This window comes from Dromiciops gliroides, chromosome 5 (genome assembly GCF_019393635.1).
Source record: "Dromiciops gliroides isolate mDroGli1 chromosome 5, mDroGli1.pri, whole genome shotgun sequence".
NCBI lineage: Eukaryota > Metazoa > Chordata > Mammalia > Microbiotheria > Microbiotheriidae > Dromiciops > Dromiciops gliroides.
In genome coordinates, this window is record NC_057865.1 from 221,376,480 (window position 1) to 221,448,568 (window position 72,089).

The following is a 72,089-nucleotide window of genomic DNA, read 5'->3' on the forward strand; positions in this document are numbered from 1 at the left end:
TGCACTTTACTGAAGTTAATCGAAGACAAGGGAAATTCCATCTTCATCTCTAGCCCTAGAACTCCCAATCCTGGATTGGATGATTCAGAGTAACAGCCACCACCAGGTAGGGTTATTACTCTTGACTACAGAGGGGTGTGTGTGTGTGTGTGTGTGTGTGTGTGTGTGTGTGTGTGTATGACAGAGGGGGTGAGAATCTTACTTGTGAAATGTCAAAGCTACCTTGTTAGCTAGTCAGTTTTGTGCCACAGAAGGCATTCAAGCAGAGGCTAAATGACTAGTTTGGGAGGATGTTATTGAGGGAGTTTATATTTTGGGTATGGATTACACAAAATGACTTCTGAGGTACCTTCTAATTCTAGCACCCTATGATTACGTTGCTATTGTTCAGGCCCTTCCCCTAAGATTATGGGGAGTGCCATCCTCCATCCTTACTGCTCTATACTTTTCTTTTTTTTGTTTTGTCTTGTTTTGTTTTTGTTTTTGTTTTTTTTTTGTGGGGCAACGGGGGTTAAGTGACTTGTCCAGGGCCACACAGCTAGTAAGTGTCAAGTGTCTGAGGCTGGACTTGAACTCAGATCCTTCTGAATCCAGGGCTGATGCTTTATCCCCTGCACCACCCAGCTTTCCCCTGCTCTATACTTTTCTAACAATGTGGAAGCAGTAAGCCTCTACTTCCCCTGAGTCTAGGGGGAAAAGGGGTGGGAGACAAAAACTAGACAATGAGAGGAAGCTATGTAATTTTTGGATGGATGGTGATGCCAAGACCTAGAGGCATGGGGTTGACTGTGTTTGTCCCAGACAGTAAACAAATGGGCCATGGAACCTAAGATTCTGATTTACCCCTGCCTGGATGCTGAGAGACCCTGGCAAAGCAGGTGCCCAGTCTTTGTTACCTTTTACCCCCCTTTCCCTCTGCTAATTCCCATCCCAAGAATGTCATGGTGAAAATTGATTTCTCCTCCTCCTTTCTTGGAGGGGACAACCCCATAATTCTCTACCTTGCCTGCCCCTTTCCTCGATGCGAGTGTGTATTTTCCAACATTTATAAACGGTGGTTAGGCGGCCGTTCTCTCCAGATTATTTATTGTTGAGGAAATCTATAACTCTTTGGACTTCTCGTTTTGATGTAGAAGCTTTCATCCCCATTGCCTGGGGGGGAGAGAGTTTATAAGAGGTGCTCTTTGCCTCTCAGAAAAAGGTTTCCAGCCTTCCCTTTGGGGCCCTTTCTCTCCCTGGCCCTGATCATCTCTGATATCTCTGACAATGCTTCCTGAAGCATGTGGGGCTAGGGACTGAATTCATCAATCCGAGCTCTCCAGGAATGTGGTTGTCTAATTTGCACTGTACTTGCTTTCTTTCCCAAGGTCTCATCTTTGCTATTCTCAATTTTTCTTTTTCTTTTTTTTTCTGTCCCATGACATGGTTCTCACCCCCCACACTCTCATAAGCATTACATTCTCCTTGAGTATCCAAGATAATGGGGGTGAGCATGGGCAAAGATAATTCAGAACGGAGAACATAAATGTTACTTTTGATTGGTTTTGGAATACATTTTTCCCCACTACCTAGTTCTATTTTTCTTAAGCCGATAGCAAACTTAATCTCTTCCCCTGATTGTTAATAGCTTGATGTCCAAAAGTGTGATTTGGGGTTTAGGGAAAAATCCTCTTGGGGGACTGGGAAAAAGCCACTTTTACATAAAAAGGAAAGATACAAAGCTTGTTTGTTCTGGGATACTTAAAGAGAATTGTGCGGTTGAGCCCTTGGTCTTCCCTTGTCTAGCTTTTATCTTTCCAAATATAATGCTTAAAAAATCATAGCTTAGCTTAGTTTTCATTCAATTTCTGATGCTATCCTGCGCTATGCAGAAGGGATGAGGGTTAGACATGAAAAAGGAATATCTTATGGGATGTAAAAACAAAGGAGGTATTGCTGTTTTCATTTCAGAAAAACAAAAACTTAGGAGGCAGCTATCTGTTCGAGGGCTAGTCTACTCTACTGCATGGAGGCGGAGGAATGGACAGAGTGACCTTGTGAACCATGGAAGAGCGTGGGTGGGATTGGCTGGGAGAAGGAGACAGCCCTCAGTTGAGTGGGTGGATTGGATTTGACATGGGTTCTTCTTGGCTGGTTGGTATGGAACTTGTGTTGTGGAGTTTGGAATGAGCTCAGACACAGAGAGATGAGGGAAGGAGGGACCCGGGGGCATTGTGGAATCCATACAAGCCATTTTCATGTTTCCGGGCTCTCTCTGCCTTTCTTTAGCACCTCCCCAGAGCCAAGCACCTCCTCTGGGAGAAAATGTTTCTTAATTAAACTGAGATTCACAGACTAGGAGCCTCATTAGGAAATGTCCTCAGGAGATGCTCCTGAAATGGATGATGTGCTTATTCTTGCCTTCTCGCCACTGGCTGGCTGGCTCTTTCCCACTCTCCTTCCAAAGAATTTCCTACTTCTAGGAAAACTGAGATCAATCAGTCTATTCAACAGTCCATTCCTACTGTCCTGAGCAACCACACACGTACAGATCCCTGTCCTGGGCACTGGGGTAGGTTCTGCAGACGAAGGAGACACAGTCCCTGCCTTCAGGGGATTCCTAGTCCCATAGGGAAGTTAGGTGACACAGTGGATAGAGTGCCAGGCCTAGAGTTAGAAAGCCTAACCTTCCTGAGTTCAAATCCAGCCTCAGATACTTGACACTTACTAGCTGTGTGATCCTGCACAAGACACTTAACCCTATTTGCATCAGTTTCCTCATGTATAAAATGAGCTGGAGAAGAAAATGACAAACCGTGCCAAGAAAATGCCAAATGGGGTCATGAGGAGTCAGACATAACTGAAATGACCAATCAACAACTCTGATAGGGCATTCTCTACATACAAAGTTCTTAACCTGGGGACTTACTATTAACAAATATTTTGATAACCACAATTTTTTTTTTGGTGGGACAATGAGGGTTAAGTGACTTGCCCAGGGTCATACAGCTAGTAAGTGTTAAGTGTCTGAGACTGGATTTGAACTTAGGTCCTCTTGAATCCAGGGCCGGTGCTCTATCCACTGCGCCACCTAGCTGCCCCCACTACATTTCAATATAATTGGTTTTCTTTGTAATGTTATGTTATGTATTTCATTTTATGCATTTAAAGATATTATTTGGAAAAGGGGTGGTAGACCCCACCAGACTGCCAAAAAAGCGCCCCTGTTCTACATGGAAACTTTCCTTATCCCCATCAGCTGCCATGGTGCCCCCCACCCCCACCCCGCCAATGCGCTTTATCTTTTTTGTGTGAATGAGAGACAGCTTGGTGTAGTGGATAGAGAATCAACATTAGTGCCGAGAAGACCTTGGCCCAAGTCCTTCCTCTGACACACGCTGGCTGCGTGACCCTGGGCAACTCATAGCCTCAGTGCTCTGAGACTATAAAATTGCAGAGAAGCTACCACCCTGGATTGAGAGAGAGGGAGTTGACTCATCTGAGAATGCCTTCTGCCAGCGAAATCATAGATCCAGCCTCTTTCTGTCTCTGTCTCTCTGCCTCTCTATCTGTTTCCCTGTCTCTCTGCTTCTCTATCTGTTTCTCTCTCTTTCTGCCTCTCTATCTGTTTCTCTGTCTCTCTGTCTCTTTGTCTCTGTCTCTCTGCCTCTCTGTTTGCCTTTCTGTCTCTCTATGTCTCTTTGTTTTTGTCTCTCTGTGTCTGTTTCTGTCTTTCTGTCTGTCTCTTTGTCTCTCCACACACATACACGCAGAATCTCCCTTGATAGAATCAATCAACAAGGATTTGTGATGTTTACTATCCGTGATGGGAATGTAAGCCCCTTGAGGCAGGCACAGTTTCCCTCTCTGTTTTTGTACCTCTAGCTTATTATGTGCTTGGCTGATTGATTGTCGGAGGAGATGGGATGCAGCCGATCTGTTGAACAGAGATATTCTGAGGATATTGGGGCTGAAAGAGTGAAAAGATCTTGGAGGGCTAAGTAAGGGAAGGTTCCCTCTGGAGTGGGGAAAGGAAGGAGGGGAGGGACAGGGAAGAGTGAGTAGGACATTCTATATAAGGGCAGCGATGTATGGGATAGGCTACAGAAGGAAACAAGGAACAATTGTAGTGAAAAAGCAGTTGTGGAGGTCAGATTGGGACTGGCATAAGGGCTTTTATAGGGAGTCTGAGGAGTTTAGATGTTGATGTTGACCCTAAAGACTGTTGGAGACAAGTCAAGTCAACAAGCATTTATTAAGTGCTTACTACATTTATTAAGTGCAAGCTACAATGCACATAATTTTTTGAGTAGTGAAAGGACCTGATGAAAATTGTATCTGAGGAAGAAGGATTCACTTGCTGCCATAGAATAGATTGGGGTTTCTTTTTCCCCCCCAAAGTTCCCGATATAATCTGCATTGTGTGTTTACTTTTCCTCCCTGTCTTTAGCCTGGTTTGCATCTTAAAATAGGCCTTTCCCTTCCTTCTCTACTATTTGGCCTCTGTCACCAATATCCCTGACCTCTCTAAGACTTCTTGGTAGGTCTGACTGTGTCAGAGGCGGGTGGGTATGGAGATATCACCCTCTGTTTCAAAGTCGGGGGAAATTGAGATCTCGAAATGTTGAGGAATTTGAATGTGTGACCCACTTTGTTGACTCCATCCCTCTTTGTAGAAAAATAGGAAACTGGTCCAGGTTCTCCATGAAGAGGGTTTCCTGGGTAATTGATCAGTGGCACTACAGTGCCCAAGGTGCTTGGGGTCATTTGAATGTTCACAAGGCAAATTACGTCTTCGGGCATAGTGGTGGTGTAGACAAAAACCAGAGGATTGGGAAATCAGAAGATTGCACCTCGGGGCAGCTAGGTGGCGAAGTGGATAGAGCACCGGCCCTGGAGTCAAGAGTACCTGAGTTCAAATCTGGCCTCAGACCTTAACACTTACTAGCTGTGTGACCTTGGGCAAGTCACCTAACCCCAATTGCCTCGCTAAAAAAAAAAAAAGAAGAAGAAGAAAATTGCACCTCCAAGGGCAATTAGTCAATCAGAAAGCATTTATTAAGTGCCTCCTATATGCCAACCATCGGCTATACAAAGTTGAAGATAGAAACACCCCTCCTGGGTTGATGTGTCTGCCTCCAGACATTGTCTCAGGCACTAGGTTGGGCCAAGAACAGAAGCTATTGAGGTTCTTAAGCTTCAGTCATAGTGGGAGTTACCCCATCCCTGTTCACTGCAGGAGAAGAGTATGTTGAATGAAGATAGTTACAGTGTGGTCATCTAGGGGAGGGTGCCATGAACCCCATATTTTGAATACATTTTCTTTTTTGGTGCTGTCCTGTAAAAGCAGTCCTACTCCTTTTGCCTTGGACACTCAGTGCTGTGTAATGGACAAAGACTTGACCTCAAAAGCCAGTGAGAATGAGGTCCAACTACTACTTTTGACGTATTAGCTGTGACTCTAGTTAAGTCACGACATCTCTGTGTCCTCCAGGAAACTCTTTATTTAGATTTATCATGCCTGTTGGTATTTGTTAATAATGATAATAATAGGGGGCAGCTAGATGTCGCAGTGGATAAAGCACCAGCCCTGGATTCAGGAGGACCTGAGTTCAAATCTGATCTTAGACACTTGACACTACCTGTGTGACCCTGGGCAAGTCACTTAACTCTCATTGCCCCGCAAAAAAATGATAATAATAATAAAATGCACTTTAAGGTTTTAAAATCCCTACTACCATGATATAGATTATGGAGAATATGATCAGTGAGGTATAATGGACACAGAGCCAGTTTTAGAACCAGGAAGACCTGGGTTCAGGTATTATGTCAGTTACATATTGACCATGTGACCTTGGGCACAGTTAACCATTCCGTTCTTAGGTGCAGAGGAGGTGCCAACCTGCATTGGTAGGGGGAGTTTCCACATTCGGGGAGTTCTGTACCCCAATGAAACCACAGGTCCAGGCCCCATGGCCTCTGAGGAGCCAGCCTATTATGTATTTCCACTAATGCCCAGTTAAAAATTAATAATATGAGCTGGAGGTTAGGTTTTAGTAAGCATTTCCAGACATAGCGTTGAGACAATAGAGAACATGTTATAAAGAGAGGTTATAGAACCTACACTCTTGTAAAGACAAGTCAAGTAACCCCTGTCACTTGGGCTGGTTTAGACTAGAGGTTTGTAGAATGAGGCCCAGATCTGTAGGTAGATTTCAGGGAGTTGGTAAACTTGGGTGAGAAAAAAAAATTATATCTTTATTTCAAGGTAGTTGTTTTCTTTTAATAATCCCATGTATTTTATGTATTTTAAAATGCTTTGGTGAGGAGTCCATTGTACAAGAAAAAAAGTTAAAAAACCCTGTTCAAAAGTTTAAACTTGGGGGCAGCTAGGTGGCTCAGTGGATAAAGCACCGGCCCTGGATTCAGGAGTACCTGAGTTCAAATCCGGCCTCAGACATTTGACACTTACTAGCTGTGTGACCCTGGGCAAGTCACTTAACCCCCATTGCCCTGCAAAAAAAAAAAAAAGTTTAAACTTTAAGCCAGATGTTCTAAAATTGTGAGTGTGTGTATGCATGCACATGTGTATATGTGTGCACACACTCACTCTTCAGAAGTCTGGGGAAGTCTGTGGACTCTTCGCAACAAGGTCAGGATTTAAAAAAAATAAAATTCATCATTAAAGGGAATGCCACATATCAGTTAGAAGTTAGTGAAAATAGACATTTTTTCCCATCCAAGTTCAAGGAGCCCCTGAAATCTATTCACTCACCCCCAAGTTAAGAACTCCTGGTTTAGAGGCTCTTCTGGACAGAGACAGGAGCTTGATTGTGATGAGTAGGAAGAAGATTTGGGGATTTGCTAAATTGAGTCTCAAGGTAGTTTGGTTCCCTACAGCCTAGAGGGGATTATAGTTCCAAGCCAGCCTAAAAAATGCAGTCTGTTATGGACTATCTAGTGTGTGGTTTATCTGTGGTAGTTTTTATCCCTGTTGGCTTTGCCTTGCTTTTTTTTTTTTTTTTTTTTTGCCTTGCTTTTGCAGTTTACATATGGACCACCTACTTCTGACTTCTTCATGGAGTCCAATATAATTTTTTTTCCTCTCTCTCTCTTTTTTTTTTTTTTTGCATGGGACAGTGAGTGACTTGCCCAGGGTCACACAGCTAGTAAGTGTCAAGTGTCTGAGATCAGATTTGAACTCAGGTCCTCCTGAATCCAGGGCCGGTGCTTTATCTACTGCACTACCTAGCTGCCCCTGAGTCCAATATAATTTTGATATTTTTCTGAGTTAAATAGTTTTAGGAAAGTGATTGTTGCTGCTCAGTTGTGTCTGACTCTTGGAGACACCGTGGACCATATTGTCCACGGGGTTTTCTTGGCAAAGATACTGGAGTGGTTTGACATTTCCTTTTCCAGTGGATTAAGGCAGAGGTTAAGTGACTTGCCAAGGGTCACACAGCTAGTAAGTGTCTGAGGTTGGATTTGAACTCAGGTCTTCCTGACTCCAGTCCCAGTGCCAAATACACTGAGCCATCTAGCTACCTCTAAGGAAGATTGGTCTTCTGGAAAAGTATTGTATCCTGATGTCCCATGGAAAGGAATCTCTATTCTTTCAGTGTTTCCTCTTCATTTGTGCAGTGAATTAAGGATTGATGATGACCAGATGTGCTCCATGCCAAGGATAAACAGAGATTCAGACCGCACAAATGGCAAAGGATACCACTTCAATAGAAGGGTTTTTTTTGGGGGGGGGGCAGAGAGGTAACTTGGTGTCCCTAGGGTCTTTTACTCTGATTGGCAATGAAGACTTCATGTCTTTAATCTTATCTTTCCAACTCCCAGATCCTCTGCCAACACTTCTCCCACCCCAAAGCTTGAGGCAGAGACAAAAAGGTAAAGGTGTGGGACCAGTGGTGAAGATGGGACTTGACTCTTCGTTCCCCTTTCTTCATTCTGGAGGTAGACCACAGCATTTACCTTAGCTGCTGCTTATCCAAGCTCCCCCATTCCTCTCAAAAGCCCCGTTTGAGCAATGGGAGGGAATCTGGCGGGGGGGGGGGGGGGGGGGGGGAAGGGAGCAACACGCTGGGCTTGTTTGTTAAGAAAATGAATCTGGCTCATCCAGACAATGGTTTGCGTGAGTTAAAAATAACTCCTTGTGAAAAATTAATAGGGAGTTATAAGTGAGTGTTTTAATACATGCTTGCAGAGCGGGACAGATTCTCCAGGCGGCTGGTGGCTGACATCACAGATGGCAGAGGGTGTTTATAAAACACTATGGGCCAAACAGACTAGAGTAGGCTACAAATAGAAGGCTCCCCAAAGCCATGGGGAGACAGTAGAAGGAATCTCGTTTGGGAAAAGGAGATTGAGCCCCTGCCTGATGGCTTGTTTCCTCTCATAATGAGTGTTCATTTGATGTCTTGATTTCTATATCTTCCTTTTTTAAAATTTTTTAAGTGAGGCAATTGGGGTTAAGTGACTTGCCCAGGGTCACACAGCTAGTAAGTGTTAAGTGTCTGAGGCCAGATTTGAACTCAGGTCCTCCTGACTCCAGGGCCGGTGCTCTATCCACTGCGCCACCTAGCTGCCCCGATTTCTCTATCTTCCTAACTTTCCTGACTTTTTGATATACATTTTTCCCCCTCCACTGGTTGCTTGGTGTGAGGTTTGTTGAATGTTGAATAGCCCCAAGTTCCTGCTTCTTTCCCCCAGGAGATGCTTAATTTGTGCCCTCTTTCTTTCCCCAGGGTTTTTGGCCAATAGACCTTTCTCTAGTGCTCATGAAATTCCTGCCCCTCTCCTGACCAATCCCTCAACTAAAGACTTTCCCTTCACAGTGTCCATTCTGACGCCAAGCCCTTCTTTTGCTAGTATCCATAGCTCTTGCTACTATAGGCTCTCAGGTCTTACTTCAGCTAGGAAAGATGGTTGGGTCCCTCTTCTCCATCATCAAGCAACCCTTCCTTGTGCCATCAAAGAGAAGAGGAGCCCATTGCATGGTGGCATGTGATCTCAGGTGTCCGCCTCTTGAGACTGAGATTTTTGGGACAGGACCCAGGTCTGGGGGTGGGAGGGGCACCAACATTTGTGTTTTAAACCCAAATGATTTTTAAAAAATGGTTCTATAATTGCAACGAGGCCCTCTAGGCCGTGAATTAATGTGTCATAACTCACGCCCAAGCACTGCGCAAACACCCCGTGTGTGAATTATTGCACAATAAATTCATGCCCTGTTGTGTCTTACAGCTTAATTAGTACATGAAGCTACACGAGTTAGACGAACCCAAATGGGATTGTATCATGTGATGCGTAAAAAGGCAGGATGCCTAGAGGTATTCAGACCTTTTGGGGTGGGGGGGAATGGCAGGGAGGAGTTGGCTTTCCTATGACGTGGTCTGGCATCAACGCTTCTGTTCCTTGGTCTCTGGAGGGTGACTTTATGAGTTTTGCTTGGCATGGTATTTCTGGATTTGGTTTGATATCTGATTTTTGATCTCAAAGCACTTTCTTTTTTGGTTTGGTGTTTCTATTTAGGTGTATTCCATATTCATGGATGCTCAGGTCCCTCTTTCTCCTCAGTTTGCTTGCCCTAAAAAAGCTTTGGACTGGCCAGGTGAGAGGGCTGGATTTTAGGTCCAGTTCTATTGTGACCAGCAATTCTTTGAAACTTCATGAATTTCTGTTGCCTCAGTTCTAAAGTGTGGAATTAGAGTAGGTTATTTCTCAGATCTTAGAGAAATAACTAGGCAGCTAGGCGGATGGAGCACACTGGCCCTGAAGTTGGGAAGACCTGAGTTCAAATCTCACCTCAGACATTTATTAGCTGTGTGACCATGGGCCAGTCACTTAACCCCAACTGCCTGAAACATGTCCTGATGTATACATCTTGTCACTGGACCCAGATGGCTTTGGAGGAGAGAGTGAGGTTGGTGACTTTGCATAGTCCTCCCTCACTTAAATTCAATTCAGTGCAAGTCATGACATCACCCTGTTGTCATGGTTCTCTTTGAAAAGGAAGGACAGGGGCAGCTAGGTGGCGCAGTGGATAGAGCACCAGCCCTGGAATCAGGAGTACCTGAGTTCAAATCCGGCCTCAGACACTTAACACTTACTAGCTGTGTGACCTTGGGCAAGTCACTTAACCCCAATTGCCTCACTAAAAAAAAAAAAAAAAAGAAAAGGAAGGACAAACAACAACAAAGATTGTTAGGTCTGTTAGAATTCTTATAGGATTTCCTGTGATTCCTCTCTCACCCTGAATAAGACTTAGTGCCACTATGGGGGTAAACTCATGCCCAGTTTACATTTTGTCATCTCCTACCTCCAAGCTTTTGGCCATCTCCCAGTAGCAGATTCACTCTCCCTCCTCTCTGTCCAGACCTGTCCTACTCTACCTTTCTATTTCCTTCCTCTATGAACACTTTCCTGGAGGATTCCAGCCAGGCCTACTTGACTAAGTTCTTTTGTATCCTTTCAGCAGTGATGCTTAGAGTTCTGACCAGCTGTTGCCAACTTTGTAAACACTTTACAAATATTATCTCATTTGATCCTCTTGACAATCCTTCAAGGTAAATGCTGAAGTAGGTGTTATTATTAATTCCATTTTACAGATGAGAAAACTGAGGCAGAAGGAGGTTAATTGACTTGCCCAAGGTCACACAGCTAGTGAGCATGAGCTTGTCTGGTGATTGTTTCTATTTATACCATATATATGTATATAAGGCATAAATATAATAAATGTTTATATAAATATTAAATAAAATAAATGTATAGCCTAAATGTAATATATATGTTAATAGTGTTTATGTACTTACTGTCTTGCCTATTAGAATGTTAGCTCATTTTTGAGGGGGGCAGGGCAATGAGGGTTAAGTGACTTGCCTTGGGTCACACAGCTAGTAAGTGTCAAGTGTCTGAGGTTGGATTTGAACTCAGGTCCTCCTGACTCCAGGGCCCGGGCTCTATCCATTGCACCACCTAGCTGCCCCATTAGCTCATTCTGAATGATTGTTTCATCCTTTGTCTGTAGTTATTTGCATATTGTTTCCCCCTTTAGAGGCATCTCCTTGAGGTCAGGGATTGTTTTTGCTCTTTTTTTTGTATCCCCAGCACTTAGTAAAATACCTGGTACATAGTAGGTACTTATTAAATGCTTGTTGGCTGACTTAATTGACTGAGGATTCTGAGCTGGGGAGGTATAGGTTCAAAATGATGCTCTAGGAAGCTGATGTGTGAGGGACAGCTAGAGGAATAGTTGGGAAGGAGGGAGATGGGGCCATTCTGGAAAGCTCCAGAGGAGACTGCTACCGTACAATCGTCCATATAGGAGTTGATGGGGGTGTGGACTATGATGTATGTGTGCTGTGAGGATGCGCAGGTAGAGAGTGTATCTGAAGGGACTGGGATTGGGAATATGGTGGGAATGGCTTAGTCTGGGAGAATTGGAGCACTGGGGTTGGGGGTGGGTGGATGGGAGGACTATGGTTGGTATTTGGCTCACCTGTGTGCTTCCCACACCAGTAGCTATGCCAGGACATGGCACTGTGCCTTCTTTGGAAAAGGTGCCCACTGTGCCCATGATGGGGCTGCTCTGTGGGGCAGCTATATCACAGGTCAGAGCTTCCGACAAAACTCTCCCTTCCCTCCCCTTTCTCTTCCACAGCATATGGATGGGTTGAGAATAGAAAAGGTCATCCATCCCCGCCCCCCCTTTGCCTCAAGGCTATACCACCTTTAACTAAACGGATAACAACTGGACGGTGCTAATTAAGGAATCTGGAGACAGGAGAAATGAGGGAAGTCAGCAAAGGTTAGGGCATCTTTTTTATCATTTGGTGACTATAAAAAAAAACATTTATTTAATCTGTTAAAACAAAACACCACCTTAAAGGTTCTTCCCTGACATGGCTCCCTACACATGTGTTAAAATCATACAAGATTCCTTGAAAGGTCTAAGAACAGAGATAACCTCTTTCCATGACCCTTTGATTATGAATATCAAGGAAGGAATAAAACAAGGAGACATGTGCTTGGTAAATGTTTTAGTATATTTTCTTTATGTGGCTTTGCCATAGGGAATATTCCTCCTCTCTTCCAAGGTTTTCCCATGATCCCTAACAGAAAAAAAAAATCAAGAGTTACAGGGACCAAAGTGGGCGGGGACTAAAGTGCCATGGCTTGGAGAAAAGAAGCCCAACGGTCCCATTTAATCACTATCCGTATGTATCTGAAAGGTTTGTGCTCCTCACATTTTCTGAAGATGGAATACCAGGAGACAGGTGGACATTTTAGCAAAGGGAGGAAGAAAACAAGCATTTATTAAGCACCTACTATATGCCAGGCAGTGTGCTAAGCACTTTACAAATTTCTTTTCATTTAAATCCTCACAACCACTCTTAGAAGTAGGTGCTGTTATGATTCCTAGGGTACAGCTGAGGAAACTAAGGGAGGGGCAGCTAGGTGATGCAGTGGATAAAGCACTGGCCTTGGATTCAGGAGGATCTGAGTTCAAATCCAACCTCAGACACTTGACACTTACTAGCTGTGTGACCCAGGGCAAGTCACTTAACCCTCATTGCCCCACCAAAAAAAAAAAATAAATAAAAAGAAAGAAAAGAAAAGAGAAAAAAGAAACTGAGGGAGATGGAGATTTGACCAAAGGAACTGAAGTTGGGCATAAAGAAGAATTTTTAAATGTTCAGGTGACTGATTGAGGGAGTCAAAAGACTGGGGAATCCCTTTTTGCAATATTCTCGTTGGGATGAGATTTTACTGAGGGAATGGGAATTGATGTGATACCAACACTAACCACCTTTCACCAGGACTATTGTATTGGCCTCTTAATTAGTTTCCCATGTTTCCAATCTTCTCTCTTCCAATCCATCTTCCTTGCAGCTGCCAAAATAATCTTCCTAAAGTATGGTCTAACGGTGCCGCTCTCCTGCTCAAGATTTTGATGACTTCCTATTGCTTGAACCCTAACCTCTGCCATTTAAAGCCCTTCAGTCCGGCCCCAGTCTATCGTTCTGTTATGATTTCCTGTTATTCCCATTGATGTCCTCTTTGTGTCTATTTGCTCTTTCCTGAACTTGACATCCCATCACCGGCCGATCTGCCTTTGCACAGGCTCTCCTGAATACGCCCCCTTCCTTACCTCTTCTTAGAATCCTTGGCTTGCTTCAAAGCCCAGCATTGGCGCTGTCTTCTCTGGATGGCCTTCTCCCATCCCCTCAGCAATTTACCTTCTCCTCAGTTAACTCCTATGTAGTTACCTATTTACCTACAGCATCTTCCTTGAGGGTAAGGGTTCTTTTTCCATATTTGTTTTCACATCACTAACGTCTCTCTCACCAGTACCTTGAACTTGTAGGTGTTTAATTAATACATGTTGAATTGAACGATCTCCTTTTAATCTAAAGACTCACTGACCTGCTCTTTGAAGGAGACAGTGATTATCCAGGCCTGCTGAGCGATTGAAAGATTTGTCAGAAGCTAATAAACAAGTCTGGGTAGGGCAGAAGGTTGTATTTGGAGGTCTACACAGAGATTTTGTGTTATTTGTAGTGGTTGTTGTTGTTGAGCTGTTTCAGTCTTGTCCAACTCTTCCTGCCCCCATTTGGGGTTTTCTTGGCAAAGATACTGGAGTGGTTTTGCCATTTCCTTTTCCAGGACATTTTACAGGTGAGGAAACTGAGGCAAACAGTGTTAAATGATTTGCCCAGGGTCACACAGCTAGTGAGTGTCTGAAGCCAGTGACGAGTCTTCCTGATTCCAAACCCATTGCTCTATCTACTGTGCCACCTAGCTGCCCATTATCTGTATAGGTTTCAGTTTTTAGGCTCCACTCTCTTCTTGTGGTGTCTCATTTTTTATAAAATGTAGTATATGGTTGGAGTCCCCTCTAAATGACACTCTTTTTAAAAAATTTAATTAATTTATTTTTAACATTCTTTTAAAAATATTTTTGCATTCCAAATATTCTTCCTCCCTCCCCCACCTCCCCCACCCATCAAGAAAGCACGCAATATGATATCAATTATACATGTGAAGTCATGAAAAACATATTTCCATATTAGCCATGTTGCAAAAAAAAAAATCCCAAACCTGATAAAAAGCAAGAAACATAAAGAAAGTATAAACAGATTCTGGTTCCATCTGCACTCAGAGTTCATCAGATCTCACCCTGGAGGGAGAGAACATTTTTCATCATGGGTCTGTTGGAATCATTGTATTGATCAGAAGAGCTAACTCTTTCAGGGCTGATCGTTGTTATCATATTGCTTTTATTGTAGATCACACGCCCTCAAACACGACATGATCCATGTCATAGCTTTTTGTATCTCTGGTGCCTAGTACTGTGTGGCACATTTACTAGATGCACAAGAATAAGAGCTAGCATCCATAAGGCATTTTAGAATTTGGAAAAACAGTTAACAAATTTTATCTCTTTTTATCCTCAGCCACCCTGGGAAGTGTGTGGGGGGTGGGGAGGGGAAGGTCAGGGAATAAGTATTTATATAGGGCTTACTCTATGTGCCAGGCACTGTGCTAAGATCTTTACAAATATTCTCTTATTTGATCCTCACAACAAACCCTTCAAGGTAAGCACTGAAGAAGGAATTAGGTGCTGTTATTAATTCCATTTCACAGATGAGGAAATTGAGGCAGATTGACTTGTCATACAACTAGTGTCTTCCTGAGCACCAGCCCTGAAGTTGGGAGGATCTGAGTTCAAATCTCACCTCAGACACTTACTAGCTGCGTGACTCTGGGCAAGTCACTTAACCCCAATTGCCTCCAATCATCCTGCTCTCTCTTTCTCTTTCTGGAGGAGAAAGTGAAGCTGGTGACCTTGAACAGCCCTCCCTCACCTAAATCCAATTTGCTGCAAGTCATGGTCTTCTTCGAGAATGAAGCCAAAAAACCACCTAGCTGTAATAGATGTTCAAGGAGCATTATGATAATAATTGGACAGGTCTATAGAATAATCCAAAAATTATCTCTACTTTGTTTTTAGTACACAGAGAATCATCGAGAGAGGCACCCCCAATGTGCCTGACTCTACTATGGTTGGCTTAGGACTCTTCTGGGCCTCCTTAGAAGCAACTGAGGATAATTCACAAGGTAACAGAGTTGAGAGGTTGTATATATGTGTGCTTGGAAGTGTGCACTACTCACCAGTGGATTTGAGTGGAAATATGCAGTGGAGGGTGGGGAGTAATGGTGGGGAGTACGTGTGATAGTCTGGGCTGTATTCTGACTACTCCAGACCAGAATGAGTTGAACCTTCTCCAGGGAATTTCTCTCCCCGCCACCCCCCAGCCTTGGCTGATGTGTTATTTCCCTGCTACCTCTCAGGGGAACCCCAATGAGTTTTCTTTCTGAGAAGTTTATGGCTGAGAAGCTGAGCTGCTCGGGGGCCCCTGTAAATCTGCTGTAATCAGGGGAGGTTTGCAGGGAAACAGAAATAGCAGCCACAATGCACCCCTTAGTTTTCTGCCCTATACTTCCAGTCAACCATCTACACGATCCAGGATTCCTGCCCTACCTGCCCCAATCCAAGGGATCTGCAGTGGTTATATCACTCTTCCCTTTGTCTCCATGTGGGATCCTCCCCTATGTCAGGGAGAGAAGGAAAATCAGATGATTCTAATGAAGAAATCTAGGACTGGTGGGTAGGTGGTGAAAAGGGAGAGTACTTAACCAATGTTAAAGAGAAAATTTACACGGAAGGGATTGAAATTATCGGTAAATAGAAGAACTTTCTGATGGAGAAAACGGCCAAGGGCAATTGAATGTCCTAATCTTCTTTCCCTGGAACAGTTTTAAGATGAGCTTGGTCTGGGATGTCCCTGAAGGCAGGGGGCTGGATAAAATGACCTTGGCATTATTGGGATGTTCAGGGATGAATTAAGAAACAGGCTCAGCTTACAAACTCCCCTCCTCCATTTCCCATTGCCTGTAGTTGGGAGATTTTTTTTTTATGAGGGATTTTTATGACAAACTTTACTTTACATTTGACATTTAACAGCATCTCCCGTGCAGGGCAGGAGGAAATATAGATATTTATGGACACACGGTGGCAGGAGATTGAGGAAAACTGATTCTGGAGAGGAAAGGAGTTCCAGTGTCTGCTTGCCTGTAAGCAAATGATCTCACTTAATTTGGATAGCATGTGCATTTGTCTGACTTCTCCATGTAAGAAGACTTAAGGCAGTCGTTTGTTCATAGTGAACTCGGGGCTTGGGGTAGTGATCAGAGACGTACAGCCAGAAAACAGAGCAAGCAACCTGCCCTGGATCCACCCCCAGCATCCCTTGAAATGAAATCAGATAGAGAGGAGAAAGAGTGAATGAAGCCCAGGCTGGGGAATCAGGACTCTTGGGTCCTGCCTTCCATATTCAACATGTTCAGTTTTTCCTTCAACTCAGTTCTGAGGGATAGCTCAATCTTTTCCCCATCCAGTCTCTGCTGCAGCCTTTCAAACCATGGTCAGAAAGCAAGGAGATTCCTAAAGCCAGGGAGTCCTTTGTTCTTGTTAATTCCTCCATGTGAAATTCCCCTTTCCCCAACATTTCTGTCTACTGCACAGCTTCGATATACCTGTACTTCTAGACACTCTGATTTATCATCTGGAGAGTATCGTACTAGCAATGGATTATTGTAATGTACTTACCCAATAGACTCTTATTCATAATCAATCAATCCACAAGCACTTATTAAGTTCTTACTATGCGCCAGGCTGTTGTGCTAAGCATTGGGGATATGAAGAAGGGCAAAAACACTGCTCCTGCCATCAAGGAGCTCATAGTCTAGTGGGGGAGATGTTGTGCTACGGACCACGTACATGTAAGATATGTGCAATGTAAGTGGGAGGTGACTCCAGAAGGAAGCCACAGTGGGGGAAGGGGAGAAGGGGGAGGAAAGGCGTCTTGCAGAAGGTGGGATTTAAATGGAGTCTTGAAGTTAGGAGGTGGGGAAGAGAAGGGAGAACATTGTAGGAATGGGAGACAGCCAGTGAAAAGGTATGGAGTTAGGGGGCAGCTAGGTGGTGCAGCGGATAGAGCACTGGTCCTGGAGTCAGGAGTACCTGAGTTCAAATCTGGCCTCAGACACTTAACGCTTACTAGCTGTGTGACCCTGGGCAAGTCACTTAACCCCAATTGTCTTTTTTTTTTTTTTAAAGAAAAGGTATGGAGTTAGGAGATGGAGTAATCGTGATAATAAAATCATAAGAATAGTAATAAATCATAACATCATCATCACCATCAAATCATCATCTCCCTGCAAAGGGGTGTTTTGACATCCCTCTAGCTTTCCCACTGCTTTGGGGGAAGAAGGCTGTCCCAGGATGGACCCTCCCTCCCTCCCCCCACCTCCCTAGCTCAGGAGCCAGACAGCAAAACAGGTGGTGGGAACTTTGATGTTGGCTGGGACTTGGAGGAAGATCAAGGAGGAGGCTTCCTCAAAATCGCCACAGGGTATGAGAAGCTGGGGAAGCTCTGGAAAGAACTAATTACAGTGACAGAGCCCCTGAGCTTCTCTCCACACTTTTCTCCTGCCCCACCCCCACCCCTAGACACCGGGTCTCAGGGGGTCTCTGCCCGGACGTTGTTCTAGGTTTTGGGGAGGGAAGAGAGTTAGAATGCTATGAATGAACATAGGAAATGGTGTCTCGTGGTATTTCAGCACCTAATACATGGTTGTTGTTTGACTGGGACCCCCCAGAGAGGCAGGATGGCTAACACCTGGCTGGCTCCTCTCTCCCACTGTTCACCATCAGTGGCAGCTTCTCCCTAATGGCAAGTCGAGAAAAGGGGGTAAAATAGCCTTGGGGTTGGTGCTTATGAATTCTCTTTTTCCCTTCCCTGCCATGCTTCTCACTGAGATGTCGTTCTGTTCCGGCTCCCTTATATCCAAACCAGACGAATCATAGCATCTTTCACAGAGGCTTATGTTATTCAGTATCCTATCTGATTGTTGGAAAATCCTTCCTCAGATCTACTCCTAAATGATCTTGTTTCTTCCCCTACTCTCTGTGGGGTGGGCTTCCTTGTTCCTCAGACTATGGTTTATAGGCTGGGGTAGAGGAGCGAGGAGGGAGGTGCATGTAGCTTCATTTTGGCGGGGGGGCGGGGGGGGGAAGACAGTGACTAGTTGAGGGAGTATAATGTTTTCTTCTTCTTCTTCTTCTTCTTCTTCTTCTTCTTCTTCTTCTTCTTCTACTCCTCCTCCTCCTCCTCCTCCTCCTCCTCCTCCTCCTCCTCCTCCTTTTTTTCTGTGAGGCAATTGGAGTTAAGTGACTTGCCCAGAGTCAAGTGTCTGAGTCTGGATTTGAACTCAGGTCCTCCTGACTCCAGGGCCAGTGCTCTATCCACTGCACCACCTAGCTGCCCCGTGTTTTTTTTTTTTTTAAACCAAATTTAAATAGAATGAAGATTTGCTTGAATTGCAGTTGAAAGGATGGATGGATGGATGGATGGATATTCACTATCAGGAAAGATTCCAGATGGTTGAGGATAGAAAACCAAGGTAGAATGTGAAAGTGGGGGTTATCATTTGGTTTATAAGCTGTATGTATAACTAGGTTTATAGATCTCCCTATGTTATACATCCTGTGCATTAAAACAAAACAAAGCAGGGACTTTGAGAGAGCCTCTTGTCTATCCCCTGCACCCATCAGCCAGCCAATAAACATTTATGAATCGCTTACCGGGTTCTGGGCACTGTGCTAAGCACGGGGATATGAAGAAAAGCAAAAGACAGTCCCTGCCCGAATTCTAATGGCTGCGACAACATGCAAACAACAATGCACAGACACTATATAAATGGGGCATATTGGAAATACTCAATAGAAGAAAGGTGCTAGAATAAAGGGGGAACAGGAAACACATCCTGTAGAAAGACAGAATTCTGGTAGGGACTTGAAGGGGGAGGTCTCTTGACTTGAAGAAATTGGACATGAGGAAGAAGAGCCCTCCAGGCATGTGGGACATCCAGGAAAGTGCCTGGAGTCAAGACAAGGAGTGTCTTGTTCAAAGAACCACAAGGAGGTCAGTGTCACTGGATTGCAGAATATGTGGTTGTTTTTTTGTTTTGTTTTGTTTTGGCGGGGCAATGAGAGTTAAGTGACTTGCCCAGGGTCACACAGCTAGTAAGTGTCAAGTGTCTGAGGTTGGATTTGAACTCAGATCCTCCTGAATCCAGGGCTGGTGCTTTATCCACTGCACCACCTAGCTGCCCCTGATAGAGTTTTCCAGAGTGTGGTCTCCATTTCCACCAGGGATAGAGACAGCATTTGGGTTAGAATTAGGAGGACCCGGGTGGAGACTTTTTGATACGAGTTTCTACCCAGATGTAACCCCCATTCCTGCTGCTCTAGCCCTCATTCTGACATTTTAATTCTAGCCCTTACCCTTAAGTCCTATTTGGGCTAGAATTAAATTTGGGCTAAGGTTGGGGTGGAGACTTTCCATTTAGGAAAGATTCCCATCTAGCTGAAATGGGTGAGGCAGTGGAGTAGCTGAGCGAATACCTAAATGTGAAGAGCCTGAAATTATGGAAGAATGAAGGGAGGGAGGATGTTGGGGCTGAGTGGGGCTGGACACCATTTTCCTTCCAGCCCTTACCTGGAAGTGCTACTTGGAGTCTAACTTCCCAGTGATGAAAATGTCCCTGGCTTTCTTCAAGGGCAGGATGAGGCATGCAGCTCAGGGCAGGTTAAGACAGATACTGGCACCAGAGGAGACAGTAGAGAGTATGTGTTTGGGAAGGGGGGGGGAGGGGGTTGGGAGAGCTTGCAGACATTTCTCAAAGAGCTGAGTTCAAGAGGTGGTAGAGGTTGGGGAAGGTGTGGATGTTCAAAGTAGAGAGTGGGAATCCAGCTCTCTTTCTTGTACTGTAATCTAAGCTATGGCCTCTAGTGTCAGCTTTTTTCTGGTCTCACACTTTTGTTGCTTCTTCCATGGAATGGAAAAGTATTTAGTAAATGCTTCTACTATGCTATGTGAGAGGTGGCATTGCATAATGGATAGAGTAATGGCCTCATAACCAGAAAGACCTGGGTTCAAGTCCCATCTCTATACACACTTGGCTGTGTGACCTTGGACAAGCCATTTCACCTATTAGTGCTCCAAGAATATAGGTGGCAGAAGAGACAGTTGGCTTGGGTAAAGTGAGTTTCTTTTTCTTTCTTTCTTTCTTTCTGGTGAGGCAGTTGGGATTAAGTGACTTGCCCAGGGTCACACAGCTAGTAAGTGTCAAGTGTTTGAGGCCAGATTTGAACTCAGGTCCTCCTGACTCCAGGGCCGGTGCTCTATCTACTGTGCCACCTAGCTGCCCTGAGTTTCTTTTTCAAGGGAGTTCTCTGGATACCAATGAATCACAAGTCCCCATTCCTGTCCCCTGTGTGCCAAGCACTGTGCTTGTGGCAAGCAAATGGGGAAGACAAATTGAAAAATGGGATAGTCTGTGCTATCTCCTTAAAGGGCCTTTTCCTTTTCCTTATTTCCTCACTCCATCCCCAAAGCAAACTCTCCATGTCTCTTCTACTCTCCCACCTCAGATTTTCTCACTTCATTTTAGCCCTTTCCTCCACAGCAGAGTCTTGACTGATCCATCATAAGCAGAGATTATACCATGATTTCTCAGGGACCCAAGCAGCGTACAGGTCAAGAAGTGCTTCCTAAAAATCTAACTTAGTTCCCTTGCTGTACTAGGGTTGGGTTCCCCATCCCTTTACCCCCAATATCTTTTTCTTTTTTATCTGTTTTGCAGAATTGGAAAAAGAGGTAGGCATTCTTCCATCCTTCCTCCAGGACCCTAAGACCTGCCAGGTGGTGGTGGGGCAACTAGGTGGCGCAGTGGATAGACTCATCGGCCCTGGATTCAGGAGGACCTGAGTTCAAATCTGGCCTCAGATACTTGACACTTACTAGCTGTGTGACCCTGGGCAAGTCACTTAACCCCAATTACCTCACCAAAAAGAAAGAAAGAAAGATCTGCTGGGTCTTTTTGGACTTTCCTGATCTCAATCAGTCCTTTCCATCTCCACAACTATTGCCTTGATCCCTTCATGTTTCCTTCTTCCATCTTCATGGTGAAGTGGATAGAGTGAGTCAGGAAGACCTGAGTTCAGATCCAGCCTCAGGTATTTACTAGCTTTGTGACCCTGGGCAAGTCACTTCACTTTAGTCTGCCTCAGTTTCCTCATCTGCAAAATAAAGGATCCTAATTGCACCTTACTTTACAGACTTGTTGTAAGGATAAAATGAGACAATATTTGTGAAGTTCTTTGCAAAGATTAATGTGCTATGAAAGTGTTAGCTGTTATTATTATACTTCCCAGCGCTTTTGATTCCTACCTTGAGGAGACTGAGAAGACAAGACATAGGAACATTCAAGAGAGGAAGCAGGGTTTTGGCTGGCACAAGGAGAAATCTAGGTTATCCTTCAGCACTGATTTCCTGAAAGACACTGAAATGAGATGACTAAGGAGATTTCCTTGATGGGCCATCTTGAAGCAGGGCAGAACTTTCTCTTGTTGGAGGTTGGGGAGTGGTTGTTTGGCCTTGAAATAGAGAAGATGGGTGAAAGCAATATAGTGGGAGCAAAAGGCCTGGGCAGTGGGAAATTTGGGATATTATGGAAGTATTTCCCCAGTCTTCTTTCTTTTTATCAGTCACTTATTTTGGTTCTTGCTGAAGTGAATTGGCAAGAAGGTGCGGACTAGGGCATCCAACCCTGACTGGGGTTTCTGTACTTGGATTCCACTTTTGGCCAGTTGAGACAGGGGTTGGGATAGGGACTTTTCACCCTGGCCTTCACTTCTCCCGTGACAGACATAGCCTCAGCCCCCTAGCCCTATTCAGGTGAGACCTAGCCCCAGTTGGAGGGACTGCAAATGAGGACTTTTCTGGGTTTGGGACCTGGGGATGAAGATACCTGTCTTGGCTAGTCTGCATCGAAGATGAGATTCATTAAAGCAGCTTGGCCTGGAGTAATTCTTGGAGATCCAAGAGCCATTGTTATCTCACTGGTTTGGGCTCATGGCCCTCAGACAGTAGGATGACTTGAGATTAGGTAAAGGAAGGACCTTTTGATTTTTACCAGTGGGGCTTATTGGAGTTGGTGACTGAATCCATAAATTAAATGTTTTTTCCTGTTCAGGAAATGGTTTAGAGCAAAGGGTATACTGGCAAATGTTTAACAATAAGCCTTCCAGGAAAAAAAAAAAAAGTACGCACATACTTTTAAGTTCAATTTGCATTATTAACATTTTCTTTATCACTTTCTTACAGTCTAGAAATCAACAAAACAATAAATCAAGCCTTGATTAATAGTTTGATGATTTCTGAGGTATAAATGCTCTCATTGAAAATTTAATAATCAGCTTGGGGCCAGTACGAGCTGGCTCCTGCGCACATAACCCTGTTTGGAGTTACCATCGCCCAGAGCGAAGAATCAGGATGCAGCTCAGAATCATCCCTGCTGTAATAGCTACTACAATAGTGTAGCTGTGATGGCTTCGGCAGGAGCTGCTGTTTGAATACCAGCCTGTCTTCTCTCTTTTTCCCTCCTCAGCCTGTTGCTAGCTACTTTACTCTGTCACCCTGGAAGAATTAAAATTATAGCTGAAATTCATATAGTGCTTTACAAATATTTAATTTTATCATCACAACAATCCTAGGAGGTAGGTAGGTGCTTTTATTAGCCCCATTTTTTTTAAGATGAGGAAACTGAGGCTAAGGAGGTTAAATGACTTACTTAGGATCACACAGTTAATAAGTGATGAAGATTTGAACTCAGGTCTTTCTGACTCCAGGTCCAGTATGCTAAACACTGTGTTACCTAGCTGTCATTTTAATTTTGTCTGTCTGATATGGAAATCTGTTTTGCATGGCTACATATGGGATTGCTTGCCTTCTCCATGAAGGAAGTGGAGAGGGAGGACGGGGAAGAATTTGGAACTCAAAGTTTTACAAATGAATGTTAAAAATTGTTTTTACATGTAATTGGGGGAAAAGATAAAATACCAAACAATGTAAAAAAAATTGTCTGTGTCCAACAGAATTAACAAGGCAAATTTGTTGTGAAATGTAAAAATCCACTCTTGGTTCATTGCAGTAATGGGACAATGGCCTGGAGAATCCAAAATTGTAGTCAGGATGCAAGGAGGGCTCCCAGAACCTTGGGGGTCCTCCTAATGTCTTTGTGGAAGGACATGGAAAAGAGGCCCTCGGAACAGACAGGCGTGGATGAGCCCCAGTCTGCACCCTGTTGGGAGTGTCTGCAATGTGTTCATCCATCCATTGCGGGTCTTGGAGATAACAAAAACATAATTTCGTGGGATCATAGGCTGAGAGCTAGAAGGGACTTTAGAAAGGGTGTAGCCAGTCCTGTCATTTTTACACACAAAGAGACTGAGGCCCCAAGAGGTCAATGGTTTGCTCAAGGTCTCATGGGTAAAACAGAGGGTCAAACCTAGTTCCTTTCACTTCAGATGCAGACCACTTTATTTGAGGATAGTTGGGGTTGGGGGGCGGTTGTGGTGGGGTGTGTGTGGGGGAGGGGAGGTGTTCTGTCATGTACCCCAAATTCTGGGGAGTCTAATATTATAGATTGAATACTAAAACTGCTGTGAATGTATAACTTCTCCAGAGGAAATGGGCATCTTGTTTATTGTCCTCTTCTACCTCAGCCTCCATTTCCCCCTGCATCCCCTTCTGCTTTAGGGAGAGACGATACCTTTCAGACTAAGCAGAAATATCCTGCTTCTCTAAACCTGTTCTCTGTCTGGCTCAAACCAAAAAAAAAAAAAAAAAGACAGAGGGAAAGCCGTGAAGATTCGGTCAGATCTTCTGACCCAAGCATGAAAGGTTTGTGGACACTGAAATCACTGACCTTCCACCTGAGGACCTGAGGAGAGAGGACTGCAGTTGGTGAAGGTGACAGCATCAAGGTGCTTTATAGACCTGAGAGGACTTATTGAGGGGAGGATGGGGAAGAGGGATAGGATAGAATGAGGAGGCGGCTAGGGATGCTCCTTGGCACTGGCTCCTTGGCAACGGTTACCTAGCAACCCCCCCTCCACCTCCCTCCCTGGTCTCCTGCAAGGAGCTAGAGAGCTTGGAGTGAATGACAATTTGGAGAAACAGCCACAGCCAGAAGATCTAAGAGGCTCTAAAGAAGATGGATAAGAAAATCGATGCATAATAAAAACCACAGGCAAAGCCACCTTGACGGAGGGCGGGTAGCTTTCTTCTCCCACCCCTTTCAGTCTCTCTGAACTGAAGAACTCCATTCCCAGCCTAGCATTCCTTCCTATTCCCCATTTTACCCCTTGCAGATTCAGAGGGGGCATTTGCTGGGATTTGGGGAGGGGGGAGAGAGAGGAGGAGGATGGAGACCCTGGGGAATAAAGAAACAAGGGCAAAGCAATAGGGGTAAAATAGAGAAGCCTGGGGGAAGGGATACATTTCAGCTGGACCCTGTATGAGGGAATGGGATTAGACAGGGAGAAGAACTTGAGAACAATGGAGAATGGTAAGGTATTGGACCAGGTTTCAAATCCCTTTCTCAGGGGGATTTTAAATAAACAAGTAGAGGCAGTCTTTCGAAGATAATCGATTGAGATAAGGTATTGCTTGCACGGAGCAGGGTGCAGTGGATGATCTTTTTTGAAAATTTCATTTTTTATTTATAGAATAAAACAAGCATTTCCATAACATAGTATAATAAAAAAGATGATTGTACATGAAGCTGCAAATCTTACAACTTTCTATTCCTTTTAAATATATAATAAAATTATCACGAAATTTCTTTTTTCTTCTTTTTTATGATCTTTTGAGGTCCCCTTTATGACTTAATGATTAGTGCTCGCTTCTAACACTTTCTTATCCTGACAGTAAAGATGGTCTTGCTATGGTCTCATTCTATTCGCTTGTATTGGTGACAGCTTCCATGATAAAACCCCAGTGGATAGGGTCTATCCATTCCATAGGGCCAGATAATTGGGAACAATAAGGTTCCCTTGAACTGATGTTTTATCTTCTAGCGGGAGGGGTGCAGGTAACTGACCTACTACCCACACTAATTCAGACAGACAGACAGACAGACACTTCTTGGGGAGTAACGAGGACAGGTTATGGATCATAGGCTAATAGATCCCGAACTGGTAAGGACCTCAGAAGCCGTCTAGTCCAGGGGATCAGATGTCTGTGATGCAAACTTGTGGAAACACAATCCCCCCTTCCCATCCAGCCCAGCCAGGTCGGACGTGCCAGGGACCCCTTTGACAGTCTAGTAAAACCCATGGACACCTTCTCAAAATAATATTTTTAAATCCATCAAATAAAACCCATAGATTACAAAGAAAATCAATTGTATTGAAACACAGTTCTCAAAATAAGTTATTTTTTAAAAAACCCACCACTGAGTTCACAGACTCCATGTTAAGAACCCCAGATCTAGTTCAACCCCTTCCTTTTGTAGATGAGGAAACTGAGGCTCAAAGAAATGAAATGATTCGCTCGAGGTCACACAGGGAACAAGTATCAAAGGTAGGATTTGAACCCAAGTCCTCCCACTCCAGAGCTGGATTGAAACGTTCTCAGTCATGTGCTTTCATCTATCTGTACTTTTACTCCTTTGTCCATGTTGAAACATCTGCTTTAGATCGCAGTCACTGTTCTCTGAAGCTGGGGGTCTTTCTCGGTTTTTTGTGCCATGGACAGTCTGGCGAAACTGACGGACTCCTCGGAATCACATTTCTAAATGCATAGATTAAAATGCACAAGGTTACAAAGGAAACTAATTTGATTGAAATACAATCATCAAAATATTTATTCATTTAAAAATGAATCCATGGACCTCCTACAGATCACCCTGGGGTGGGGGAGGGAGGGCTGGTGGACCCCAAGTTAAGACCCCCTGTTCTACAGACTTGCAATTTGCCTCATTTTCTAGGGAAAGTTAATTAGCAAGGCCTTAGCCATTCTGAGCTTGTCTCCCTATTGCTTCTTGTAATTAAATCTAAATTCTAGCTTCAAGGTCTTTGACCTATCACTGCCATATCCTTTCCAATCCTTTGGTTTAATCTCGTGACTGGTTTCTTCCCCACACCTTAAGCTTTGCCCTTTTTCATTTCAGAGCATGCAAAGAAAGGAAGAGGAGAAGCTTTTTGTCTAATAGGGAACAAAGGAGCAACAAGTTGGAAGGGCGAGGGGGAAAACTGTATGGTGTCCCTGGGGGATGAGGCTGCTGCTGTGGAATCAGGGATGATTTCTGGGAGAAGGAGAAGACTCGGGAAGAATGGGGCAGGCAGCTGGAAGGGGAGGGCTTCTCAGGCAGGGGGAGAAATAGCTTATGTGAGAGCTCAGGAGGTAGGGGATGGTGAGGTCTGGGCTGATTCGTTTAACCCGAGAGCTGGTGTTGGGAATTTACTTCAGCATGAAGATAGGTCTGAAAGGAAGGAGGGTTCATAATGATATAAATAGCTTATGTTTATCCTGTGCCTTATCATTTACCAAGCACTTACCTTATCTCATCCAATCCACCCCGTGAGGGAAGAATTCCTATTCTACAGATAAAGAAATGAAAGGCCGAGGGAGGTCGCACCACTAGTAAAAAATTGTCAAAGTCTTGACAAACCTCTGCATCATTGGCGTGGTGAGGGGAGGTATTTAGACCTGGTGTTTTGGTTTTGCTTCTGTTATGCCAGAGAAACCTTGACCCATCCACCGAGGAATTTGGATGTGATTGACAGTTGGGAGTTACTGCAGCTTTCTAAGCTAGGAAAAGAAGGTCAGGGTCCTTAGTGGTTCAGGAAGCTGTTTAGTGTTGCTGTGTCGAGGATAATTGGGAGTGGGAGGCCTCGAGAAGGCTGATGCTATAGTCTTGATCTAGCCTAGGGAAGGATTAGATTCGGGGCAAGAGCTGGTTGCTCAATGTCCTGGCTGGGCTGGAGGGGGAGGGGGTGAGGATACAGGGAGCACATTGTTCCCCCACGCTTGCATCACAGACGTCTTCTCCTGAACAAAACATTCTGTTTCCAACTACAGCTGACTCATTCCTCCTATTCGTCCGCTTTCTCTCTTCCTAGGGGAGGTATCGAGGCCCCTGAAGAGAGCTGGTGGGGATGGGAGCCAAGGCATGACAGGGGGGCCAGGAGGCCTAGGTCTGTCTCCTCTGGGGGCTTTCCCCCCACCCCTACCCACTCCGTCTTGAGGAAGGGAGGCTGGAAAGTCCTTCGATCGGTCACCCTCATCTCTGGGCTAGATGGCCCCGTAGCTCAGTGGTCTGCAAAGGAGAGGGCTGGGTAAGATGATTAGTGGGATAGCAAGAAGAAACGGTGGGCTCTTCGGCCTCCCTGCTGCTTGGACAGCTGGTTTCTGGCAGAGTTGCTCTAGTTGGATGGCTGCTGGGGCAGGGGGTAGGGTTCTGGTTTCTCTGTCTCTGTCTGTCTCTCCTTCCATCTTCCTCAAAGGGTTGAAACAGATGCAGAGTGGGTAAAGGGCATGGGGCAGCTGGGATTGCAGCAGCCCAATCAGCCCCAGCCCCAGCGGGGTGCAGTGGTGCCTGTAATCGTGACAGAGGGGAAGGTGGTAGCAGCAGCCCAGCAGGGGCCTAGGAGGCAGTGATGTACACTGGACCCGTCCCAGAGCTTTTTGGCTCAGCTGGCTGGTAGAAGGTAATGAACCAATCATTCAGCCAGCACTTAGTAATTGCCTTCTGTGTGTCAGGCACTGGGGTTATAAAGACAAAAGCAAAACAGGCCTTGTCCTCTCCTAGCTTCTATTTTATGGAGGAGACGTTGCTCATCCTTCGTTCTCTCTCTTTTTTTTTCTTGGGAGGGGCAATGAAAGTTAAGTGACGTGCCCAAGGTCACACAGCTAGTAAGCGTCAAGTGTCTGAGGACAGATTTGAATTCAGGTCCTCCTGAATCCAGGGCTGGTGCTTTATCCACTTCGCCACCTAGCTGCCCCCTCATCCTTTGTTATCAAAGAGGACCACAGTGATATCATGAATGCAGTGAATTGGATTTAAGTGAGGCAGGACCGTGCAAGGTCACCAGCCTCACTCCAGAGCTATCTGGGTCCAGTGGCAAGACATATATAGGGACAATTGGCAGTGACCCCAATGCAATGGAAGATAGGGTATCCCATCATCTTTGTGTAGTTTTAAGTTTAACAAATGAAGCTTAAATAAAAAGCTTACTAATAAAATGATAAGCTTAATAGGCTTAAACCTCACTAAGACCTCAGGACTCCCCGTCTAAATATATACAAAACAGACAGACAATACTTTCTCAGTGCTTTCTGGCACTGACTGTCAGGGAGATCAGGAAAGGCTTGATGTAGATGGTGACGCTCAAGTCTCTGAAGAAGACTAGGGATTCTCCCAGGGGAAGAAGTATAGTATATTTTAGGTCTAAGGGGACAGTCAGGGCAAAGGCTTGGAGATGGGATATGTATAGGCAGAGTGCCAAGAATGTCATTTTGACTGGGTTATAGTGTGCATGAAGGGAAGTAATGTGTGTAATTAATCTGGAAAAGTAAATGACAAAAGGAGGGCAATGATGCAGAAACCTATGAAGAAGAGAACAATAAATGGAGAAATTATTTCAAAAGGAAGATTGTCTTTAATTGGCTAATAATCATAGCTAACGTTTATGGAGCGCTTCCTATCTGCCAAGAACTGTGCTAAGCACTTTACAATTATTATCTCATTTGATTTTCATAACAACCCTGAAAGGTAGGTGCTCTTATCCCCCCCATTTTACAGATGAGGAAACTGAGGCAGAGATTAAGCGACAGCCTGTATCTGAGGTTGGACTTGAACACAAGTCTTTCAGACCCCAAGTGTAGCACTCTATCTACTGTGTCAATTTAACTGCTCTATTATTGTTCAAGTCTTAGTTAAAATCCTATTTTCTATATGAAGCCTTTCCCAACTTCTCTTAATTCTAATACCTTTCTGGGGCAGCTAGGTGGCACAGTGGCTAGAGCACTGGCCTTAGAGTCGGGAGAATCTGAGTTCAAATCTGGCATCAGATATTTACTAGCTGTGTGACCCTGGGCAAATTGCTTAATCCTAATTGCCTTCCAAAGAATTTTACTGTAAAAAAAAAATTCTAATTTCTTCCCTCTGTATCTTGTATCTAACTTATTTGTACATAGTGGTTTACATGGTATCTCCTCTCCCATTAGACTGTGAACTCCTGGAGGGCAAGCACTGTCTTTTGCCTCACTTTGTACCTACAGCACTTAGCACAGTGCTTGCAACATAGTAGGTAGTTGCTGAGTGCTTATGGATTGACCTATCCAGCATGGTTAGAGAAGTAGGCCTATCTCTAGATTTTAGGCAACAGTTGAAATAATAAGTTAGAAAGGCTCATTCCAAATCAGTCATTCTAAATACTTAACATTTTCTTCAACTGATGCTCTAAATGGGGTCTGATCAGGGCAGGCTATCTCGGGCCCATCACCTGCCTTGTCCTGCATATTCTGTTTGTCTCAGTGCAGTTTAAGATCATGTGGGCATTTCTGGATGTCATGTCATTATTTCTTCATAGAGAATTTACCAAAAACTCCCACATCGACTTTAGATGAATTACTGTTTAACCATATCTCCTCCATCTTGTACTTGGTGATTTTTTTAAACTCAAGCATAAGACTTGATCCCTATCCCTGTTGAATTTCATCTTATTGGATGTAGATCAAATTCTAGTCTGTCAGGTATTTGTCTATTCCGTCACCTACTGCGTTAACTTATTCCTCCAAACCTTGGTGTCATTTGCCATTTAGACATTGATTTAAGTCACAGGTGTTTTTGGGTTTTTTTTGAAGCATACGTTCCCTGTAATGGGGGTGGGGGTGGGGTGGACACTCCAATAGAGGCCTCCTTCCTTAATACTGAACCATTAAGGATTATTTTTTGGGTCTAGCCAGTTAGCCAGTTCCAAGTTCACTCCATCTTTTACATAAGAATTCCCCCAAGAGACTTTTGGCAAATGCTTTTCTAAAATATAGATAGAGCATACAGCCTTCTCCCAATATGTGCTGTGAGCAAAGGGATAAGGCAAGCCTGGTATGCAGTCTGTGATGAAGCCATTCTGTGGTTTGTGATCTCCCCTAGATGGTCACTATTCATCCCTTTAATAATAGTTTCTAGAGTTATTCCAGTAATCAAAGTGGTCATGCTGACAGGCCTATAGGGTAGAGCTCTCTCTCTCTCTCTCTCTCTCTCTCTCTCTCTCTCTCTCTCTCTCTCTCTCTTTCGTCTTCTTCTTCTTCTTCTTCTTCTTCTTCTTGTAATTAGAGCATTTGATTCACTCCCCTACAATCCTGTGGCGTTTTCCCTGTTTTCTACCCTCTCAAAAAGTCCTTGACAGTGGCTTGGGGTAGATAGGTGGTGCAGTGGATAGAACACTGGCCCTGAAGTTGGGAGGACCTGAGTTCAAATCTAACCTCAGAGACTCACTACCTGTGTGACCCTGGGTGAGTCACTTAACCCCAATTGCCTTAAACATCCAGGGCTATCACCAGTCATCCTGATGTATATCTTGCCACTGGACCTAGATGGGTCTGGAGAATAGAGTGAGGCTGGTGACCTTGGACAGCCCTCCCTCACTTAAATCCAATTAACTATAAGTCATGACATCACCCTCCCCATGTAATGGTTCTCTTTGGAATGAAAGAGAAACAACAACTGACAGTGGCTCGATGATATTCTAGTACTCTAGAATGTCATTTCACTGGACCTGGTGACTTGAACTCATCCAGGGCAGCTCAAGGTACACTCTTACCATCTTTTTATAGATATCAAGTTTCAATTCCATATTAGCTGTTTTTGTTCTGTCCTTTCCATTCCAAAGATGACTCTCCTCTTCAGGGAATGCAGAAACAAATGTGGGAAATGCCACCTCTTCCCTGTTCCCTATTGTCATCCCTTCCACCTCATTCACTCTTCCTGTTCCTTCTTTGAGTCTTTTGTTTCCCAATATAGCTTAGAAATGAACAAACCATATGGAAATATGTTTTGCATGACTGCACATGTATAACCTATGTCAAATAGCTTGTGTTCTCATTGAGGGGGAGAGGGGTGGGAGGGATAGAGAGAATTTGGAACTCAAGATTAAAAAAAACCCAAATGCTGAAAGTTGGTTGTGTGTAATTGGAAAAATGAAAATATTTGAAAATTTAAAAAAGAAACTAATTTTTAAAAAAGAAATGAACAAAGCCATATTTTATGTCAACTTTCCTCAACAGCCTCTCTTTGTTCTGAGGCTTAGTGTTCCTGATGCTGTTCTTACAGGATTGTACTAGGTTTATATTCAACCTCTTAGCTAGTCTTTTTTTTTTTTTTAATTTGGGGGTGGGTGGGCCATGAAGGTTAGGTGACTTGCCTAAGGTCACATAGCTAGTAAGTGTCTGAGGCCGGGTTTGAACTCAGGTCCTCCTGACTCCAGGGCCGGTGCTCTATCCACTGTGTCACCTAGCTGCCCCCCTCTTAGCTAGTTTTTCTTCTCTTTTTGGTTTTGCCTTTTAAAAAATCTCTTTGTTATTGAGTTCCCTGCGAATTGTTTTGGACAACTCCCCTTTTCCTCATCAGCATTTTCTGTTCGTGGCTACAGGGTCTTACTCTGTTTTCTCTGAACCCTTTGGGATCTGCTTTCTTTAAACCTAGAGAGCATGTTAGCTACGTATGCCAGGCCGTTCCATGAACAAGACACTACATCTCTTGGTGCTGGGCATTTTCTCTGGCTGTGCCCCCTCTACCCTGTGCCTGGGATGATCCCCTTCCTCATCTCTACCTATCACCTTCCTTTAGGTCCCCACTTAACATTCCACCTTCCACAGGAAGCCTTTTCTAACTCCTCTTAATTATAGTTTCTTCACGCTCTTAATCATTATTATCTCATTTGATCTTTACAATAACCATGGGAGGTAGGTACCATTATTTATCCCGATTTTATAGATGAGGCAAACAGGTTAAGTGACTTGTCCAGGGTCACACTGCAAATAAGTGTCTGAGCATTATCCTATACATAGCTTGTTTGCTTGATAGCTCCCTCATTAGATTGTGAGCTTCCTGAGGGCAGGGACATCTTTTGCCCCTTCTTGTATTCCATAGTGCAGTGCCTGGTACATAGGAGGCACTTAATAAAGGGCCTTCAAAAATGTCTTTATTCCTCTCCTGGCTCTGTTTTTTGACTTTCTTCCCTTTCCACTATGTCTCAATGGTCTTGTCAACCCAGAACATCCCTCTACCCTGATGCTGGCCCCCTTCTCCCATCATTTACTTCCTCTTGGAACCTCCATTTTGAGAAAGGGCCCCTGGGGGGCAACTAAGTGGTGCAGTAGATAAAGCACCAGCCCTGGATTCAGGAGGACCTGAGTTTAAATCTGGCCTCATATACTTGACATTAGCTATGTAACCCTGGTCAAGTCACTTAACCATCATTGCTTGGGGGGGGGGGGAGAAAAAAAAGAAAGGGCCCCAGGCCAGCCATCTTTCATTCCCTTACTTCCCCTACTCTGTTTCTGTTTCTCTGGACTTCACCACCATGCCACCCCCACCCTACAGCAGGTCGCTCCTCCACCCCCTGCCCCATCCCTTTTCAGCTTCTTTTTAAGTGTTTTCTTCTTAGGGGCAGTTCATTGGGTATAGTAGATAAGAGTGCCAGGTCTGGAGTCAATAAGGCCTAGGTTCAAATCTCACCTCAGGCACTTATCAGCTGTGTGACCCTGGGCAAGTCATTTAACCCCAATTGCCTTAAAACATGCAGGGCCATCTCCAGGCATCCTGCTGTATATCTTATCACTGACCCAGATGGCTCTGGAGGAGAGTGAGGTTAGTGACCTTTCATAGCCCTCCCTCACTTAAATTCAATTCACTTCCTGATGTCACGGTCCTCTTTGAAAACAAGGGACAAACAACAACAACAACAAAGAAGGGATTCTCCTAAATCTCAGATCTGATTGTGTCACACCCCCCTACCCCATTAAACTCCAGTGGCTCCCTATCACCTCTGGGATCAGATACAAAATGCTGTTTGTCATTCAAAGTCCTTCCTAAACTATTTCCCTTTTGCCTTTCCAGTCCATACACAGCCTTCCTGATTTCACACCCAGAATTCTTTCCATTCCTTCAATCCAGCTTCTGTGAATGAATCCGACTAGTTTGTCAAGTTAATAAAAGAGAGCAGTGGGGGCAGCTAGGTGGTGCAGTGGATAGAGCACCAGCCCTGGATTCAGGAGGACCTGAGTTCAAATCCACACTCAGACACTTGACACTTACTAGCTGTGTGACCCTGGGCAAGTCACTTAACCTCAATTGCCTCACAACAACAAAAACAAATAAAAGCAGTGGCAGATAAAAGGGGTGGTGGGGAACAAGCATTTATGTACTACCTGCTGTGTGCCAGGCACTGTGCTTAGTGCTTTTTTTTTAGTGAGGAAATTGGGGTTAAGTGACTTGCCCAGGGTCACACAGCTAGCAAGTGTTAAGTGTCTGAGGCCGGATTTGAACTCAGGTACTCCTGACTCCAGGGCCGGTGCTCTATCCACTGCGCCACCTAGCTGCCCCATGTGCTTAGTGCTTTTTACAAATGCCATCTCCTTTGATCCGTACAACAACCCTGGGAGGGAGGTACTTTCTTCGCCCCGTTTAATGGATGAGTAAACTGAAGCAAACAGAGGCTGAGTGCCTTGCCTAGCGTCACACAGGTAGTAAGTATCTGACATAGAATTTGCACTCAGGTCTTCCCTACTCCAGGCCAGATTGTGAAGGAGTTTGAATGCTAGGCTAAGTAGCAGAAAGGTTTTTGAGAAGGAAAATGGTATATTGAAAATGATATCTTAGGGAGATTAATCTAGGACCAGTGTTCATGGTGGGTGGATTGTAAGGGGAGCTGCTCAAAACAGGAAGACCTTGCTGTTGTGGTAGTCTGGTTTGGTTGTGGTAATAGAGAACGTGGTAAGTGTGGGAATGAATCTAAAGCTTTACTAAAGAATTGGGAAGATGTGAATAACTAAAGGAGAGGGTCAGTGAGAGAACACTACTTCATGTAATAGCATGTCTTCACATTCAGGCATCAGAACTCAAGACATAATCTGGTTATCTTTCTTTACTAGATTAAAAAAAATAGAATTTGTATGGAGATAGTGGAGTTGAAAGGTTTTGAAGTTTCAAGTATGGATGACTGGAAGATGGCAGGAGATCAGGTTTAGGAGGGGCAGAGGATAAAGAATTAAATGTTTTATATGTACTGGGTTTGAGGAGCTGAAGATGTCCAGCCAGTCACTGGAGATTCTGAACTACCTTTAAAGAGGTTAGGGCTGGAGGTAAGGATATTGGAATCATCCACGTAGAAAGAAGTGTGAGTTGGAGCTGTGGGGATTAGGTGAGGATGAGTATAAGGAGGAAAGAACAGAAAGACCTACTAAACTTAAACCCAAAGTGCATATTCCCCAAACTCCCCGCCCTCTCTTTTTCTATTTCCTTGACTAACTGCCTTTGGGATGTGGAGTTAAATCTGAAGTCTAAAGTCCCCTGGCTCGAACCCCTCATAGCCATCTTTTCTTCCTCTGCTAATATGGAATGAGGGGTTTTCACAGAACTGTGGGCTCATTAAAGCTAAAAAGGACTGTGGCATGTCATCTTAGTCATTCCCCTGCCTTTAGGCAGGTCCTCATCTGAAACCCATCCTCAACAAGTCAGAATTTCCTTTGAATTGCTGCTTTCAGTTATTCATTTCATAAGTAAACTGTTTCCTTTCCCTCCCCCCCCATCCCTTCCACAGGCTGAACCACCATATAGAGTCTCCCTTGCAACTAATAGTTGAGAAGAAAGATTGGGGGGGATAGATATTAGAAAAGAGAGGGGATTTATAATAGTATTCTCCTCTAGGGAGTAGTATCACAGCCGAGTGTATGAATCATGGTGTGCAATTCCATTTTGGATTCCTCTTTGAAAGAGGAGGAAACTGAGGCACAAGAATGGATTGGTTGGATGGACAACAACTGAATTACTTCTGGATCCCATCTTCTCATTTTTGGACAACTCTCTCTACCTTTCTTCCTTTTTTTTTGAGGCAATTGGGGTTAAGTGACTTGCCCAGGGTCACACAGCTAGTGTGTGCCAAGAGTCTGAGGCCGTATTTGAACTCAGGTCCTCCTGACTCCAGGGCCAGTACTCTATCCACTGCACCACCTAGCTGCCCCTCTTCCTTTTTTCTTAAAAATCCTCAAGTCATTTTCTGCCCTAAATTTTCCCCAAATGTTGTAGTGTAGAATGTTATCCCTGGGCTGTATGTATATGTTCCATTGCCGTGTATCTGTCCCTGGACTTTGTGTATGTCTCTGGGTTGTGTGTATGTGTCCTTGGGCTGTGTCTATGTCTACGTCCCTGGGCTGTGTATATGTTACGAGACTGTGCATGTGTCTCTGGGCTATGTCCATTTGCCCTTGCGTTGCATGTCCCTGGGCTGCACCTATGAGGGGCTGCCTAGGAGGAGCGAGAAATCTCACCTCATAATTCCCCCTGGTTTGGGAATGGAGGGAGGGGCTGGCACGGAGGTGGTTCTAGATGTTTCCATCTCTATTTGTCTTTTCTGAGGCTGTTTTATAACTAAGGAGACTAGAATAAAGAGCCTGGGCTGGAGAAACTGAAGAACAAATAGAGCTATAAAAGACCCTGATAAATTTCTTCTTGGCCCAGAATGGTCTTTGGTGCCTTTCTCAAGGATCTCAGAGTAATTTGGAAACACTAATTAAGTCTCACAGCCCCCTATGGGGGCTACAGCACTAGCAGGATTGGAGGAAGGAAGTATTGAGAGAAATTCCTCACTTCTCCCTGTTTTCTCCTGGGACCCACGTTCTCCAGCTCCCAGACTGTAGATTGGAAGTAGGGCTGTGAGCTTTACCCGGATGTCTCCCTTGTGCCTAATAGAGAGGAAAAAAGATGGGAGGGGAGAAGAATGATGTTTTAGAACAGCCCCCTCCCATGCTAGGAAGGAGTGATATGGATAGAAGGAATCAGGAAGGGCATGAGGATGGGAGTTATTGAGAAAAGAGGGGTCTGGATCGTAATCAGGGGTCCTAGATCGAGGAGCCATGAGAATAGGGAGGGTAAGGGGGCTCACCTGGGGGGACAGAATGACGACCCATAAAAATAAGGAGCCAGAATGGGAGCAAGGGGAGCCCAGACTGGGGGCCTTTGAGAGCAGCTGGATTGGGAAGCTATAAATATGTATTGTCTGCATAGGGGGTATTGTTGGGATTGATGAAGCTCTGAAAATAGGAAGATTGGATCAGAGGCACGAAAGAGGATGGGATCTGCTTTGAATAGTGGAAGGTTTGAGGCTCTTGTGCTTTCAGTAAAAGAGGGGACTCTCTTCTCTTTCCTATGAGGGTACAGAGGTATGAAGTGGCACCCCAGGGGGATGCTCAAGGACACAGAAAGCCTTCTCCCTAACCCTTTCTCCCTCCTCTTCTCATTCCTCCTTTCCCCATCTTTTCCTTCCTAATCCTTTTCCCCTTCTCCTTTACTCTCCCTCCTGCCCTCCTCTCCTTCCTCCCTTCCCTGTTTCTTCCTTCCTTCCTTCTGCCTCTCCCTTACCCTTTCCTTCCTTCCCCCTTTCCCTCCTCCTCTCTCTTCCTTTCTCCCTTCCCTGTTCCCTCCTTCCTTCTACCTCTCCCTATCCTCTCCATCCTTCCCCTTTTCCCCCTTTGCTCTCTCCCCTTTCTCCTTCTCCTTCCTTCTTCTTCCCCCTTTCTCCCCACTCCCTTCCTTCCTCCTTTCCCTGTTTCCTCCTCCCTTCCACCTCTCCCTTCTCTTTTCCCTCCTCTTCTCCCTTCCTTTCTTCCTTGCCTCTACATATCCCTATCATTTCCTTCTTTCCTCTTTTCCCTCTCCCTTTCCTCCTTTTCTCTCCTCCCTTTCTCCTAATTTTCCCTTCTTCTGCTCTCCCTCCTGCTGCTCACTGTCTCTTCTTGTCTCTCCTGCTTCTCGTTACATAGATGAAATCCTGTTACACGAAGGTGAGTTAAAAGGGAGTTGCTGTTGCTTTTTGGAAGGGCAGGGAGGGTAATGATTGTAGAGGGAGAGGAATTACAACCAGTTGTCATGGTGATGGTCAAAATCTGTATCTCTTGACTACCAAGAGGGCAGGCAAGCCAGCTTAGCTGAGGCTGGAAGACATCTTGAGGGAGAGACAAGAGGTGGCATGTGCCAGACAAGTCAAACCACCATCACTACCACCACCTTGACTACCACCTCCCCCTAAACTCCAGTGGAGATAGCCTAGAACCCTGAGCCCAGGAGCCTTGAGAAAACCAGACCCTTCAGCCATCACCAAGGGGACAAAACACTGAAGAGGGGATTGACTTCATCAGAAGGGATTTATTACTCATCACCACCAACACCACCAGCTGCTGACCAACTGCCTGCAGTAGGAAAGTGAGCTCCAGATCCCTGGAAGTGACAACATCCCCGAGATTACTGGTCCTGCTTCCAGCCTAACCCTCAAAGCCATCATCATCCTGGGAAGCAGTTCCCACAGAGATGTGGTCTAGCAGCTGCTTTTGTGCACAGCTGTGCACACTTCAGTAGCCACAGCTACTAAAGACCCAGAAAAAAAAAGTTCTGGCCACCAAAGACTTTGGCACTGTCAAATGGTTTAACACCAGAAGCCGATATGAGTAATATCAGTGGAAATTATATTAAAGATGATACTTTAGCACTAGTTTTGTTTTGTTTTGTCTTTTTTTTTTTTAGCACTTTAGGGACCATGGGACCTTTCTTTCTATTCTTTTTTGTTTTTGTTTGTTTTTTAGGGCAATGAGGGTTAAGTGACTTGCCCAGGGTCACACAGCTAGTAAATATCAAGTGTCTGAGGGCAGATTTGAACTCAGGTCCTCCTGAATCCAAGGCAGGTGCTTTATCCACAGGGACCTTTCTTTCTGACTTGAGACTGAAGTCATATGTGTGTGTGTGTATGTATGTATGTATGTATGGTGTGTGTGTGTGTGTGTGTGTGTGTGTGTGTGTGTGTGTGTGTATGGCAGCTAGGTGGAGCAGTGGATAGAGCACTAGGCTTGGAATCAGGAAGACTCATCTTCCCGAGTTCAAATCTGCCTTTAGACACTTCCTAGCTGTGTGATCCTAGGCAAGTCACTTAACCCCGTTTGCCTCATCTGTAAAATGAACTGGAGAAGAAAATGACAAACCACTCCAGTATCTTTGCCAAGAAAATCCGAAATGGGGTTATGAAAAGTAGGACATTACTGAAATGACTGAATGAAGGTTATTGTATGTGTGTGGTATTCTCCCACTATAGCCACTAGGTGGTGCAGTGGGTAGAGCACTGGACCTGGAATTGGAAAGATGAGTTCAAATTTGACCTCAGAAGCTAGCTGTGTGATTCTGGGCAAGTCACTTAACCGCTGTCTGTCTGAGTTTTCTCAACTGTGGAATGGGGATAATAATAGCACCTACCTCATGGCGTTGTTGTGAGAATCAATTGAGATCAAATGAGATAATATTTGTAAAGTGCTTAGCACAGTGCCTGCCATATAGCAGGCAGTTAATAAATGTTTATTTGCTTCTCTTCCTCCTTCCACATTAGAATGTGAACTTCCTGAGAGCAGGGACTATCTTACTTTTCTGCTTGTATACCTCAGTGCCTAGCATAGTGCTTTGCACACAGGAAAGTGCTTGATGAGGACAGCTAGATAGCTCAGGAAAGAGTCCTGGATAGGTCTTGGAGTCAGGAAGACCTGAGTTAGAATTGGGCCTCTCTTAGCTGTGTGACCCTGGGCAAGTCACTTAACCCTGTTTGCCTCAATAGTTCCTCATCTGTAAAATGAGCTGGAGAAGGAACTGTCAAACCACCCCAGTATCTTTCCCAAGAAAACCACAAAGAGTTGGACACGACAGAACAGCAACAAGAACAACAAAGTCCTTCATAAATACTTTTTCATTCATTCATTTGTCAGGAAGAGCTGAGAAGGGAATGACATCTTTTACACAGAATGAAGAATCTGGATCTGAGGATTTCCAGGGAAGAAGTCTGGAGAGGGTCTGGAGTCCTTTAAAATGATCCCTTGAGCTCCACAACAGAACATCCAGGAAATTCAGGGAAGGTAGGAAGCAGCAGCAATCCAAATCTTTCTTTACTGGCTCAGTATGTAACTAGGACCTCATTCTGCTTTTAGTTGTTGTTGTTTATCCTTTGTTCTCAAAGAGGACCATGATGATGTCATGACTTGCATTGAATTGGATTTAAGTGAGGGAGGGCTGTGCAAGGTCACCAGCCTCATTCTTTCCTCCAGACCCATCTGGGTCCAGTGGGAAGATAGACACCAGGATGACTGGGGCTGGCTCCGGATGTTTAAGGCAATTGGGGTTAAGCGACTCGCCCAGGGTCCCATGATGTGCAGTTTCAGTGTTCTTTCTCATAATTAATTTAAATATCTCTGGATGTAACAGGAATCTACCTTCCTACTACCCAATCCATTTCTTCAAGTCTCCATCTCCCTTGTTCTGTTGCCCTGTAACTCAGCCACAGCCTGTTTGCTGGCATGACTAGTATTAATTGGGGTACTGAAAGATTAGTAAGGAAAGTCCTGGTTCAAGAAGCTGCTGTTGTCCCAAGGATTTGGAACCTGGACACGATCCCAATCCTAACTGAACTGTTCCTTTCATTTTCTTCATGAGAATCAGAGAGGTTGAATGACTTACCAAAAGTCACACAATAGATGAGACTCAAACTTTCTATCTAAGCCACAGCATAGTACCAACCTTAGAGCTGGCACTGAACCGAGCAGCGTGTCAGCAGCATGAAATCCCATCCCAGGTACACTGTACCCTTGTGTGCTTTCCAAATTCCTTCCACCCATCTGACTGCGGGATGAAGTAGCTGCCAAAATCAGCTCCTCCAATCCTCAATTCAAATCCTCTGATGGGAGATTTGCTGTCTGAACATCTACCCTGTCTCTCTGTCTTGGTGGCTCTCGGCACCTTCTGGAGGCTCTCCAGTCCCAACAGCCTCTGTCAGCGAGCCTCTCTGGACAGATGCGATGTAAGGGGGAGACATGATAACTCAACCTCATGGAAATTTCCTTGGGACCTCTCTTCAGGGTCCTTCCAGGCTCCTTGATCCTCAGGGTGCTAAAGCATATATATTCCTTGCTCACTTGCTCCCCAGTCTACCCTCCCTTCAGTCTCTCCCTAGCCTCTGCCTCTCTCTCTCCACAATGTCCCTTCAGCTATTGTCCCCACATCATCTTTCTTCCTTCCTTTCTTTTTTTCTTTCTTTCTTCCTTCCTTCCTTTCTCTTTCTTTCTCTCTCCCTTTATTCCTTCCTTTTCTTCTTTCCCTTCCTCCTTCCTTTTTTTGTTTCCTTCCTTCCTTCCTCCCTCCCTTCTTTCTTTCTTTTGCTTCTTTCCTTCCTTCCTTTTTCCTTTCTTTGTTTCCTTCCTCCCTCCCTCTTTCTTTCTTTTGCTTCTTTCCTTCCTTCCTTCCTCCCTCTCTCCCTTCTTTCTTTTTTCCTTTCCTTTCCCTTCCTTCCTTCCCTTTTCTTTTTTCTCTCCTACCATTTATTATGTTCTCAGCACTGTTATGCACTTAGGATTGAGACAAAAATGAAACACTTCCTGCTCTCAAGGAGTTTACATTCTATGGGGCAGGCATTGTGTACATATATAAGTATACACCTGATAAAGACAGAATAAATGCATTGTAGTTTGGTAGGAAATACTCTACTCAGCCAGGGAGCTCAGGGAGGGCTGAATTCACATAGAGGGGGATTGCTCTGAGTCTTGAAAGAAAACAAGGGATTCTAAGAGGCAGAGGGGAAGTGGGAGGTCATTCCAGGCATGTGAGGACACAGGAGATGCATTATCATGTATTAAGAACAGCAAGCAGTCCATTTTGGGCAGACTGTAGATTTCAGAAGGGGAATAATGTATAATGAGGCTGGAGAGGTAGATTGGAGCAGGTTCTGAAGGGCTTTAAAGGTCATACAAAAGAGTTCATATTTTATCCTAGAAGGAATAGGAAGCCAATTGAATGAAAGAATGTGAATAGGGTTCATGTTCCTCTGGATGATTCTCTGGCCCATGTTTCAGTGTTACTGCATTCCTGTTCTTTTCTCAATCCCCTCCCCTCCCCTCCCTTCTCATTCCTTCCCTTTCTCTCCCATCTTCTCCCCTCCCTTTTTCTCCTATCTCTTTTTCCCTCCCTTCCCCTTTCCTTTCCTTTCCTCCTCTTCCCTTGACACCTATGTTAATTTCTGTTCCTCTCTCCTGTGCTAGTACTGGGTCCTCCTGTTTTGGAATGCTCAAAGTAAGTCAGTAAGTTCTTCCCCATGTCTAACCTTAGTTCTTCCTGCTGCAACATCATCAAGTCCATTCTGCAACTGCATCTTTAATATGGAGAGCTTTAATGCCTGTTGTACATATTGCACAGGGGCTGTTGTTGATAGTGGATGTCTGTGGGCTCTGAAAGGTGTAAAGCACTGTACAGATGTTAAATGATGGTCTGCTCTTGTTCTCTCCTCAGCAATGGAATAGAGCTTTCCTTCTCCGTGAATATAACAGTCCCACACAGGCTCACCCATTCGTCTGTCTCCCCTTAGTCTTTCCTTCTCAGAGGTTCCCTCTGAATGATCTCACTGTCCTCTTTCCTCATAATCTGTATCGGACACCCTTTCAATATACACATTCACTAAGAAGCTTAGCCCTCTATGACTAGCTAGGTGGCTCAGTGGATAGAGCCCTGGACCTGGAGTCAGGAAGACCTGAATTCAAATCCTGTCTCAGACACTTACTGGCTATGTGACCCTGGACAAGTTTCTTAACCTCTCTGTCTGATTCAATTGCTTCAACTGGAAAATAGGGATCATAAGATCACATAACAGGGGTTGTCGTGAGTCTTAAATGAGATCATATTTGCAATGTGCTTAGCATGAAGCTCGGCCTATTGTTGTTCAGTCGAGTCCAGCTCTGCATCATGGTCAATGGTGTTTTCTTGGCAAAGATACTAGAGTGGTTTGCCATTTCTTTCTCCAGTGTGTCCCCATTTTGCAGATGAAGAACTGAGGCAAATAGAGTAAACTTTTCTAGAATCACTGTCTGAGACTGCATTTGAACTTAGGTCTTCTTGACTCTAAGCCCAGAGCTCTGTGCACCAAAAAACTCCTTGAAGGGAAAAGTAGCTTCAGGTATAGTGATAGGGATTCCAGGCAGACTTTAGGAAGAACTTCCAAATGGGAAAAACAAAAGGGAATTTCTCTTCCCTTTCAAGAGGCACCATAGTGTTGCCTCTGGTGTTGGAGTATCTGGATTTTTTTTTTTTTTTTTTTTTTTAGTGAGGCAATTGGGGTTAAGTGACTTGCCCAAGGTCACACAGCTAGTAAGTGTTAAGTGTCTGAGGCCAGATTTGAACTCAGGTATTCCTGACTCCAGGGCCGGTGCTCTATCCACTGCGCCACCTAGCTGCCCCATGGAGTATCTGCATTTAAAATCCCATTTTACTTGCTAGCTGGAGGCAGCAAAGTGACATGGTAGATATCATGTTAGACCTGAGTTCTGGGGCAGCTAGGTGGTGCATTGGATAAAGCACCAGACCTGGATTCAGGAGGACCTGAGGTGAGTTCAAATCTGACCTCAGATACTTGACACTTACTTACTAGCTGTGTGAACCTGAGCAAGTCACTTAACCCTTCTTGCCCTGCAAAAAAAATTTTTAAATTAAAAAAAAATAGAACTGAGTTCTAGTACTGCCTCAGATGCTTCCTAGCTGTGTGACCCTTAACAGCGGTCACTTGACCTTTCTCAGGCTCAGTTTGCTCATCTGGAAAATGGGAATAGTAATAGCATTGTTTGGTGTGAAGTGAGGTACCACATGAAGTGCTTTGCAAATCTTAAAGTGCTCTATAAATCAGAGCTAGTTTATAGCTTTTATTAAATATTGTATAATAAAAATATTATCTAGAATATATATATATTTATATAAATCATAGCTATGTGACTTTGGGCAAGTGACTTTGGTCTCAGTTTCCTCAACTGTAGAATATGGGGTTTGGGGGGGCGGTTGGACTAGATGTCATCTGAGGTTCCTTCCTGCTCTAAATCTCTGATCCTCTGTGAATGAGGAGAGTATCCTCATCACTCGATTATTGCAGCCTGTGGATGGGGGATTGACACAGTGACCTTGGGAGAAGTCTCAGGATTCCCTGAGAAAGCCACAGGGGCGCTCCACTCCTGGAGGGTGGATTTCTAGGAGGAATTAGGAGCCTGACTTCACCACCCTGAGTCAGAGTCTATCAGATGTACTTCGCTCCCATTAAAGGCTTTGGAGCTGCCGGCTGGATGCATCCCATTACCCTTTGGGGTGGAGGCAGAAAGAAGGGGTGGGGGAGGATCAGGGATGGAGAGCTTCCCTGAAATGTGGGCTGAGGAGACAACTCCTCCCAAGCTGGTAAGATGTCTGTCTGTCCCATTTCTGATGGATGGATTGCAATGGGGGATCTCACTTTGAATTATTTGTTTAAAGTGTCAGGTTAACGGGTTGCAGCACAGCAGTCTGCTTCCCAGGGTCCACTCTGTTCTTTTCCTCGTCTCCAAACCCACCCAGGAAGATGTCTCTGAGATTCTCCCTGCTCTCTTGGCACTCTTTCCCATCTGCCTCCAGGATAAAATACAAACCACTCTGGCATTTCCAACTCCTCACAGTCTGGCCCCAGCCTAACTTTGCAGACACGTTGTAGGTTATTCTCTTCATGCACACTCTGTTCCAGCCAGAATGGACAACTTGGTGTTTCATGAACTTGCCATTCCATCTCTGGACGCCCCGTCTTTCACAGGCTGTCCTTGTGGTTTATAATGGGCTTCTGAGTTATCTCAGAGCCCTTTACTTCCTTCAAGACTCGTCTCCTTTGGGAGCCTCCCCTGAGATCTGGAGTTGTTGCTCCCCCTTCCTCCCACCCCCTCCTTAAATTATCTGGCATTTACTTTGATTAAATATGGTATTCCCCCAGAATGGATGTTCCTTAAAAGAGGGTTACTTGTCAGCTTTGCTTTTGTATTCCTTGTACAGTGTTTTGTCTCCAAAACTGTTGTTTGATTCAATTGAGTGAGCTTTTTCCCTTTGTCAAGCTTGAGTATATACCTTGCTCTAATGCTTTATTGCATTTGATCTCACCATAAACCAAGGTGGATAGTCCCTTCTCTCTCTCTCTCTCTCTCTCTCTCTCTCTCTCTCTCTCTCTCTCTCTCTCTCTCTCTCTCTCTCTCTCTCGTCTCTCTGTCTCCCCTCTCTCCCTCTCTTCTCTCTCCTTTCTCCCTCTCCTCTCTCTCCCCCTTTCTTCCTTCCCCTTTCCCTCCCTTCCTCTTCTCTCTCTTTCTCTCTCTTCTATGCCTCCCTCTCTCTCTTGGCCTCTTCCTTCCGCTTTTCCTCCCTCTCTTCCTCTTCTATCTCTCTCTACCATCCTTCCCTCCCTTCCTTCCCCTTTCCCTCCCTCCCTCTTCTCTCTTCCCTATCTCTCCTTTTCTCTCCCCCACCTCTCTTTCTTCCCCTCTTTCCCTCCCTCCTCTCTATTTCTCACTCTTTCTTTCTACCCGCCCCCTCCCATTCCCGCCTCTGCAGGCGACAGAGCTGGGAGAAGGATTCATGGCACCTGCAGAACAGCTTCCAATGACTCAAGATGAACGGGTTGAGCTCAAAGTCACAACAGAAACCTATTTGTTAGGTGGATGTTTTTCTTTCAAGTCCACAAGAACACAAGCAGCCTGTCTTCTAGTGGGGGAGTGAGATGGGGTGGGAGGGTGGGTATAGATGGAGACAACCCCGCATCTCATCCTGCTTTAGGAAAGCTCCTGGCACCCCCCTCCCCCATCCCAGAGGGACTCTGCCTCCTAGCCCCTCTGAGGCTGGATGGGGGCAGCATTTCTCAGTCCCTTTCTCTGACTTTTCCCCGATGTTTAATGCTAATTGACTGCCCAAGATGGCACCATGACTGAATCCCTTCCCTGCTTTGACTTGCTGTGGAAATTTCCTCTGCCACTGTCAGACATAAAGCCACAGCCCTTCCACCTGTTGCCCCTTCTTCCCTACACCACCCAGTCTCATCTAACTCCCATAATCTCCCAGAGTCCCTAGCCTTACTCTCTGCTCCAGTCGGGGTGGCCTTGCTCTCAGTCTGTTATTTAAGCCTCATAATACCCCACTCCAAACCTTGGCATGGGCTGTTTTCTCTTTCTGATAGAAATCCTGTGTCCTGAGCTTGTCTGTCCACCTTTCTAAATCCTTTCCTTTTTCTTTGAGAAACTTTTTCAGATTCATCTGAATTTGGCTCCACTTCTCATTCCTGGGGCAGCAATATTAGAATCTCTGTTCAGGGGGGCAGCTAGGTGGTGCAGTGGATAGAGCACCGGTCCTGGATTCAGGAGGACCTGAGTTCAAATCCGACCTCAGACACTTGACACTTACTAGCTGTGTGACCCTGGGAAAGTCACTTAACCCCCATTGCCCCGCAAAAAAAAAAAAAAAAAGAATCTGTTCAGGATTTGCATCTTGTCCTGTCCTGGTTTCTACTTCCTGCCCTGTCTCCATCAGATTGGTAATTCCCTAGAGGAAGAAACTATATCTCTTCCTTCTTCTGGATCTCCCCATGTTGTTCAGGAGAGGCCTCAGCCAACATCAAGTGTTCACTCCAGAAGGTGGGTCAATATTAGCTCCAAGTATGTCGATGTAAAAGTCATCAAAATAACACTACTGGACTGAATTTTAAATGTGGATTTTTCTTTTTGAGGGTGTAAACTGACCCTTTCATAGGCCTTGTGTCAAAGCAGATTACAGGGGGCAGAAGGCCTATGGATAAGCAACCTCCTAGCCCTCGGTTCAACAGTTGTTAGATTAGAGACAAAATGACCCCAGACCTCATTTGGGAGCCTGGTGATGGTATTCTTCCAGGGGGTAGACACCAACCACAGAGGGAGTTGGCCAGTTCCCAGAGCCCCTAGGAAAGCTGGTCCTTGGCCCCTAGGGTAGCTTCCAGTTTCTGTCTCCAAGGTCGGGGCCCTGGGGGGTGATTCATTCATTGTTTGTAGGTGGCTCTTTGGTACATGAGGATGGTTGAAGAGCTCATGTAATCCTTCCTCATGTTCTGCCTCTCCACTCCCCCCCACCTTCCATAGGGAGGGAGGAGAGGCATGAAGAGTGGAGACAGGGTGTGGGAGCCAAACCTGTTCTTCACATAGCAATTGTCTCATCTCACTCTTTGCTCTTGCTCCAAGTTGAATCGTGGCTGGGAAAACCAGGAGCAAGTCTGCTTGGCACATACCCAGCCTCCCCTAGTTCCTTTCTGTCTCCCTTCAAAAAATATTTCTGTTCCATGGAAAACTTTGTGGTGATTGCAGTGGAGACAGTGAGAGCAAAGGAGGGAGATATTTGGGGTGCGTGTAGGAAGCAATCAGGGTGGGAAGAAGAGTCCGTCTTTTTCTTTCTGTTGAGGGGGCTGGAGAGGAGAGAGATAGCTCCCAGTGGGGGACGTTTGGCTTAGATGACTGAAACTCTGAAATTTGCTCTAGTCCCTTTTGCTGTGACTGGAAGAAAGTTGTGCAGTCTCACCAAGTTGAGGCTCAGAGAGATCTGCAGATGATTGGACTTATTAGGCCTCCCTTTTCTCCTTCCAAAACAGGGGTCCTCAGATATTTGCCTCTGAACAACCCTCTCTGCGTCTTCCCTGTTAACTTCTTACTTTTGGTGGTAGTGTACATTGTGGTCATGTGCGTGTGCAACACACCCCCTTCTGCAAGTCTTCCATGCTATTAGCAGCTAGGTATCACAGTAGATAAAGCACTAGGAATTAAGAAGACCCGAATTCGAATCCTACCTCAAACGCTTACTAAATCTGTCACTCTGGGCCAGTCACTAAACCTCTCTGTGCCTCACTTTCCTCCACTGTAAACTGCCCCCTCCCCCTACCTCTAGTCCTAAATCTATGATGCTGTAATGAGAAGGAGGGGAGATGTGTGTTGAGGGGGGAGCCATGAGCTCTTGTGAAGTTTGAGTGTTTGGACATGTTGAGAAAGCTTAGCTCTTGGCTCTTAAGGCTTAGGTGATGAGTTTCTAGGAGTCAATTCATCTAAGAGTAAAGTGCCTCCCCATCCTTTTTCCTCTTTTTCCCCCCTGGGTTAAGAGATTGTGTTCTTCACCCAATTTAGTCTATGATTGTCCCCCTTGGAGCCACTCCTCTAGAGTTCTGTCTGTCTTCTGACTTTGTTTCTGGGTCTGTCTACATCCAAGGATCACAGTATCTTAGAGCTGGAAGGGACATTTGAGGTTACCTAGTCCAATCTCCCCCAGTTTAAGAAGCCCAAACCCAGAGAGGCTAAGTAATTTGCCCAAGGTCACGAGGCAATAAATGGCAAAGGCAGAATTTGAACCCATATCCTTTGACTTCAAGTCCAGGACTTTTCCCTCTGTACCACATTGCATCCTCTGTTTTTCCCATCAGCCTGGGAGCTGCCCGAAAGCAAAATTGTCTATTCCTCTCAGAGTCTCATACAGGGTGTGTAAAAGATGAGTGGACTGACTGACCTGGAGAATTTCTGGAAAGTCCAGTTTTTTTCTCCATAAAAAGTGTCAGAGCTGCTGGATCACCATAATATGTGTATATACACACACACACACACACACACACACACACACACATATATATGATTATTTTTTACAGAAGTTGCTTCAGCCTTTGACCCCCACCGCCACCCCCACACTAGTATCTCCTAATCCAGCTTCTCTTAGGCTGTGGGACTTAGTCAATGAAACTCTTAATTGGGCTTCAGCCTTGATCATGTAGAGTCTGAGAGGAGACACAATGTCCTAGGCATGGAAGGGTGAGTGGGGGCGATTGAGCAAGTATGAAGCCTAGCTGGGAGAGACCAGCATGGGGAAATATGTGGCTGAGGCTGCTGTGAGTGTGTGTGTGTGTGTGTGTGTGTACGTTGTTATTTCTTTTCCAACAGGCTGGATAATTTTTATGGCCAATTATTCCATTTGTAATGACGCTGAGATAACAGCGATCCCATCTCATGCTCCATGGCACACGCCAGGCACCCACAGGAGCTGGGAGACACTATCATCAGCAAGCATAGGGTGGCTAGGGTGCATCTACCAGCTTCTAGATGCAGCAGGAGGAATGGGATTTAGAGCTAAGGAAGAATACCCCAACAGCAAGGGGTGAGGTACTGGAGCAGAGGGGAAGGAGACAATCATTTATTAAGTGCCAGCCACTGTTTAAGCACTTTATAATATTATCTGATTGCATTATTTGAATATGCGTGAGGGAAGAGGTTGTGTGCTGACTGAGACTGTGGAATCTCCTCTGGAAAATTTTAAAACAGATCCTTACCTGTCTGGAATAGGAAAGGCAGTGAGGAATGGACAAACAGGTTGTTTGGAAACGGGGGGCAATAAATTAAATGACCTCTCAAGTTCCCTTCTAGGCTGATAATTCCATAATCTTGTTTGTTTCTGGTTATGTTCAACTCAAACTTATTAAATGAATAATCCGTTTTGACTGTGGAGACAGTGTTCCCAGATGCTAATGGAGAATGAATGCCTTTTTGATGTGTAGACAACCTGCCCAGGTGGGAATAGATGGACTAGACTGAAGGGATTAGCCTCAGGGTGACTCCATTCAGGTTGTGGGGGGATACCCTTCTGGGGTTCAGCAATTTCCCCCAACACCCCACCCCACCCCACAATCCTGAATCCTGCCAGGATTTCGAGTCAGAACAGAGTTGGTCTCCCTGCCAAATTCAGTAATTAGTCCATCAGGTTGGAAGATAGGAGGGTTAGACTTGGGGGTCTGAATGTGCCTTGCTGCTTAAGGCTGGAAGACATTTCCAGATCCCTTGGCTTCTCCAGTGCCTGGGTCCTCAGCTGCCTTCTGACTCTCCCTAATCCACTTGTGTCCTTTACCCTGACCCCCCCCCCCCCACACACACTTCTTCCCCAACCTCCAAATCCTTTCCCTTCTGTTTCCTTTTGCCTATTTTATGCTCCCAGTTACTGGCTGGGAGAGAAAGGAGGATACAAAGACAGAGGAAGGAGGAGAAACAAAAGGATTAGGAAAGAGAGGGGGAAGAAAGAGACAAAAGGAGTGACTACAATATATTGGAGTGAAAATCAAATGGGGGGTGAGTGTGTGCAGAAGGCAAGATGGTACAAAGAACAGTAAAATAAACAGAGATGGAGGAAGAGACAGCCAGAGAAGGAAAGAAAGAGGTTCCAGAGAGAGGAGGCAGAGAATGATTGTGGATGTGAGGTCTGGGCTAAGGTGTTTAGGGAAGAGCTTCACTATCTGTCTGTCTCTCCCTTGACTCCAGTCTCCTTCTGGACTTGATACTGAGGCCCCAGGCTCCCCATCTGTCCCTCTAACTCCTCCCAACCAGGTCTTTCTGGATCCCACCCCTTCCCATCTCACAGGGAGTTTTTCTTCCCCAAAGAAACATTGTGCAGAGCCAGAGCAGCTAGTCAGTGCAGTAACCAGGTGTAATTTTACAGTCTCTCTCCTCTTCCCCCCACCTCTGACTGTAACTGCACTTTCATATATCTCTGGCCGCGACAGGCAATTTTCTCTCAAAGATTGTTTTTCCTGGAGCCTGTGATTTCTGCTCTCGCCTCCAACCTCTGGGATATTAAACCGGGGTCAGTGGCTCCTGGCAGACCGACCGATTTGTGGTCATTCCCCAGCTCCCCTGTTTTCCCACCCTCCCCTGCTATCTGTACTGCCCCCATCCCCACCTCACCCCCAATTTGACCATCTCCAGACTCTGTACCTCATCCAGTCTGTGTGGAGCACAAATGGACTTTCCAGAGGGAGATGTCACAACCACATAGTGGATTACAGCCCTCTCATAGTGGGAAGTTCTTTCCTGTGCCTGACCTTCCTTCGTCCTGCAATGAGTCAAGAGTGAGGAGGGCAAACAAGAAATATTCTTTCTAAATTCTTTCCCTTCCTCCCCCATCTTCAACACACACACACACACACACACACACACACACACACACACACACACACACACACACACACACACCTTTTTCTCTTTCCCTGTTATGTTTCTTTTCTTTTCTTTTTTTTGGTGGGGCAGTGAGGGTTAAGTGACTTGCCCAGAGTCACACAGCTAGTAAGTGTCAAGTGTCTGAGGTCATATTTGAATTCAGGTCCTTCTGAATCCAGGGCTGGTGCTTTATCCATTGTACCACCTAGCTGCCCCTCTCTTATGTTTCAGCAGTTTGGGAGATTACAATAGTTATGGGGAAAGGGCAACCCAGGACTCAGATTTGATATCAGGAAAATCTCAGTTTTCTGGATGAAAACTGGATGAGGTTTCTTGTAAAATCTAGTTTTGTGGCAAATTTAGAGTAATTTAGATCCCCCTCTGCTTTGTGATGGAGCTATAGGTGGAAGGTGGGATATGGTAACCCAATGATCTCTAGGGTCCTGATATCTGGGGACAATTAGCAGCTCTGTCCTTTTGGGAAAAAACAACCTCATTCCATTCTTTTCCACATCTCTGGGCAACAACAGTGTTCTTCCCTCTCTCACCCACTGTGGAGATCTCTTCAAGGAAGAAAAACCCTATAACCTCTCTTGGGTTTTCTTTTTCTTTCTTTTTTCTTTTTCTTTTCTTGCCTTTCCCTTCTTACCCAACTGCCTGAAATCCTTCTTCAGGTCTAACCGCCATCCCTCTTGCTTCACCAGCAAATCTTGAAGAATAGAGACAACACACTCCCCCAAATACCATCCCTTGTTTTTATTAAATAAAAGTAAGTGGAGCTATAAGATGTGACTGGCTGGGGTCCTGGCTTCATAAAACAAAACTAACACCCTCTTTATCAAGGGGCCGAGGCATCCAGGGAAGATTTCTTAGGCCATTTCCCTGTCACGTAAATGGGAATCAATATTCAATAAGCCTTTGATGCACTACGCTAGTGGCTCACTTAATACCGGCTTCCAGTACAGTAAGTGGTGGTGATATAGGGAGGTCTTGTTTGTAAAGAACGCCAAGGCCCCTGTTTCCTAGATACCATGTCTGGCTTCTCCAAGGAGAAGAGGAGAGAGAGGAACTGAAGCTCCAGGAAAGAAAGCCATTTTGTTTTCTTCCTCAACTCAGTGCAGGGTCCCCCTGCCCAGCCCTTAAACTTGGGGTGTCTTTTTAAAATTTTTGCTCGTTTGTTTCTTTGTTGTTGTTGTTGTTGTTTGGTGAGGCTATTGGGCTTAAGTGACTTTCCCAGGGTCACACAGCTAGTAAGTGTCAGGTGTCTGAGGCAGGATTTGAACTTGGGTCCTCCTGAATCCCGGGCCGGTGCTTTATCCACTGCGCCAGCTAGATGCCCCAAACTTGGGGTGTCTTTTGAAAGGTCCTAGTAATGAACACTTCCTAGCTTAGAATGTTCGAATTGGAAGGCACTTTGGAGGGGAGGAAGGGAGGGAAGGCAACAAACCTTTATTAAAGGTAGCATGCTAAGTGCTCCAAAGATATTATCTCATTTGATGCTCACAACAAGCCCGGGAGGCATTTGTTATTACCCCCATTTTAAAGTTGAGGAACCCGAGGCAGATCATGATTAAATGGCTTGCCCAGGGTGGCATAGCCAGTAAGTGTCTGAGGTTGGATTTGAACTCCTAGATCTCCATCCATTCTGCCACCTGACTAGCTGCCCCTAGAAATCATCTACTTCCGATCCTCCCATTTTCCAAATGAAGAAACCAAGGACCCAGAATGTTAAGAAATTTGCCAAATATCACACAGCTCGTTAGTGGCAGGATTCTTGACTCTCGTTCCCATCCTATTTCCACTGCACCGTTTTCAGGAAGTTTTCCTGTGTAGCTAACCCGATTCCTTCCTGCTGTTGTGAGCCCTTCCATGTATTTATAAGTATAGACCTTCAGTGCCCCCCAAAGCTAACACGTATAAACACACCCAGCCCACTTCTTGCCATCTGAACTCTCACCCCTTTCTTGCCTCCTGACAACTGGATAACATGTGTCTGAGGCAGGTAGGGCATAGAGAGATAGACTAGTGAGATGTTCCCCCATTAAATACTGCTCACTTTCTATTATGCATTTTGTGGCATTTCTGCTGTGAATTACGATGGTTCTATAGTCTACTAACATGTACTTTGAGGAAATTTGAATTAATTTTCATGTTGATAAATAGGGAAGCTCAATGACAAAACATTACAGAATACCTCCTAGAGCCAAATCAAGCATTTTTCTTTCTTTCTTTTTTTGGTGAGGCAGTTGGGGTTAAGTGACTTGCCCAGAGTCACACAGCTAGTAAGTGTCAAGTGTCTGAGGTCAGATTTGAACTCAGGTCCTCCTGAATCCAGGGCCCATGCTTTATCCACTGCGCCACCTAGCTGCCCCTAAGCATTTGTTTTCACTAAGATTTTTGGGTTATGTATATGACTCTTTAGCATAGCACAGAGTTGGCTATAGAGAGACTTCCTCTTGTGGAGGCAGAGGTGTGTTCATGGGGCTTTCATTGGATTTACCTTGGAGGTTTTTTTGTTTTTTGTTTTTGTTTTTGCAGGGCAGGAAGGGTTAAGTGACTTGCCCAGGGTCACACAGCTAGTAAGTGTCAAGTGTCTGAAGTCAAATTTGAACTCAGGTCCTCCTGAATCCAGGGCCCCATGCTTTATCCACTGCGCCACCTAGCTGCCACCTTCTTAACCTTTTCTGTAGCCTTAGGGAAGCCTGTGGACTCCCTCCTTAGAATAATCTTCTTAAATATGTAAAATAAAATGCATGGAATTCCAGAGTAAATCAAAGATTAGTGAAAACAAGGATGTAATTTTTTCCTCATCCAACTTCCCAGACTCCCTCAAAATCTATCCACAATCTAACCCCTCAGGGAGTGCCTGGACCCCAGGTTAAGAATCCCGGATTTAATCTGTTTTCTCTTAGAGCTTTTGGGTTTTCTCTTCACTCAATCAGAGGGTTAGATTCCAGGCTGGAGGGGGTTAGGGTGAAAGTAGGCCTCTTCAACTTTACTTGATCATCATTCTGAGAAAGATAAGGATAGGAAGCTCTGTTTGGGGGATCTATCCAGACACTCTACTCAGGATGATCGTGATAGTTTTATTATGCCTTCCATGGGGAGTTCTTTCTGCTACCCAACCTCAGTCCAACCTGCTGCCAGTTAGGTTGAGCAGATCCAAAGGGCAATAGGACTGGGTAAAAGGAGGGGGTGTGTCTGGGTAGAGGCCAGCCCCTGACTTTTCCCCCTTGGGCTCCGCTGGAGAACAGCTTATGTTGTTTTCTGATATTAATTACATTTTTTTTTATGGCATGAGCCCGCCAAAGAGATTGGGTAATGGGTGTGGGTTTAGGAAGAGAGATATAAATAAATCCTGGCAAGTTTCCTGTCCTTGGAGTGCCTCACTCAGATTAGGGACCATGGGCAGGACAGCAGTGATGTATATCATGGCTCTGGAGAGTTCTTGGTCCAGAGGGGTGCTGGGGTTGGGCAGCCTGAGTTAAGATTCTTATAATAAGCTTTGAGGCTATCTAAGATGGGGGAGATAGTCATTTGCTATTTTCATAGAGCTGGAAGGGATTCTAGAGATAATCTAATCTAGCCTTGTCATTTTAGAGGTAAGGAAACTGAGGTCCAGAGGAGTGAAATATTTGCTCAAGGTTAAACAACTAGTAAATGTGAAGGGGGGTGGGGGAGGATGGTTATTTATATAGCTAAACCAGGCACTGGGCTAAGTGCTTTTTGTAAATAGGATCCTCACAAGAACCCTGCGAAGTAGGTGCTATTATTATCCCCATTTACGGTTGAGGAAACTGAGTCGAAGGTCTAGTACTCTATCATCCACTGTACCACCTAGCTGCCTGTGGTTGAAGGACAGCAGAGTCATTCTCTGTCTTCAGAAAGAAAGGACTAAAACTGCAATTTTTCCCTCACAGACACCTTTGGCTTCACCTCTGTTTCTTCTCCTCCCAGCACCAAGCACGGGCGGCTAGAACTCTGTTCCAGGTTCTGTTCTTATCTCTCCTTGTATTTTGGGTGTGTGTTCCACCTCTCCTATCAGATTGGGAACCCCTTGGAGGGTAGGAGCCACATTTGGGTGGTCCTTTGGGTCCCCCTTCTTCAAGCTCCAGCCGGGCCAACGAGGGAGGCAGAGAACGCGCAGGTTATTGGTAGCAGCCTAGCATAGAGTGTAACTGATGCTGACCAAGCAAGCCCCTCTTTCCTCCTTTCCCCTTGGTTCAACTCCCATCCAGTCATTCAGAACCTCTGTCTGCTCATTCTTGCTGCAACCTGCGCTCTGGCATCCATGTTCCCCCACGCAACAGCTGATGACATCTCTTGGCCTCTCCTGGGCCATTCAGCAACACTTGCCCCCACCCCCATCCCAACCACCACCACCTCCTCCTCCTGCTGTCCCAGCCTGTAGCCCTGATCTCATTTCCTCCTACTTCTCGACCCATCTGAAGACCTCTTGCCTCACCTCAGGTTCCTCCTCTGAAACCCCTCTCACTCTTCTCTAGGGTCTCCCCCTCTCCCAGGGTGGATGGGAAGAAGGGTCAGTTCTCTCTCTGGATCTCTTCCAAACATGAGTGTCTCCCCCTTCCCCCCCCAAAACACCACCTTCAGGGGCTGCTGTCCAAAGAGCGGCAGATCACTCTAATCCCTGAAGTTGCCCCCAGCTCCTTGCTGGGGCAGATTTCACGCCTGGGCTGTGTTGTTTGTCTGCCTCAGAGTTTAGAGCCCCCGGGCAATGGCTCTGTCTTTGCAGGCTCAGGGAGGCCCTGGCATCCAGCAAATAATAAATAACACCCTGGAAACACCACCTGCAAGTTGCTAATGAGCGTCTTTTCTCTGCCTCCCCCCCAACCTCAGGGCTCACTCCTCATGGTGGGGTGAAGCTTCCCTCTCTTCCTTGGCCAGGCAGGTTGAGAATGAGGGTCTTGCTCAGAGACAGAATGCTGCCTTAAATGACCTTGAAAACCCTGTCATATACAAAGAGGGACTTTATAAGGGTTCCTTAGGCTGTAGGATTTTGGAGGGTGATGGCAGTATTCTTTGGGGAGGGAGAAGTCATAACAACAACAACAACAATAATAATAATAACTAGAATTTACTAGCACTTTAAGATTCGCAAAACACTTTTATACATTTTCTCCATAGATCCTCATGATAACTTTGTGAGGTAGATGCCATTTTTTTTTTTTACAGGGCGATGGGGGTTAAATGACTTGTCCGGGGTCACACAGCTAGTGTTAAGTGTCTGAGGCCGGATTTGAACTCAGGTACTCCTGAATCCAGGGCTGGTGCCTTATCCATTGAGCCACCTAGCTACCCCTAGATGCCATTATTTTAAAATTATTTTGGTAAAAAAATTATTATTTCCATTTTACAGATGAAGAAAATGAGGCTAAAGGAAGTCTCATCAGGGTCACACGGCTAGTGTCTGAATCAGAATTTGAACTCAGATCCTCCCCGCCCCCCCCACCCAGGTCTAACACTGATCTCTTTTCGGCTCTCCTGGTTCGCTGGCTGCCTACTGATACTACCTAGCTGTCCAAACCAGGGGCCTTGAAGTGGATTTGGAAGGATTTTTGGATTTGCCAAGGCCTCCAGGATTCCAACTTCAGAATCGTCAGTCCTCCCAGTCTTGGGTCACAGACAATTGTTGTCTTAAAGGGACATTCCCTAAGCTCTTTCCTGGTCTGTGGGTTGGGCCAAAATGCAAATGTAACCTTTGCCATCCCTGTACAGGATGGGATTTATGAGGCTGGGGCTTCAGAGTCAAGTTTATTTCCTTCCCAGTCCCTGCGCCTGAAATTCAGGTAGCTGCCACAAGTGAATAAGTAGTGGTGTCTTGGGTTATGGCTATCAGCCCAGCTGGTTGGGCCTTGCCCAGGAGTGGATGCCAGGGAGCAGGACTGGTACTGGGGCTTTTCCCAAGGCACACTGAAGTGCTCTTTGTTTTCAAGTGGATAGTACAAGTCAAATTTGAATGTACATTCAAAAGCACATAAATGATTTAAAAAAAAAAATAAACCCATAGCTTTAGTTAAGGTTGTCAGGGAATAAGGGGTCAGACATATGATTTTATTCTTCTGCAGTTTATAATATTAGCGAGCTGTTTAAAACATTGAGAATTTGAGTACTTTGACTGTGTTTACGCAGCCAGTAAGGGTCAGAGACAAGACTTGAACCCATGACTTCCTGGCTTGTAGGTTGCTTCCCATTCCCCCTTTATCTATTTATTTATTTATTTTTAACTAAGTAAAAGAGGCCTTTCTTTGCCTCCTTTCTTACCTAAGCCTTGATCACTGAATGGGCAAACTTAGACCTGTGAAAGACCTTAGCTTAAAAGATCAGGGTCTCCCACTGCATCTGGGGTCATCTCTAGTGGTCCTGATGTATATCTTGCTACTGGACCCAGACGGCTCTGGAGGAGAGAGTAAGGCTGGTGACCTTTCACAGCCCTGCCTCACTTCAATCCAGCAAGTCATGACATCTGTCATGGTCCTCTTCGAGAATGAAGGACAAACGACAAGAACACCACCACCCAGTTGCCTCCCAGTAATAGCTGGGAGATGAGACACAAGATCTATGTGGCTTTTTTTTTTTTGTCTTGGAGGCAAATGGGAGTGAATGAATTGTATGATCCCTCTGGCCTTTTGCCTTATCAGATTTTTCTGTGGCCTGGCAAATCTGACATTAACTGCTGAGAGCTGTCTACAAAGAAGATCTCAAAGAATGTAACTGGTACCATTGAAAGTGGTTTTGAATTCACTTTAGGGGAGCTGCCTCTATGACACCGAAGGGGTGGAGGAGGAGACAGGAAGGTTGGCTTCCCAATCTCTTGGCCTTGCCCTGGAGCAGAATCAATGTCAGCCTGGTCTATTTACTACAAGCCCAGACTTAGAATGACCTATAGTGAAGTCCACATTGCAGCCTGAATCAGGGGGTTCAGACCCTTTCCTACTTGTTGAAGAAAAAAAATTAACCAAGGGAAAAGAAGATGTTTGGGGGAAAGACTTCCAGTGTCTCCTAGTGCCCCTAGCACACTCCTCTGCCCCTGGTTCTTGTTTCCTCTTCTGCTTGTCATCTCCAGGGTCTCCCTGGTACCTTCTCAGTCTTTGCCCTCTTTCCTTCAGTGCCCTTCCAAGCCTTGTTCCTCTTCTTCCAGTTTCTAGGGAGTAAACAGCCCTGTCTGGCATACAGAGTAAAAGAGCTCCTTGTTGGGCTTCAGTCTACATGACACTGCTTGTTGGCTTCTGGGGGGAGGAGCTATTCTTTACCCCCCCACACACCCCCTCCCCCAAAGAGTCAGAGCCTTGAGCTCTGGGCCAAAGAGGCTCCTTTTCCCACGTGTGGGAGGGTTACGGGCGCCCCTCCCTCCCTTCCCCCCACCAAGTATTTGGCTCCCCAGGTTTCTAGGCTGAGTCACCCTCTGACCCTGGCTCCTTGGTCTGTGGTGAGGGCTCCGACCGGTCGGCCCCGACCTCACTTGGGAGGGCTTAACGAGTACCTGGTAGCTAAGTGCTTTGAGATCTCCTAGATGAAAAGAGCTGTCAGTGGCTTAGGGGTTATTATTGGCATGGTGGCGGCTGCAATTATTCTGTTGGATCAGGGAACCCCTACTCCCTTCAGCCCGAGGGGCCCCAGGGCCTCAGTGGATAGGCTGAATGCCTTGTTTGATCTGTCTCAGGCACCGTTGAGGTGTTAGTTGATCCTCCCCCCCCCCAACACACACACACACACACACACACACACACACATTGGCATGTCTTTCTTCAGGAGTCAGGAATGGGCACCAGGGATGATTTTTTGTTGACCTCTGAAAAGTTCTTCATTCTCTTGAAGGGTGACATGGCTTTCTGAAGCCTGTCTCTTCTTCTTTTTTTTAATGAGACAATTGGGGTTAAGTGACTTGCTCAGGGTCACACAGCTCGTAAGTGTTAAGTGTCTGAGGCCGGATTTAAACTCAGGTACTCCTGACTCCAGGGCCGGTGCTCTATCCACTGCGCCACCTAGCCACCCCAGCCTGTCTCTTCTTTAAAAAAAACAACAATGTGATTCAGATCTGGAAGGGACCCTGGCAATCATGTAATACATCTTCCCAAACCCCATCATTTTATAGATGAAGAAACCAAAATCCAGAAAAGTAAGGTGACCAGTCCAATGTCACATAGCTTTTGAGCAAGATTTGAACCCAGGTCTTTTTTCCAGCATCTGTTTCATCAGGGGAGTGGGATGGGGTGGAGGAATCTTGTGATTATAGAGCTGAGTAACACAGCCTTTGGGACTGTGAGTTAGAGGGGTGAGGACTCAGGAGGACCTGAGTGACTATCTAGCCTCAAATAATGACTGGCTGTGTGACCCTGGGCAAGTCACTTGACCCTGTTTGCCTCAGTTTCCTCATCTGTAAAATGTACTGGAAAAGAAAATGGCAAACCATTTCAGGGGTCATGAAGGGTCAGACATGACTGAAACAACTGAACAACAACAACAACAAATCTCCCCTACCTCTTGGACATCCTTCGCGGGAGGGACTGAGAGGATATGAAATGTAAAAGCAGTTGCTGGGAAGATAGTAAATATGTATCCCAAGGGCAGAGGGACAACCAAAATTACTTAGAAGGAGTGGGAATTTTAGATGGGCCATATTTGGAGGATTAAACTACATTTCCTATTTCTGCCGGAGGATAGGGGCTAGGCTGGTGTCCTATCCTTTCACAGAATCATAGAATTAGAGCTGGAGGAGACCTTACAGAACATTAATTCAAACTCCCTGATTTGATAGATAAGGAAATTGAGGCACAGAGAGTTTAAGTAGCAAACCCAGGATTGCACAGTTTGTAAGTATCTAAAGAAGGACTTAAAGGCAGGTAATGGCTTATAAGCACACAGGGTTCCTGTAGCATATTCTTTCTCCTCATTTAGGATGGGAATGCACTGTCCCATTAGCCTTTCCTACCAAGAAGGATTTCAAAGTAAATAAAGTCATTCAGAGTAAATAAAGTTTAGGAGGCAGTCAAAAGAGTCCTTGCTTCAAGTCTATCCCTTGCTCCCTGTGCCTATACTAAGAGTGATCCCCATTAATTTTTTTTTTCTTTTTTGGTGAGGCAGTTGGGATTAAGTGACTTGCCCAGGGTCACACAGCTAGTAAGTGTTAAGTGTCTGAGGTCGGATTTGAACTCAGGTCATCCTGAATCCAGGGCTGGTGCTCTATCCACTGTGCTACCTAGCTGCCCCCATTTTCCTTCCTTCCTTCCTTCCTTCCTTCCTTCCTTCCTTCCTTCCTTCCTTCCTTCCTTCCTTCCTTCCTTCCTTCCTTCCTTCCTTCCTTCCTTCCTTCCTTCTTTCCTTCCTTCCTTCCTTCCTTCCTTCTTTCTTTCTTTCTTTCTTTCTTTCTTTCTTTCTTTCTTTCTTTCTTTCTTTCTTTCTTTCTTTCTTTCTTTCTTTCTTTCTTTCTTTCTTTCTTTCTTTCTTTCTTTCTTTCTTTCTTTCTTTCCTTTCTTGGCAATCAGAGTTAAGTGACTTGACCAGAGTCACACAGCTAGTAAGTGTTTGAGGTTGGATTTGAACTCAGGTCTTCCTTTCTCCAGGTCTGGTGCTCTGTGCATTATGGCGCCACCTAACTGCTCCTCTCCATTCGTTTCTCATCATTGTTCCAGTCCTGTCACCTTTCCTGAGTAGAGACAGAGAAACCGAATGGAAATTCTCCCTATGGTGGGACTGGGTATGGTCCAGATCCTTTGGTTATTAAGAGCTTCCAGTAAGGAGTCCACAACCAATATGATCGCTCTTTTTCAGCGTCTTAAAACCATCCTTCTATGTTTAACTTCCATTCATTCCATGGTAAGTTCAACCCATTTCCTCTTGTTCTAAAGCCACAAACTGCTAACTGTGGCTTCCTCCTTGCCCACATCTATAATAGACCAATGAATCCTTTCTGAGTGTCCCAAGTTCTTGGGTTGAGTCCACATATATGGGGGTAAAACTAGATTTTTTTAAAAGCAGCTGAAGCTAAGGTTGAATATAGTTTGAGTACACTCTTCCTTTCTCCTGCCTCCCACATTGGGGGACACCAACCATTTGAATCTTTGGGGTGTAGGGAGATGCTGCTTCTATAACAACATTTGGAGCGACCTTGGAACAGCATTTGGAGGACTGGTCTTGACGTCAGGAAAATCTGAGTTCTAATCCCATTTGAGCCACTTCCTAGATGTGTGGCCCGAGGTGGATTTTAAAATTTCTGTGTCTCATCTCAGGTTCCTCATCTGTAAAATGGGGACAGATTTATCTAATGGCTGCTTAAGTCCTTTCCAGGTCTGTATCCAGGAATAGTGTCTCAAATCTCTGTTCACAAGGCTCCAGAGAAGTGCTAAGAATTTACATGTCTTGAAAAAGTGTGTGTGTGTGTGTGTGTGTAGTTAACCCAGAGAAGACTGGGGGGAGGGGTGGGACTCTAAATGACTGTGAGGATAAGGTTGCTCAGCATCCCCCAGCAAAGAATAGGAAAGACAGGGTCTGCAACAGTGAGCCAACTCGGAGGCAGGAGACTGGAGGAGATGACCTTCGGAGGCCACCTAACCACTCTCTGCCCACCCCCTCACCTGTCAGACTCATCCATTCACCCTCCCTGAAACACGCTTGATGACTTGACAATAGCCAATTAGGCGTTAACACATCTATCTCTCTGGGTATCTAGCCATCTTTATGGAGAACAGGATCTTAAATCTCTGTTCACCAGGACAGCCAGAGGCTCAGGCTAAACGGTGGAAAGAGCTGTAGACATTTTTCATAATTATAATGACTTTTTACAGGGAGAGCCATAACTCCTGCTCCTGACAGTGTGAGAGAGATTCAAAGAACAGTGACCTGATGCGTGTCTTCCTGAGTCTAGCTGTCCTCTCTGCCACCATGAGCATATATGCAAAGTGCAGGGGGTGAATTTATTTCATCCATTCTGCAAACACTGGACATCCCTTATGTGCAGAGTCCTGGCTGGGAGGCTGGGGTGGGGAGATCAGATTCAAAAGGGGAAGAGATATGATCCCTGCTCTCAGGGAGCTCCCTGGGGAGACACATTCAGGAGATACAAACGGAAAAAAGATAAAAGGGGGAAGATATCCTGGAGGTTATTAGGCAGAAGAGAAGAATGGGAATATGAAATACACTTGAAAAGGAGAATGAAGGGGGAGGAAAGGGTCTCTTAGCCTGGGATCAGCAAATTTGGTTTTAAAAAATATTTTGATGACAGCATTTCCATGTATTTGGCTTCCCTTTATAATTCTACGTATTTTATTTTTATGCATTTAAAGACATTATGAGAATGGGTCCATGACATGAAAATATTAACATGTTACATATTATCATATATGATGTGATGTATCATATATTATGTGATGCATTTAGATTAACATGTAAAATATCTATAAAGGAAGTAGTTATGAGTGAGGAAAGTGGCCTCTTCAGAGGTCAGAAAGGGTAAAAGATGGATGAATTTAGGGCCACAAATGCTTGTGGGTCATTAAAACTCCTTTCAGCTGGGACTAATGATGTTTTATCTCCCTCTTTCTCTTCTCTTCTCCTTGATGTATTAGAATAGGTGGAATGGGGTGCTATCTCCCTAACCCAGGTTGTACTTGGTGGCAGGTAATTCCTGGGCTGTCACCTACCAAGTGGGTAAGTTGTTATTCTTTTTTCGGGGCAATGAGGGTTAAGTGACTTGCCCAGGGTCAAAGAGCTGGTAAGTGTCAAGTGTCTGAGGCAGAATTTGAACTCAGGTCCTCCTGAATCCAGGGCCAGTATTTTATCCATTGTGCCACCTAGCTGCCCCCATAAGTTATTATTCTTAACCAATTTGACAAAATGGTTAACTGGTATCTTTGAAGAAGAAGAAATATATTGGTTTTTTTCCCTCTTTGCATTTGGGCTCTTTTTTCTCCTGATAGGTATTTTGACAAAGAACACATTCCTTCCTTGGTTGTTGTTCAGTCATGTCTGACTTCTTGTGACCTCATGGACAAAATCACACCAATACTGTCCGTGGGGTTTTCTTGGCAAAGATACTAAAGTGATTTGCCATTTTCTTCTTCAGGGGATTAAGGCAAACAGGGGTTAAGTGACTTGCCCAGGGTCACACAGCTAGTCTGAACATGTCTGAGGCCAGATTTGAACTCAGATCTGCCTGACTCCAGGCATAGCACTCTACTCACTGAGCCACCTAGCTAACCCTACCCAATTTATCTTCCTAGTTCCAAAAGTTTCACATCACCCTGCTTACCCATGGACCCACAGATTCTTGTTTTCTCTCCTTCTCTGCTTGACCTCTCTAGTTTTCCTATCCATTTCTGTTCAACAACTCCTATCTGGCTTTTCTTCCTCACCCCATCTACAGTTAATCAACAAACATTTATTAGGCACCCACTCTGTGCCAGTCACAATACAAGGCCCTTCAGATTCAAAGATAAACATGAAAAATAGTTCCTGCCTTCACAATGGCTCGGGAGGAGAGAGTGAGGCTGGTGACTTATTTGGGGAAACAACAAAGCTGACACTTAACTACAGACAAAATAAATACAAGGTATTGGGAGAGGGGAGGCCTGAGCAGCTGAAGGGCTTGGGAAAGGCTTCATGTCGAAGCTGTTGTATGAGATGAATCAGTCCAAGAGGCAAAGATGGGAAGGAATGCATTCCATTCGTGGGGGACCAGACTGAACACAGACACAGAGAAGGGAGATACAAGGCTGTATGTGGGCAATAGTGAGAGAACCAGTTTGGCTAGACTACAACAATAGTAGTAATAACTAACATTTATATAGCACTTTAACATTGGCAGAGCTCTTTATAGATATCTCATTTTAACCTCAGAATAACCCTAGGAAGTAGGTGCTGTAAAATCCCGATTTTACATATGAGGAAACTGAGGCAGACAGAGGTGTATGGTGGGATTTGAACTCAGGCCTTCTTGATTCTAGATCCAACACTCTCTCTACTGTACCACCTTGCTGTTGTAGAGTAAAGGAAAGGGAATACTATATAGTAAAGCTGGAAAGAGAGGTTGGAGCCAACTTGACTATAAATACCAAACATAAGATTTTGTCTTTGATCATAGAGAGAATAGGGAGCTACCAGGGTTTATGGAAGAGAAGAGTGACGTGGTTGGACCTGGGCTTAGGGAAAATTACTTTGGCAGCTGAATAAGGAGTGAATTGGAGAGGGTGGGAAGGATGGAAAGGAAGAAGTATATATATATAGCTCCCACTATATGCCAGACATTGTGCTAAGTGCTTTTTATGAATATTATCTCACTGAATCCTCATAATAACACTGGAAGGTAGGTGCTATTATTATCCCCATATTACAGTTTAGGAAATGGAGGCAAGCAGAAGTGAAGTGACTTGCCCAGGGTCACACAGCTAGTAAATGTCTAAAGCCAAATTCGAACTCAGATCTTCCAACTGCAGAGGGGAGAGACTGAGACAAGGAGACCCATCAAGAGGCTATTGCTATAGTCCAGGGCTAGGCAGAAGGTGATGAGCATGAATGACTTAAGCAGACTGATGATGGAGTATGCTTCCTAACTCTTGGAGGAGAGAATCTGGACCAACATGTGGAATTAGATGTGTATTTTCAGACATGGCCAATGTATCAATTTGCATTTGAATGGCTTGATTGTACTTGTTTGTGACAAGAAAGGGTATTGATTTGTGTGTGTGTGAAGACAGGGGTTAGTGGTTAAAAGAGATGAAATTTTTTTTCTAAAGGAAAAAGAAACAGTAAAACATTAAAACTACGCAGAAGAAAGAATAAAAATCCAGAGAGAGACACAATCAGGGACATTTTGTGACTACTCTGTTAAATTTAATAGACATGAACACTCAGGTGGCTATGCAACCTTATCCATTTGTAAGTTCCCTCTCAGGATACAGATTGCCACCCATCCTCGTGTGACTCTTGTCCTCAACTTCCCATTAGTTTGCCTCGGCAGAGAGATCCCTCGTAACTTGCTTGAGGACCTTTTTCACTTCTTAATGACGTCATGAGGGTCCCAGTGGAGTACTCTGGCTCTCTTCCCACCACCCCTTGCCATGGGACCAGTCTATCTTCTTTCCCTATCTTGTAATGCTTTGGTGTTATCTTTTTCATCTGTTCTTCAGACTTCTTTACTGGTTATTATATAACAGCATCCTGCTCACATCTACCACGGACCTTTCCATCGTCCCTGTGTTATACTCATTTTTTAATCCTTTGAAATCCATGGAAGTGGCAAAATGTTAGTATTGAAAAGATGGATCTTCGCTATCATGGGAATCATGGAGTCAGTAAAGGAGCTTAGCAATTCCCCCCAAACAATCCAGCTTTCTTTCTTCTCCCTTTTCAACCTGTTATCCTTATATGTCCCACATATACATACTTTTGGATAAGGTCTATAGGTTGCCCATGCAAATACATGTTGTAATCTGGATAATAGATATCCTTCATCCATTTGGTCTTTCCTGTGTGAAATGATTATATAACTCTTCCAGGAGACTCTGAAATATTTTCGGGATTGATACAATCAGCACAATGTCATCCTAAAACAGAGGTATCTGGAGCACCCGGGGAGTTCCTGGACTCTGTGCTGGATCTCTGTGCTTGGCCTCCTCCAATGGCCAAGACCTTTGGTGAGCACACTTCTCCCTATTTTTCCTTGTCTGATGTTTGCTACCAGAGGGTTGCAAAACAGGGTTATTTCTGTGGTTATAAGTTTCAAGGAATCTTGAATAATTTCGATTTATTTATGGGAGGCACCTTGTTGTAAACGAGCTTCTAAGGAGGTAGTTTGTTATGTGGAATCAAATGATTCTTCATAATCAAACAACAACAATAGCACAGTGGGATCTTATATTCTCTACATCTTTCAGTTAATTGTGAAATGGCAAAGATATAGTCCATTGTTATATACTGCTTGTAAAAGCCTTTTTGTTCCATCCTAATACCTTAATTGAACCTGTCCTTGATTTGACTCTTGTAAAGATTTCATGTGTATATAGGAGAGTAAGCAGTTAGGTGGCACAGTGGATAGAGTGCTGGGCCTGGAGTCAGGAAGATTCATCTTCCAGAGTTCAAATCCGGCCTCAGACACTTATTAGCTGTGGGACCCTGGGCAAGTCACTTAACCCTATTTGCCTCAGTTTCCTCATCTGTAAAATGAGCTGGAGAAGGAAATGGCAAACCACTCTAGCATCTCTGCCAAGAAAATCCCAAATGGGGTCATGAAGAGTCAAAGGACTGTACAACAAGACATCTGTGTTGTTTGTTATGAATCTCTCAGTTGCCTTTTTTCTTTGGTAATGCTGAGATCTAATTCCCCACCTCCACCTCTTTGGTATCTTCCTTTCCTTTAGATGCCTTGCATATTGTTTCCTCGGCACCTAACAGTTGTATCACCTCTGGAACAGATCTTTTTTAAATATACTTAAAAAATAAATGATATGAAGCAGAAGCTGTCAATTGTTTTGGTTCTTTGTATATTCAAATGTATAAATTTACTGATGTTGCTATATTCAAAACAAAAAAAGGGACAATTGGGGGAAAAAAAGAGGTGATAAGGACCTGAACTAGTGTTGTGGCTGAGTGAGTAGAGCAGGGGTCAGCAAACCACCTCTGAGAACCCCCTCCAGGGGGCTCAGGAGGGGAAAATGTGTTTTACTGTTTAAATTCAACAAAACTTTTTTAAAATGCAAAAAACATTCTTGGCTTCATACAAAAAACAGGCCGACATGCTGGATTTGATCTTCTTGCATAGTTTGCCAACTCCTGGAGTAGAGAGAAAGGAACAGATGGAAGAGGTGTTATAGGGTGCAGACTTGACAAAATTTGGCAACTGATATATGGGGGCGGGGGGAGAAGGGAGACAGAAAGGAGTGGAGGATGACTCCAAGATTGCAAACCTGGATAGTTGGGGAAATGGTGGTCCCCTCAATGGGAATAGGGAGGTTTGAAAAAGGAGTGGTAGGTTTGGGGAGAAAGATCATGAGATGTCGATGGTACAACCAGTAGCAGTTGGTGACAATGGCCTGATGCTCAGGAAAGAAAGAGGTGAGGGTGGTATATAAGGATCCAAATCCTCTACCTTTTGTCCCAGATTATACTCTATTCATTGGCCCTCTTCCCTCTTCCAGGAAGCCTTATCAGATTGATCAGAGGAGAGATAATGGCTTGCTGTGGGGGCAGCTGCAGTGGATAAAGCACCAGCCCTGGATTTAGAAGGACCTGAGTTCAAATCTGACGTCAGACACTTGACACTTACTAGCTGTGTGACCCTGGGCAAGTCACTTAATCCTCATTGCCCCGCCAAAAAGAAAAGAATAATTTTTCTTTTAATATCAATCTGGGCATGGTGCTTCTCTGCTTAAAGATCTTTGTTGCTGAGTACAATGTAAACTCCTCTAGCTGGCATTTGTGGCCCTGTACAAACTGGAACTACTCTGCTTTACTACCCCAATCTTCTACCACCCCTCTCTTGGCATCTTTCTCCAGCCAGATTGTATTACTGTCACATGGAGGCCTACTGCCTCCTTAGGGCTCTTCTCTTCTGCTCATACTGTTCCTACATGTTCTGGAGAACCCCTGGTTGGTGGGTTGTTGTCCTTTGTTCCTGAAGAGGAACAAAATGACATCACTATGTTGGGGTCAAGGTACAGTGTGGTTGATTGTGGCTGATCAGATCAATATGAGCTCAGAAGGTTCTACTACAGGTCGGGCACAAAAAAATCCATGTGAACATTTGAGTGGAGGCGACTCTAAATTTGTTCATTTCACATTTCTTTTGAGCTACTGCAATTCTGCTTTGTTCATAGAGTACAGCAACTTCTTTGATGTGGGCACACGATGCTGGGTGGTCCTGTGCCTGTGTCTCCCATGTCATGTAATGGATTCTAACGTTCTTCAGAGAGATCTTGAGAGTGTCCTTGTATCGCTTCTTCTGACCTCCATGTAAGCTCTTGCCTTGTGTGAGTTCTCTGGAGTTGTGGTCTCTGCACTAGAGTTTGAATGCTTGGTAGTTTAGCTCAAGAAAGGACCAGTATCTGGTACCTTATCTTGCCAGATGATCTAGACTACTACTACTACTATCATGATGACTACTACTACTACTACCACCACTACCAGTAGTAGTAGTAGTAGTAGTAGTAGTAGTAGTAATAGTAATAGTAGTAGTAGTAGTAGTAATAGTAGTAGTAGCAACAGCAGCAGCAGCAGCTAAGATTTAAATAGCACTTGTGTCCTTCCCATTAGACTGCTGGCTTCTTCTTCTTCTTCTTCTTTTTTTTTTTTTGGTGAGGCAATTGGGGTTAAGTGACTTGCCCAGGGTCACACAGCTAGTAAGTGTTAAGTGTCTGAGGCTGGATTTGAACTCAGGTCCTCCTGAATTCAGGGCCGGTGCTCTATCCACTGCGCCACCTAGCTGCCCCCAGACTGCTGGCTTCTTAAGGGCAGGGACTGTCTTTGGTCTTTCTTTGCATTCCTAAGTGTTTAACATAGTACCTGGCACATAGTAGGTGATTTTGAGTGACTGATTGACTCAAACACCTTACCCAGTACTTTACATACAGTAGCCCCTTAATAAATGATAAGGAAGGTTGTTTCTTTCCCCCTCCTTTGATCAGATATGGACTAACAGCACCCCTCCCCTATTTTATTATATATTATTCATTTGTCTAGAGTAGAAATAATTCCTCTTTCTTTATATCTGTTTTAGGCCAATGTGTACTACTCAGTTATCTGTCTATCCTCCCCCAGGCGGCCTCACTTATTAGGCCGGGAGCCCAGAGGTGGGGACCTAGGTATCTGTATGACTTGCTCTGTCTTGGCCTAGAGCCATTTAGACTGAATACATGATACTCAGTAATGATGAGAGAAGAGATAAACTGTTTCCCCAAAATTATGATCTGTATAGATAGCTCTGAACCTTTTCTATCATTAGCAGGCTTGGAGGTCAGGATCTTGCAGGTAAATAGCTTCAGCAAATTACTCCTTTGTCTATGCAGACATAACCCCACAGAAGACCTGTAATGTCAGTCAGTCAATAAACATTTATCATGCACCTCCTGTGTGTCAGGCATTGTGCTAAACACAGGGAATGCAAAGAGAGGCAAAAAGCAATCCCTGCTCTCAGGGAGCTCACAAGAGTTCTAACAGTTATGTACAAGCAAGCTATAGAGAAAACAAATAGGAAATAATCAACAGAAGGAAAAGACTAGCATTAAAGTGGAGAAGAAAGGCTTCCTGTAGAAGGTGGGATTTTAGTTGGGACTTGAAGGAATCCAGGTGGAAATGATGGAAAAGGAGAGAATTCTAGCATGGGGAATAGCCAGCAAAAATGCCCAGACTGGGGGGATGGGTGAGCGTCTAGTGCCCTGAAAGGACTTCTAGTTTTAATCCCTGAATCTGGTAATACCATAGCAAAAATGATACTCAGAACCACATTAGACCAAGCTATTGGAAAAAAGGATTGGGGTTAGACCCCAGAAGAAGAAAGACCAACCCACCATCCCTGAAAAACTTCTTGAGATAGCACTCTTAGACCTGAAGGAATAGGCAAAGAATTTCCCCCTTCCTAGACATGCCCCCCCCCATTCCTCACCCCTACCACCTTTACTTCAAGCATACAGAAATCTTGTTGTGCTTGGAGGCAGAGGAATGGCATCAATGACCTTTCTTCTTATCCTTTTTCCAGTCTCCGAACAGGTTGATTCCAACTCCACTGCTCTACTTATTTACCATCTGGAATCCTAGCAGTCAAGGGATCAGGAATATATCAAACTTCCCACTTCTCTGTCTGGACATTTTTCCTAGTTCAGGAAGCAATTAGTCTGAGCGAGACAGAAGTGAGAGTGTAGGAACAGAATATATATCCTTTTAAAATAATTTAGTAACAACCCTAGGTAAGTGACCAATAATTTATAGAGTCAATTCTTTTTATAGAGATATTTCCCTGCTGCTCAACCAGAGAGCTTGCCGGGCTTAGAGGATTAATCTTTGACGTAGTAAATATGCTTGAGTTGTAATTCAGTTGAAGGGATAAAGGGAACTTAGACTTGTCATGTGGAAGGGGGAAAAAAATTAAATGGATTTGTTCCAGTACCACCCTAGTAACTCCCATTGCTTCTTGTGCCAGAGAATCCTGAGACCCTAGGATTTAGTGGTTGAGATCACCAGGTCTGGAGATGTGATATGCAGGGCTCTTCGTCTCCCAACTACTGTCAAAATCACATTAAAATGTCATTGGGAAATACTGAATATAGTTTATATAATAAATTTATTTAATGAGTAAAATAAATTAATTTAATAAATGAAAATACAATAGAACCTATATAATGTTAATATGTGGTTTTCCAAGTCAATATATAACCCACAGGGATCCTTTGTTATTGTTGTTGAGTCATTTTGGCTGTGTTTAACTCTTCATGACCCCATTTGGGGTTTTCTTGCTATTTCCTTCTCCAGTTCATTTTATAGATGAGGAAACTGAAGCAGAGTTAAGTGACTTGCCCAGAGTCACACAGCTAGTAGGCATCTGAGGCCATATTTGAACTCAGGAAGGTGGGTCTACCTGATTCCAAGCCTAGCGCTCTATCTGCTGTGCCACCTAGCTGCCCCACAGGAATCCTTAGGTATTGCTTTTCAGAGGCTCTGTTTCTATTTGAGTTTGACACCACTGGTCTAATCCAACACCCTCATTTTACAGAAGAGGACATTAAGATAACACAGGTGATAAGAAAGTGAGCTAGATCCCAGTTCTTTTGGTTCCCAGTCCGGTGTGCTATTCCTGCCAAGTCCAACATTTTAATCTAGGCGGTCAAAACTCTTCTGCCAATTGCCTCCTCATTTCACCCTCCTGTTTCTAGTCACAGGGATGTGTTGGGGGATTCAATTGAGCACATACACCCGAGCAATCACCAAGAGACACATCAGAGCTTGAGTTATTGCTCTGTTGATTTTTTTAGACTTAAGAAAGTGATTGTTGTTGTTGTTGGTCTTTCATTTTCTAAGAGGACCATCATGGGCAATGTCTTGAATTGCTAGTGGATTGGATTGTATCAAGGAAAAGTTGCACAAAGTCCTCAGCCTCACTCACTCTTCCAGAGTCACTGAAGTCTGGTGGCCGGACAAGTCAAGATGACTGGCAATGGCCCAGGATGCAGAGGATAACTTTGGTATCTTTGATGTCTGACCACTTCAGCCACTTTTTTTTTCTTTCTCTCTCTCTCTCTCTCTTTCTCTCTCTCTCTCTCTCTCTTTTTTTTTTTTTTTGGTGAGGCAATTGGGGTTAAGTGACTTGCCCAGGGTCACAGCGCTAGTAAGTGTCAAGGGTCTGAGGCCGGATTTGAACTCAGGTCCTCCTGAATTCAGGGTCGGTGCTCTATCTACTATGCCACCTAGCTGCCCCAAAGAGGTACATTGAGTTCCCTAACTTTTTTTTCTTTCTTTCTTTCTTCCTTTTTTTTTGTGAGGCAATTGGGGTTAAGTGACTTGCCCAGGGTCACACAGCTAGTAAGAATCAAGTGTCTGAGGCCAGATTTGAACTCAGGTCCTCCTGAATCCAGGGCCAGTGCTCTATCCACTGCACCACCTAGCTGCCCCTACTTCAGCCACTTTCATGGCACCTGGAATAAATTGTTCTCTTCCACCCATTCTGCTGGGGAAAGTCTTCACATGCTTGGGGTAGACATCCTCCTAACTCACCCACAGATTTGAGGCCTTTCAGAAAATGATAGAGAAAATGCTAATAATGCAAATTATACTTAAAAGTAGGTCACCATACTTTTTTTTGAGACCTGGTTGTTAAATATTTATCAGCACAACTCTTCTTTCAATCCTATCTTACCCTCAACTGCAGCTATGTTAAACTGCTTTTAAACCTCCCCTCACCCCTTCCTACATCTGGGCTGTCACACAAGCTATTTCCCAGTCTTGTATTCTCCCTTTTCTTGCCCTGGTCTCCTTCTTCCTTCCTCCAAGGGACTCTTTTCTGACCCAAAGTCAGTCCTGACTCTAAAGACCCTGTTTAGCTGGATGCCCTTCATACTGTATTCATGGGTGTTCTTGGCAGGTTCCTACTTAAATCTGAAGTCTTTTCCAAGTGTCCTGCTCACTTCTCTAGAGTATGAGCATCCAGAGATGTGATCTCTTCCTCCAGTTCAGTCTTCCTCCCCAGTGCCCAGGGTACACAAAGAGAACCGAATCAATGTTCTTGTTTGACGAGAGCTCAGATATTGGTTTAAATCCTATAATAGACTGAAGAAGGAAGAGACTTCTTTTATCCAATAGTGGAAGCAAGAGGGAATGTTATCCATGAAGCAACATGAAATGGAAACATTGGAATGGGTGGCCAAAAAAGGCTGTAGTCTCTCATATACTATACAAGGTGTCTAACTTTAAGATAGCAAAAGCTTAAACCAGCACTAACACTTTTGGGACACCTTGATTTAGCAAGAAGGGGAGAGAGAGAGTGGTCTGATTAGGGTAGTGGATGGTGGGGCTGGGTTCTTGTCATTGTTGCTATTCAGTCATGTCCCACTCTTCATGACCTGATGGATGCTAGCATATCAGGCCCTTCTAATTTACACTATCTCTTGAAGTCTTTCCAAATTCATGTTCACTGCTTCCATGACACCATCTATCCATCTTATCCTCTGCCATCCTCTTTTCCTTTTGCCTTCAATCTTTCCCAAAACCAGGGTCTTTTCCAATGAGCCCCATCTTCTCATTTTGTGACCAAAGTATTTAAGCTTAATTTCAGTATTTGACCTTCTAGCGAATAGCCTGAATTCATTTCTTTAAGTATCAACTGATCTGATCTTCTTGTTGAAAGTATTGATTCTGTGGCCTCAGCTTTCCTTATAGTCCAACTCTCACTGCTCATACATCGCTATTGGAAAAACCATAGCTTTGACCATACAGACCTTTATCAGCAAGGTGATGTCTCTGCTTTTTAGTCTGCTGTCCAGATTTGCCATGGCTTTCTTTCCAAGGAGCAAGCAGGCATTTTCTTAGAGTCAAAGG